The 60,948-nt window shown below is 34.8% G+C and overlaps 2 protein-coding genes, 1 long non-coding RNA gene and 1 other non-coding gene across 4 annotated transcripts; all 4 read right to left on the bottom strand.

Moving 5' to 3' along the window:
- Nucleotides 1–5,037: 5,037 nt before the first annotated feature.
- Nucleotides 5,038–11,010, bottom strand: LOC116105305 (type I inositol polyphosphate 5-phosphatase 12-like). Its single transcript, XM_031391744.1, has 12 exons — nt 10,585–11,010; nt 9,932–10,286; nt 8,718–8,970; nt 7,775–8,591; nt 7,485–7,609; nt 7,246–7,330; nt 6,661–6,826; nt 6,518–6,558; nt 6,146–6,413; nt 5,933–6,056; nt 5,495–5,858; nt 5,038–5,370 (listed from the first exon to the last, which is right to left on the bottom strand). The coding sequence occupies exons 1-12, from the start codon at nt 11,008–11,010 to the stop codon at nt 5,038–5,040; spliced, it is 3,357 nt and encodes a 1,118-aa protein (XP_031247604.1).
- Nucleotides 11,011–26,370: 15,360 nt separating this feature from the next.
- Nucleotides 26,371–29,640, bottom strand: LOC116105330 (protein MULTIPOLAR SPINDLE 1). Its single transcript, XM_031391767.1, has 10 exons — nt 29,431–29,640; nt 29,293–29,350; nt 29,060–29,206; nt 28,911–28,970; nt 28,464–28,543; nt 28,317–28,371; nt 27,709–27,822; nt 27,322–27,526; nt 26,763–26,833; nt 26,371–26,623 (listed from the first exon to the last, which is right to left on the bottom strand). The coding sequence occupies exons 1-10, from the start codon at nt 29,584–29,586 to the stop codon at nt 26,439–26,441; spliced, it is 1,131 nt and encodes a 376-aa protein (XP_031247627.1). The 5' UTR covers nt 29,587–29,640; the 3' UTR covers nt 26,371–26,438.
- A 23,580-nt stretch (nt 29,641–53,220) lies between these two features.
- Nucleotides 53,221–54,734, bottom strand: LOC116105331. Its single transcript, XR_004124069.1, has 4 exons — nt 54,708–54,734; nt 54,249–54,455; nt 53,545–53,639; nt 53,221–53,289 (listed from the first exon to the last, which is right to left on the bottom strand). It is a non-coding gene; the product is annotated as an uncharacterized LOC116105331 (long non-coding RNA).
- A 435-nt stretch (nt 54,735–55,169) lies between these two features.
- Nucleotides 55,170–55,270, bottom strand: LOC116105334. Its single transcript, XR_004124071.1, has one exon. It is a non-coding gene; the product is annotated as a small nucleolar RNA snoR103 (small nucleolar RNA).
- Nucleotides 55,271–60,948: the final 5,678 nt, after the last annotated feature.

The following is a 60,948-nucleotide window of genomic DNA, read 5'->3' on the forward strand; positions in this document are numbered from 1 at the left end:
GGCAAAATGGGAAAGAGTGCTTTTTTATATGAGCTAAAAAGGGTTTAGCCTTAGAAACCCTCCCAATCTCTACACCTCATACATTTCTACTACTCTCCATTTCTCTCAATTCTTCATCCTTTTTGCCAAGGAAATTGAGGGTTTTTGGTTGGATTTTTACAAGGATTTAATCCTAAGCATCAAGAGGTAAGAATTCTTGCTCTAAACATGAGAGTAATTTGTATACATGTTGAATTCTTATTAAGTTTATGCTTAGGGTTTAAGAGGAAGAACAAGTCCAACAACGATAGAGAACTTTTGTGCAATTATTCAAACATAAGGTAAGCAAATCCAATCCAAGTTAAGGTTTAAGCAATCAGATGATTGATATGCATGCTTATGTTTATGAGCTTGAGATTGATTGTTAAGAAATGATATTATTGATCAGTTGATGGCTTTTGATGAGAAGATTTGAGCCATAAGAAGTAGAAATGAAGTTGTGGTAACCAAGTGAAGTTTGGTTACATTTAGAAAGAATTTAAGTAGAATATTTGAAGTGTTTTTCTTGGCCATGTTTAGATTTATTGTGGAGGAGTTTTGCTCCATGAATGGATGGTTAAAGAAAGAAGTAGAGATGTATCAAAAATAGAATTCAAGTATGCATGCATGATATTTGATGAAATGCCTAAGAAAAACTTGTGCATAAGTAGAGAAACTTATTTTTGTGAACATAGCATATTTGCATTGCATCATTGCACTTAAGAAAGAAACATAAGCATGAGCCATCCATATGCATATACTTACATATGCATGAGAACCTAAAGAAAGAATAAAAGAAAAAAAAAAAGAAAAGCACCAAAGAATTAAAGAAAGAAAAAGTGTTAAAGAAGAGAAAAGAATAGGTTGTTGCGATGGGGAACCCGAGAGTGCTAAGAAAAAGAAATTCCCACATACACGCCACCTTAATTGAGTGGCATAAGAAGAAGAAGAATTTATACGACCCATAAAAGTGTATGTGGATGAGGGTTGTACCAAGAAGAATTCCTACATGCACGCCACCTTAATTGAGTGGCCTAAGAAGAAAGAAAGAATTTGTACGGTCCGCAAGAGTGCATGTAGATGAGGACTGTACTTACTCACACGGCTAGGGTTCCAAATCCATGCATCACCGAGTCCGATTGGCAAATTAAAGAAAGAAAGAATAAGAATAAGAAAAGAAAGAATAAGAATAAGAAAGAATAAGAATAAGAAAGAATGAGAAAGCTTGAACAAGCAAAGAAAAGAAAAGAAAAGAAAAACAAGAAAGAAAAAAGGAGCTTGAGCAAGCAAAGAAAAGAAAGAAAAGAAAAGAAAAGAAATAGAATAAGAAATTGAAAAGAAGAAAGAGAATGCATTTTCTATGCATTATTGCATATGCATTTCATTCATGCATATTACCATGACTTCCCTCATGGTTAGAAAGAATTAGAAAAAAAGAACAGGGAGAATTAGAAAGAAAGAAAGAGTAGTGAAAATTAGAAACAGAGAAAGAAAAGAGAAATAACTAAGAATGAAGAAGAAGAGAATTAAGGAAAGAACCAAAGAAGAAGTTGCGGGGATAGAAGAGATTAAGGATTTACTTACTGAGCATTTTTGTGCTCACCTCGTTGTTTCCCATGTTTTGCAGGAAATAGGTGAGCAGCGGTCAGAGGGACGTCGACAAGTGGAGAGAAATGACATTACTATCCACCGTTGTAAAAACTTGTATATATGTTATTTTGGCTATGAGCAGAATAATATATGTTTAGTAAAGAAAATTTTTGGGCCCATCTATTTTTCATTTGCTATAAATATACTTTTATCATAGTATATTTTTCTAAGTATACTAGTAGAAATAAGTTATTACAATAATCCTCACACATTTTGGAGGTTTGCCATTCCCCCCTTTTGTTAGATAAAAGTTTAGGGGGTGTTTGGTTGCGGGTTATCCCCAATTACTGGAGTAATACCATCTTATATTACTTAGATTATCACGTTTGGTTGTTAATTAATATAAGATTTGATAATCTTTCAAAACTAATAGTAATTACTATTGGTTATATATGAGATAATCTGAATATCTTAATTTTCTTAGGTATTTTAAGATTACTTGATAATCTTAATTTTGTTACAATTTTACCCTTAACTATTAAAAATTTTGGACGATAATGCCCTCATTTTGAAATTAATTTACATGAACTTGCTATTACAATTTTACCCCTAATTAATTAATTTTTGGACAGTAATGCCCTTCTATTTAAAATAAATTATAGGTCACCTAGGACGACCACCACTTGCTAGCCACCATCACCGACGGCGACGGCTGACATTGCCAGAAAGGTGCACGATTGGCCGGATCTGGCCATTAATGGTTGGAAACGACCAGATCTATTCTGGATGTTCCCAGCTAGATCGATGGATCTGGCTGGAAACAGTCAGATCCATGGCTATTTGATAAGAGCTTGAAAATACACATTTACGTAATGGTTTATGGGGATTATTTGTGAGAAATTAGGCTTAATTTGGTAAAGTTGCTTAATATTTTCATAATTGTCTTTTATGAGATCACGGGTGTATTTGAGTGTTTTTTAGGTTATTAGTGCTAAATGTTTTTCTCGAATGAAGAATCATATCGGAAATGGAATGAGTGATGAGTAGAAATAAACAGATCGAGAATTGGAGTTAAATTGAAGAAGTTGTGGAGCTTTGAAGTAAAGAGGAGATTCTAGATTACGCTTGAGTTTGAATATGCCTCGGTATTTTGACAATAACTTGAGCTATAAACCTCAAATTAAGCCGATTCTTTTATTGTTGGAAAGCTGATTCAAAGGGCTACATTTCATATGTTACTACTTCTTTAGATTTCATAGTTATCATGCTCAAAAATCACCATCTTTGGAGTGCTGATGAATGATGCGAGAGTTGAACTAAAGAAGAGGAAGTTATCACTGTGCCCTAATACACTTTGTCTAGAATCAACCACGTCACAACACAGTGCTGGGGCACAGTCACAACAATTGGAATTTTTTCTTCTGTTTTTGATTAGGAAAATAAGGTTAAGAGTTTTAAACTAAATAGAATTAAGGAAAATAAAACCCTAACCCTTGTGGGATATAAATAGAATCTTTTAGCATTATTTTAGGGAATTCTTTGGGGAGAATAAGAGAAGGAAAACCTATAGAGAACAAAAGTGTCAGAATTTCTAGAGCTTTGATTCATAATATAGGGAAGTTTTTCTTGTTTCTTTCTTATAAACTCATGTTGATTATTTTAATAAAGATGATTGTTTCTTTCATGTTTATTATGAACTAACTTTATTTTCTAGGCCTAAGATGTAGCATAATCTCTTGATTATGTGTTGAGTTACTTATGTCGATTTATTAAAATTTCTTCCTAAGTTTTATTATTTTGCCCAATGCTTTTGATTCTTAAGGGTCCAAGAATTGAATGAACTAATGGACTAGCTTGAGATTGAGAGATGATGCTTAGTTGGTCTATGGTAGTAAAACCATAGGTTGAGCGAACCTTAGAGATAGGTTACCACGATTTGTGAGGTTTTGATAAACTCCATAAAATATAATGATCTCAAATTGCTTAAATTTAGACTTTTCTTGATAAAATTTGGATTAATCAAATAGTAATAGGATAGTTTATTTTGGTAATAGATAGTAGTAATTCCCTTGGGTTCGACATCCGTATTCTTACACTTTATTACTTGTACGATTTCTTACACTTCCGAAAACCACAACACCGTTAACGGCTAGATCCATGCCGCATGACGTTGGATAGATCTGGCTGTTAATGACCATAGATCTAGTCATTAACGGCCGTTTATATTACCGGAAATGGCTAGAATAGATCTTGCCATTTCCTGCCATTGATATGGCCGGAAACGGCCAGCCAAATCTAGATAAGGTATGACCTAAGTAACAATAAGGTCCAAATAGAACTTGATAGTGACATTTAGATCCAAATAAGGTAACAATTTTTAAATTTTTTTGTAAATGTCTAAAATACCCCTAATATTTTCTTTTGTAATTGAAATTAAAAATTAGTAGATTTATACAAAAATAAAAATAAATAAACGACTGCTAACTGACAAGTCTGGTAAAAATTTAGAGCAATTTCACAAATTATAAGAAAACAAAAAAATTAAAAAGTTAACATTTTAAGGTATTTAGACTTCTACAATTTTTTTTTTTCTCAAAAAAGTGATTCGGATAAGGACCTAAATGTTACTATCAGATTCTACTTGACCTTATTTACTTAGGTCATACCTCAGGTACCAAAATAGATTTAACTCCCATTTTTCTTAAATTAGTCGAGCCAATCTAGTCCATTGCAGTGAACCAAACACCCCTTTAAAATCAATAGAGTCCCAAGTACAATCATCTCCACAGAAAAGAGCTTGGTGATGAGGAATTTGAAGTTTGGTTCTTTTGATTGACAAAACTAAGCTGGTTTGATTTGATTGATCGATGCTATCTATGTGATCATTGTTTGCACTACAATCCCATATGCAAGCACAATTTGCTTTCTGGGTAACTTAGCTGGATTGCCTGTGCAAAGATACTTGGCAGATTTTGTTAATGGAATAGAAAAGCAAATGCAAAACTAAAAGCTGCAAGTTTCATCTATATTTGCTTATAGAAAAAGTAAATGAGATTTTTATGGGTAGAAACATACATACATAAAGTAACAAACAAGCTTATTCCTTCAGCATGCTTGCTACATTTTGTAACAACCCTTTTGAAAAATTCAATTATGCCACAATATTCCAATGTGCTTTTGCTAAAAACTTATATATACTTTGAAGAATATAGAATTTGTTTGTATCACATGGCGTTAAGTAATAAATGGCAAACAATTTGAGCCTAGCTAGTATTTGAGTCCAATGGTGACCATGCTTCAATCAGTATTTACATCAGGACTCTTGACTGGGGTTGACATTGATAGATTTAAATGCCTTTGGTTATACTCGTTTGATGCATCTAGTTCTATTTATACTAACAATGGTCGTTAATGTTCTAGCTTCGATCGTCATAGGTCGCTTTTATCTGAGGAAGTGCTGAGTTGGCGAAGTTCTGATCGCGCAACTGAACTTCTATGTTTATTTGAACCATTTGATTTCGTCTCTATGCGTACTGTCCTGGCTGACAAGCAGTGGCGTACACGAACTGGGTGCCGTACTGTTTCAGTTGAGCAACAACCTTCGACTAACACCACCAATAAAACTTCCTTATCTCTGGTGTCTTCACACCACCAGTTCTGGGGAATACCGTCAACAAACTCTTCTAAGGTATGGAACTCTTCATGATGTACTGATACCTCTGCATAATTTTCAGGTTTGATTACGCCCGCTGCTGGTGCCACCTGAAATGAATACAACAAGCAGATAAACCACATTACATTCACGGCGATCTCACAAGTTATAGCTGGAGGTACTAAAAGGTGAACAAATGGCAATGACAAGCAATTTAGGAACGAGAAACAGTACCTCAAGCCAACGGGGGAAGCCATAGGAGCCTCTTAAACGATGATCAGCTGTATCGTTGCCATCTTCCTTGAGAGTGGACTGACTTTCACAAATGATTCTATATATGGCTTTGTCCTTTGTAGTATTGTTGATTCTAAGAACGCATGTATCCTGGTTTTGAAGGACTATGTTGTTAGTGCTCACTGTAGTTTCCGGAACATAACGTAATTCATCAAGCTTAGACTTGATGAACTTTTCGTTAGATCTTAAAATATCGCCAAATACTTGTCTTCTTTCTGATCTATCAACATGGGCAATTTTAACGTGGAATTTACATTGTACAGGTTTGTGATCACTCTCAGTCACATCCATGCAAGCATCATACCTGTTAAACATGGAGACGATATTTTAGAACACACCACAATCTGGCTACAGGAACAAACCTATCATGAAACATACAGCATAATTGATGAGACCACAGGGCAATCTAAACTGCATTCAGCTGTTGCACCCGCTCGAGTGTCACGATATATAATTCTGTCACACCAAGCCGGAATTCGCTTTTTCTCCCCGGAATCATATCCTGGAAAGATGTAGATGAGGAGAAGTATCAAATTTAGAGCTAGATTCTGCCCAGTACCATCATTTGCAACTGATATTTCTAATTTATACCTGCTAAACCGGCACGATGTCTTTCAAACTTGTAAGTAGGAGGGAATCTTATGATTGCTTCGCGCATTCCTTGGAAAACTTTGCCTTCTTTCATCTCAGCCCTGAGCTGATCCTTTTCTCTCAGCCAATCGAAGCATCTTTGCGAAACAAAGTCTCTTGCTTCATCGTAAGATATACCGAAAAGTCGATAATTAAAATCACCAAAAAATATAATCATATCTGCTTCAGCCAAATCAGGTCTCCCTTCTTCATTAGGGGCATTTGGAGTCTGTGGAAAGCACCAATACCAGTATGTCAAAGTCACAAAATAAAAAAGAGAAAAGGTGAAAGACTGTATTGATATCAGAAAGATGAATGAAAATAAGGACATACATTTGAACCCTTAATCATGTGAACTGCAGTTGTGACACCAGCTGCAACATAGAGGATGAATGGCAAGGCAGAGGAATAAAGCAGGGAAAGTAAATATGTGCAGAAGGCAAGAGAGCAATAGAAAAACAGGCATGACACCATACCAGCAGCAGCATTAAGCAGATTTGTCGATCGGCTGAACACCATATTTCTATAAATGTGATCAAAATCAGCATTGCGCCGGTTAACTGCTTCCAAGTGTGCAGCCAGGTGACAGTTCACGAAGCAAATAGTCCTGTCATACACTCTGATTCTCAAACCTACACCTCCCTGGGTGGGCAGATGCAGCCATGTTATATTATAAAAAGCGTAGCAAGTTAAGAAATCAATGTTAAACCAAATACAATCGGTTCTATAAATTTATTATTTGTATTGTGAGATCAAGCAATGAAGTGAAGACCAGTATTTGAATCACAAAAGAAGAGTCAACAAAATGATTATGATTGCAATCCATCAAAGATAAGGTGACAGGCCGGGTCATTTTGTTTTGCAACTACATTTCACAGCCATAGTCCTGGATCATACGAAGGAAGATTTTGGCAGAAGTGTCTATGTTAAGAAAAATACGCAATATGTGAATCCTGAAGAAAATAAGCTTACACATTTAAACAGGTGATTCTTTACAAGAATAGAAGCACTCATTTCTGATTCTCGAATGGGATTGATTAAGTTAAGGTAGCAATACAAACCTTGTTACCAATTGCTCGACCAAAGCCACAAGGAACTGCCGCTGCATCAACGTCCCCAACATGTGTTCTGAGGTTTTTTCTTACCCTAATAATAAGAGACGAACTTAATAAAACAGTAGCAACAGCAAGACATTAACAGAACTGAGTTGAGATGCCTTACCGAAGTAGACATAATGCTACATGTGAAAAATAGGATAATGTTAAAATTTCTAGCATAAATTTTCCTGAAAATTACATACCAAAGAGAAATGAGCAAGCCGGCAAGCTGCCTAGAACCCATACGTTCAAAAGTTGTTCCTTCATCTAAGGCCTTTCCTATTGTGTCCTGCCACCACTGCCCAATAGCACTCCCTTCAAGTCCTACCTACATTTGGAAATTATTGATATAAGAAAGAAGTAAACATACAAATTTTACAAACAACATGATGAAAATTAAAGCGTGTCAACTGGCCAGGATGTTTCCCAGAGTTTTTTTTTTTGTTGAAATTAAAAATGATCATTGGCAACGTTTAAGTTAACAGGATCTTACAGTTTCCTTGGCTGCAGACATTGCAAGGAACCCTGCCCCCATTTCTACTTCTTGCAAACCAACAGCAATAATGCCAACATCTGAGGAAACAGAACCCAGCCATGTCATAAGTGACTCATGAGAGGCTCTTCCTTGCCCAACATTCCATGTTCCGATTAATATTCTGACATCATCTCTTCTTGCGTATACTGCTTCTTTTACTGCAAGTTCTGATCTTATTAAATTGTCAACAGATCCCGGGGATGTGATACTCCAACCACGTATACCACCATGACTAGCCAAGCTAAAAATGTAATCATCCCCAACAGCAAATTTTAACAGAGGACTACTAGAAGCAACCCATGATGCTATCAGATTTCCCTCAACATCCAGTATTTGCATTACACCACTAACATATCCCACATATGTTCTTGTCCCAAAAGTGCAAAAGCATTGGACAGGACAAGGATGATGAGTAACATCGAGCATCCGATTTCCATTTCCGTCCCACTGCACAAGTAGGCCAGTTGTACACGCAGTCCAGATCATTCCATCTGCAGTTTGAACTATCGCTTCTGTTCTCTTGGATGTATCTTCTACGAATGCCCCTGCACTCCTGGTTGCAACTCGGCGAACAGCATCTGCAGCTCCCATTATTGCATTACGTGATCGTTGCAAGAAGCTACTGCCTTGAGATTTCTCCTTCTTCGATGATGAAACAAATTTAACCTTCATCTCATCTTCTACAGGTTGATCCTGAACCGATTGTGTTTCAACTCGATTCTCAATCTGACCTTCAATATTAAAAACTTTCAGAAGCTCCTTTGAACGGGCATCCCTGCAGCATTTTTGTATATGCATAAGAACCCTTTTCAGGAAGGCACTCTCAAAGAATATCTTTCCCTTGAATTGACCATTAATTAATTTTTATGGAGAAATAAGACACAGTTAGAAAAAAACATACCATATTGAAAAGGAAAGAGGCTGAGCACACCATACTCTAGCTCTAACATGGTCAGATAACAAGCACTTGACATCTGCAGAAGATATATTACATGTACCGTTTACAGTAACTTGGGCCCTGAGGTCAATGAATGACCTCTCCACTAATAGAGCAGCCATGTGCCTTTCCTCCGGCTTAAGAGAAAGAGATTTTTCAATGGATTCCCATGGCCAGATCTTAATAACACCACCTTCTCCACCTGACCACAAATCACCTGGACCAAATACCACATAAATTTCATGGAACAATTAACTGGTAGTAATTAGCTAGGCCTAAGAGCAACAAATAATCATATGCTTGAAATTAAATTCATAGAAATGATCTAACACTACACATAAATTGGACTTGTCCTGGCTAATTATAACCAGAACTTACCTACTTAAAAGTGACATATATTGGAAGAGAAACTAATAGCAAAATGTTCCCAACAAGCAGCTATATATTACCATTATATCAAAGTTAAAAAATAAAATTAGAGGGAAATAGATGTTAACATAAGGATATTCACAGCCATGATCAATCAATGAAAACACACGACAACAATCAGTTTAAGCCTTTCTTTTTCCCATAAATAATAAAAGACTCTTGGGAAGTGGAACAGATGTACAATTTCATTCATATACTTATTCAATAAAAGCCTGCAAAATATATCTTCACTCTAAGAACTATCAATCATGATAGTGATTAATTAAACAGAAGAGAAACCAAATACAAATATAATGTGATTTTCTTGAACAGCTAGCTAGTATACAAGTAACGTGATATACTCATCTCACCTAACACTCGAATATTAGATATTATTTCACTACTTAATGCTCAAGGAGTCACATTCAATTTGCATTCTAATTTCATTTCTACTTATTCTATATAGAGCATTCCATCACAAAATAAGGTTTCTTCGAGCAGAGCTTATAGAGAAGAGTTATTAGCCTAGCTTATAGTGAGCTCACCCACAACATTATTCACTGACTGAAGTTCTTAATTTCCACAATCCAAACCAACCTCTAGTTAATGAATTCCTAAAAAACACATTTTAATCTTAATGTTAACATTAATTAAGTTGCGTGTAAGCTGGTTCGGACACTCCAATTATCAAAAAAAAAATTCTTATAGTTCCAAATTCAACTATTATACATCAAAATTAACCCAAAAAAAAATAAAAAATAAAAAATTACCATGAGAGCTGAAAATCATAGAAAGAACAGGACCACGATGAGCCTGCCAAGACAATCCTTCCTTGAAAGGACTATAATCATCCACGGGCTGGTCCATCTTCCATGACTTAATCTTCCCATCTTTATGTCCCGTCCAAACCAACCTGTTCCCACTATCCACCATCAAGCAAGTCGTCGGCGAAGTGCTCACCGACTCATGAAACGGCGCCGCATCCTCATCTCCTCTCCTCACTCTTATCCCCACCCCATGTCCACGCTCATACGTATCGTCCAAGTTCCAAAACCTCACCCCACTTTCTTGCCCCGCCCATAGCTGCCGTCCCGTGCATGCTATGTTCCTCAAAAACTTCCCCACCTGGCACAAATTTTCCAAGTTAGAACATTAACAAAATATAAAATTTTACAATCATTCAAAGAATTCTGAAAGTTTTGTAACAAGAATTTGGCAGCAGAATATTATTTTACTGAGAATTTTAATAACCTAATAAGTTGGCTTCTTTCGTTTTTATTTTTTTAGTTATTATTTCTGGTCATCGGGTTTAGTTTTTGAAACTTTAATGATTTAGTTTCCTGATTACACGAGAACTTTACTTTTATCCTAACCTAAGTCTACTTCTTTTTTTTTACTAAAGATTACAAATCATTTTTCTCACCTGAGTCTCCCTCAAAGGATGAGGCCTAAGCTCCAGACATGGCGGGCGACCGGGATGAACCGCGGCACGTTTAGGTACTTTAAAAATTCCGCTGCCACCGCCGGCGCCAATGAATTCAGTCAAAGGCTGAAAGGGTCGGTTTTGGTCATTAGCATTTCCTTCGGCACTCAAGTTAACATAATCTTCTTTGACATTATTGGAGGAGGTGGTTGTAATGGGGCAAAACTCGTCGTCAGACGAGTCGTAGAAGTGGTCAGCAATGGTGGTGGTGGAGGGATTGGGGAGTGATTCGAGGCTGTGTTTACGTATAGCAACGCGGGTTATGGGGGTGGAGGAGGCGCGGAGCTGTTGGCTGTAGGAGTGGATTTTGCGGGGAGGGGGAACGGAGCTTAAGGCGGCTAATGCTTTTTTGTCCTCGTCTTCCATAGGAGAAGAGGGCGAGATGAGAGAGAGAGATTGAAGGGTGAAGATGGAGTTGAAAAGTTTTGAGAAAGAAAGAAAAGAGAATGAGGGGTTAGAGAAAAGATCAGAATAGAAAAAGAATGAGTCAAAAGGAGGAGGAGGAGATCCGAGAGGTGAGGAGAATCGGTGATTTTGAGAAGAAGAAGGGCGGGAATTATGCTGAGGACGAGAATGTTTCTCTTCTTTTATTACGCGGGAATTCAACGATTTTGTCCAGCACAATCTGTATTGGTTATCTGTTAGCAAAATTTGAAAATGGGGTAACATGTCACTTTGGTTAAAAAGTTGGGTTAAAAGTTACTCTTAAATTATGCTGGGTCTATTGTTTTAGATAAATTCAGGGGGTGAAATTATATAATTTCATCTGTTTTAAGTCGAGGAAAAAACTTTGTAGCACCTAGTTTATAGATCTACTAACATTCAAGATAAATTAATTTTTTCACTAGCAAAATCGTCTACTGAAGTTACTAAATTCCGTTACTAAGTATAGTATTTTTGTGTAAACTCCAACATTCTCCTAAATTAAAAAACTTCAAAATGTCAAATACATCCTGATTTCACATTTTCACTTCTTCTAAATAGAGTAATTGATCCAGCAATTTGCTTGGTTTAAAAATGTAGGATTTATAATATTTATGATAGATTGTTGTCAGAGTTTAGGTTAAGATTATGTTAGGTATAGATTTGGGCAATTTTTGTTTCTTTGTTATTGTTGAAGTTTTTTTGATGGCTTATTGCTTGATTATTGTGATTGAATGTTTGTGAAGAAGTGATTTTATTATTTTGTTGGAAGAAACAAATAAATGGGAGTGATGGGAAGTCACAAAAAATCGCGAAATGGATTGCAAATTTCGCCCGATAGACTTTATTGAGCACAATTTGGCTAATCGAGAGAAGATTTGAAATGGTGGTGAAACCCCCTATTGATGCAAAAATCCGCATTAGGCTCTCGATTGGCCTAATAACAAAAGGTTGCGCACCAAGGCCCAAGTTTGGTTGGCCCAATAACAACAGGCTCTACGTTAAGACCCAACTCTAGTTGGCCCAATAGTAGATGCCTTCATGCCACGACCTAACTTTGGTAGGGCTCATGCCAAAAGCCCAACTGCGGTTGGCCTAAAAGCTTAAGGCTTAGTGTCACAACCCAACTCCGGTTGGGTCCATCTTAAAATCCATCATGTAAGAGGACTATCCAACAAAATGGCTTATTCTATAAGAAGGATCGCTCTATGGGCCAGCCCATTCTACGAGTTGGTCCATACCATGAATCAACCTGCTTCATGAGTTGGGCTACTTTATGAGTTGGGATCACTCTACAATCAAGGTCCCCCTATGAATTAGGCCAACCTACATTTTGGGCCATTCCACGAGTTGGTCATTTCTACAAGAAAAGTTACCTTAGCTTCAACCCATCAGTCTACACTCATCCTAGAATAGTACTCTAAATCCCATACATATCTTAGTTCATCCAAGACTCTTAGTCTTACATGAACTAGTACCCTACTCCTACATGGATTAGCATTATGAGTTTCCTGTTTACTCAAACTCCTATTGTGAGAACACCTAGTTCTACAAGGACTCAAGCTTTCTTGGCGCACTATATAAATAGAGGTCAACTCTCATTATAGAGAAAATCACAGCCCCTCTCTCTCGCTTACTAAGATTTTGCTCCCAAGAACCACCGTAGAGTCGAGTTTTGACCACTCTACGTCGATAATTGTTATAAAGCTGAGTTCCGGCCATTCTACGCTGATAAGTCGCACCCTAGCTCCGCTCCTGGTAAACCTGGCTTCACTTATGGTAAACTCTTTCTCGCTCTCAACCTTACTAAATATCTCACAATCGTGTTGACTTGAGCGTCGGAGTGGCTACGACTGATACCACACCGATATCCCTAAGTGTATTGCGTTCACTTTTCTTTGTCTTTGCAGGTCTATGAGATTGTCAGTGGCATCAGCCTCACAGGATCATTCTTACGACATTTCGAGTAGGTTTTATCCAGTGGCGAATCCGACTTTTTACAAGATTCATTGTAGAAAAAGCCCTTTCAATGGTCGCAGTCACAACTGGTAAAACAAATGAAAGTTTCACAAGCTTATACACCAACGGATACAAAATGTTTTTCTTAAACCGAACTAAATTCCTAGCCAAATCACCAATTCATTGTAACTCAACAAATTCATCACAAGAATGCATGTCAATAACATAAGTCTCAGCCTGGTTCTCAAGTATCATCAACTCAAGTGAAGAAAAATCAGGTGGATAAAACTGGGCAAAACGGATCAACTTATGTTTATCAAAAGCAGTTAATGAATTACTTGAATCTAAACGTCATACAAAGAAGCGACTCAGTACTAGCCTTAGCGAAATGAGTGTTAAGTTTTTGAAGTTGCATATCTACATTGTATAAAACAATTCAACTCAATAGTGATGCAAATTTTTCATGTGCTCAACTCTCTGTCGTGGCAGCCCTCGCATTGCAAACATATCATCCATATTCAAAATGGCAATATCATGCTTTTGGCAAAATGAAGAAACTTCACTCAACAAAGATTCCCATCTTTCATCTCTCAACAATTATAACTGTTGTTTGGAAACTTTGACTACGGCCATAGGATTTACAATGTCTTCATCTTTTTTCTACAATGCTTGTGACAATTCATTAGTAATTGCCAATATACTTTTTATCATATGCAAGCTAACTGCAAAATCAGAGGAATAGATTAAATCTAATAGATTACATGCTTCACCCCTTGGTTCAGGATTTAAATCATCTTCTTCAATAACCTTAAGCACATCACCCATAGAGGAGAACAAAAGGATTAAGTTGATCAATGCATAATAATACGAGCCCCAACAGGTATTGCCAACTTGTTTTAGACTTGTCTCTTGATTCAAACCTCGTCCCTTGCTAACTTCACCAATTTCTAGTGCTTCAACAAGTTTGCTAACTTGGCTCTCCCAAACCATGTCTTGACGCTTGCATGAATCTCCAACAACATTTATCAAATTAGTAACCAAGCTGAAAAACGAAGCAATAAAAATGTGATTTTTTTCAATGGCTACTAGTGTCAATTGAAGTTGGTGAGCAAAACAATGAACATAATAAGCATATTCATTCTCCCTCAAAATTAAACTTTTCAGACTATTAAATTCTCTTTACATATTACTTGCCCCGTCATAACCTTGTCCACGTAATCTTGACAAACTCAATCCATGCTTAGAAAATAATGACTTAAGAGCCATCTTAAGTGATACTGTAGTTGTGTCACTAACATGTACAATGCCAAGAAACCACTCAATCACATGACCCTTTTTATCTACATAACGTATGGCAATAGCCATTTGTTCTTTAATTGACACATCATGAGACTCATCAATCAAAACTGAAAAGATGTCATCTCCAAGATCATTAATGATAGCCTTTGTGGTTTCATTTGTTGTAGCATTCATAATATCTTTTTGAATCACTGGTGCTATCAATTTAAGATTCCTAGGTGCATTCTTCAAAACAACACTAAATGTTCATTGTGCTGAGCTAGAAAATGAAGAAGTCCGAGAAAGTTACCTTGGTTCTTTGAGTCTTCAATTTCATCATAACCAAGAAATGCCAACCCTTGACGCGAAAGAAATCTAATGCAAACAATAGATGTAGTCAAACGAGTTCGATATTTAGTCCTAACTTGATATGATTGCTTAGAGAGAGCCACTTCGATATGTTGCTTTTGATTCATTAAATTCACACAACTCTGTTATGCTTGGTTATGGGCACTATTTGGTTGGCCAACATGAATTTCAAAGCGTTCAAGTTCCTTCTAATTACGAAATCCCCCATCGACGAAAGCGTCACTACCAACTTAGCTTATAATGGCAGGTCTAAAAAGATAACAATACAAGTAGAATGCAAGATCTTTGGTCACACTACACTCAAGCCAATTGCCATGCACACCAAACCAAGCAAGATTAAATTGACAATATCTTTTTCCAAATTTTGTTAGTGGAAATGCATGATTTCGAGGTTGGCAACAACTCTTTTGTAAGTAAAATCTTCGAATTGCATCCCTATAATTAGGATGATAATGATTGATTTAGGCCATAAAGCTATATCAGACTGAAGATCTTTTAAGATGGCTTCTAGTTCTACATGACTTTCCTTTGATGGATCATTTTCTTTATCATTGACTTTATTTTCTCGGACTGATGAGGATGATTGGTCTATTACTGATTTTGTTTTGAGAAATTTATCCATATTGCATACCTAATAAGAAGTTTTAAACAAATAAAACAATAAGAAATTATACAAGAATAATAACCCATCGTGATTTACATACATAGTAATGGAAAGACAATAAGAATATTGAAAATGGAAGCCTCAAGCACTCTTTTCTTTGACACCTAACACCAAAGGATAACAAAAAATCAACAAACTAACACTTAAATAGTTAAATTAAAGAAAAGATGAAGAAATTCACTAATTAAACCCCCTGCATGTGTTACTCGAAATCAAATGGGAGTTACCTGTTTCAAAATTTCTCCTCCACTTTTGCTTCACTTTCGCTCTCACTCCTCCTCTATCACTCTACCTCTCGGCCAAACCCATTCTTCCCTCTCTTCTCTTTTTCCTTTTCCTTTGCTTTTTCTTCCTTTCTTCTTTATGGGTTTTTCTCTCTTCGTCTTCATTTTGGGCGAACATCCTAATTTATATATAAAACAACTTCTTGGAATTATAAACTGCCCCAAAATTCTCTTATTTTCACCATGACCCTGCCACATCAGCTTTCTATTGTAAAAATGCCCAGATTTCTCCCCTCAGATACATACAAACCCAACTGCTCTTATTCCTTTCATTTCACTCTCAATAGAACTTTTAAAAACTAATAGATCCCTTTGCATAAAAATGAAAATCACAAAGAATATGTAATAAATATATTAGGATTAAAAACGGGGTTTTACAAAAACAAAATCCAAACTTACCATGGGGGTCGAGCTATTCTGTTCTCAAAATCTCAAAGTTTTATAGGGGAAAATTTTAAATAAATATAAATATAAATATAAAATCTGAAATTCTTAAAAAATTGAGTGGGGGCCATGGTCCCCACTTGTCATTCATTAAATTCGTCCATAGTTTTATTATCTATAATTTGGCGCCCACCATGGGGCCTTGACAATCATCTGGTTAGCAACAACCTACTTTGCACATACTACTTGAGCCATAACTAGAAACATTGAAGCCCCTTTAAACCGTCTCCATAACTTTAGTCAACATTTCTCTCATAGTCACAGTCTACTCTGCCTCCGTAGTTCTAGTTAGGGGTGAGCATGGGTAAAGGGTAAAACCAAAACCAAAACCAGAATCGACCCCATTAGGTTCGGTTCCGATTCAGGAAATTGGAACTGAGAATTCTAGGGTCTGGTTTCGATTCCTATAGTGTTGGAATTAGAACCAAAACTGAAATCGAGGTTCAAATACCCAGGTAGGAACAAGATTAAATTGTAATTTTTGTAAACTATTGGGGGTGTATTTGTCATTTTTAAAAAAAAGTAGAGAGGTAATTGAAATTCACTTGAGTACTCGAGACTAGAACGAAACCTATGTTTCAAGTTCCGGTTCTAGATTTCTAGGAACCAGAACCGAAAGCGACCAGTTCCAATTCCGGTTCCGATTCTGATTCCAAATCTGAGGAACTGGCTGGTTCGTGTTCCTTAAAAAAATGCAAGGTACCTATAACCGATCACCTCTAGTTCTAGACTTCTAGTCAATTCTGCTCTTTCAACTCTAATCGATTTAGCCTTTGTAGCTCCAATCAACTCTGTCTCTATAGTTCTAGTCGACTTTGCTCTTTCACCTTTAATCGACTCAGCCTTCACAGTTCCAATTGACTATGCTCTCACATCTCGATCAGCTAAACCTCCCTAGCTTTACTTGGCTCATCCCCACTTGGCTTTTCCTCAAGCCGCCTGCTCATTGTAAGTCTTTTCAGAAAGGTCACTTGACTCTTCGCCACTCGGTTCATCCCCAAGTCTTCCACTCATTGATGTCTCCTTCAGAGGAATCACTCCACTATTCGAGACTCGGCTCGGTTCACCCTAAGACACCCCCTCGTTGAATTCTCCTTCAGATGAGTCATTCGACTCTTTGCCACTCGGCTTAGCTCATCCCCAAGACGTCTACTCGTGAAGTCTCCCATTTAGAGGAGACATTAGACTCTTCGTAACTCAGCTTGACTCATCCTTAAGATGTCCACTCATTGAAGTCTCCTGTTCAGAAGAGTCACTTGACTCTTTGCAGCTTGGCCACCACTCATCCAGTCAGCTTGGCCTTACTTACCTAGTCGACTCGGCCTTAGTCATCCAGTTGGCTTTGCCTCAATCATCCAATTGGCTCAACCTCACTCATCCAATTGGCTCAGTGTCCACCCATCCAATCAGCTCTGCCTCCACTTATCCAGTCAGCTTCGCCTCTACTCATCCAGGTGACTTTGCCTCCACTTTTCCAATCAACCATGCCTCCACTCCAGTTGATAAGGTGCTACTCAACTCCATGTCAAGTCGGCCAAGTGCTACACAAATCTATGCCGAGTCAACCAAGTTTGACTCGACTCTACGTGGAGTTGACCAAATGCAACAAGAATCAATGTAGAGTCAACCAAGTGATACTCAATACCATGACGAGTCGACTAAGTGCTATAAGACTTCATGCCGAGTTGACCAAGTGCGACTCAACTTCATGTCTAGTCGACGAAGTTCCACTCGACTCTACTCCTAAGTTAGAGCCTTACGATTGTACAATGGGGGACAAGCTGACACTGGTACAAACCCGTCCATCCCTTATCCTAGTTGGATGTACGTTGATGATGCCAAGTCAATCAAGAACACCTTGACTCTACATCATGTCAAAGCAACCTGGCCCTACACCAAGGCAAAACGATCTGACACTACATCAAAGTCTGGCTCTACATTACAACTCGACACAAGTCGACTCGACATAACATGTCAAGTCGACCCTACTCTGATCTTGTCATTCATGCTCATCAGTTACAACATCAAACAAGCATCTTCTCTTTACTAAGCATGAAAGAGATTAGTCACGACCCTCTCAAGGGCATCACTTCACTCACTTGACATCTACACTCAACTCGAACTACTTTCTAATCTAAGAGCCTCTTAACTTAGAGAGTTGGAGACAAACTATTGATGCAAAAATTTGTATTGGGCTCCCAACTAGCCCAATAGCAAAAGAATCTATGCCAAGGCCCAACTTTAGTTGGCCAAATAACAAAATGTTCTACGCCAAGGGCCAACTTTGGTTAGCCTAATAGTAGATGGCTTCATGCCACGATCTAACTTCGATTGGCCCAAAAGCTTAAGGCTCAGTGCCATAGCCCAACTTCAATTGGGTTCATCTCAAAACTCATCCTATGAAGGACCATCCAACAAAATGACCCATTCTATAAGAAGGACCGCTCTATGGGCTGACCCATTCTATAAGCTGGTCCACACCACGAGTCAGCCAACTCTATGAGTTGGGTTACTCTACGAGTTGGATCACTTCACGTCAGTGTCACCCTACGAATTGGGCCAACCTATATTTTGGGCCACTCCATGAGTTGGGCCTTTCTATAGGATAAGTTACCTCAGGCTTCAGCCCATCAGTCTACACTCATCACACAATAAGACTTTAAGTCCCATACTTATCCTAGTTCATCCAAGACTCCTAGTCTTAAATGAACTAGTACTCCTACTCCTACATTGATTAGCACTACGAGTTTCTTGTTTACTCAAACTCCAATTTGTAAGAACACCTAGTTCTATAAGGATTCAAGCTTTCTTGGCTCACTATATAAACAGAGGTCAGCCCTCTCATGATGGAGAAAATCATGATCCCTCTCTCTAGCTTACTAAGTTTTAGCTCCCAAGAACCATTGTCTTTCTTGCCGTAAAGTCGAGTTCCGACCACTCTATGCCAGTAATTGCCATAGAGTTAAGTTCCAGCCACTCTACGCTGATAATTTGTACCCTAGCTTCACTATCGGTTCCCGCTCTTAACCTTACTAAATATTTCATAACCGTGTTGACTTGATCATCAGAGTGCCTACAACCAATACCAAACCGATGTCTCCAAGTGCTTCACATTCACCCTTCTTTGTCTTTACAGGTCGACGAGATTGTCAGTGGTCTCATTCTCACATTATCATCCTCACAACATTCTAGGTAGATTTTATCGTTTACACCCCCCATAGGGCATTTTCGATATATACCCCGATGAGGGGCATCAAGTGGTTTAGGGTATATATTAAGAGATGGGGGTAATCATGTGGTATAGGGCATGTTATAAATGACCTGATATGAGGGTATCAGGTGGTTTATGGCATATTTGGGCACTTTTACATTTAACAGATAGGGGTGATCAAGTGGTTTAAGGCATATAAGTAATGACCCAATTGGAATATCGGGTGGTTTCGAGCACTTTCATAGAACATTATTGCTTGTTTGACACTATGTTTTTATGTTTATTTCCAAAATATATGTTATTATATATTGTTTTCATGTGATTAAAAGCATAATTTACTACATTATAGTGGGTAAAATGAAAGTTATTTAGAATATTTTCATAACACCGAAAGGTGCGAAACATATAAAGCATATGTTACCAACTGCTGCAAGTTATCACCTCTTACTTGTTAAAGAAGATCGGTCACTTTATAAAGTACCTGAATTGTGATTCAAAAATGGAAAAATTCGAGGTGAAGAGGTTACACGATAGCATTGTTAGGAATCGATATACCCAACGTAGCGGAAAAACAAAAATCAAAAGGATGAATCAATTCCTTTTATGCCAAGATCTAGGTATATATTATATAGTTTACATGTTAAACCAAAATTTTGCACAAAATAATATCAATCCAAACAAGGAACAGAGATCTTACGCACGTTGGGAGACTCCTTCAAATGTCTCTGAATTTACTTCGCTAACGATTCAACGTAGAACCGAATGAACGGTGATCTACATGAAGACAATCTGAAGAACCAAAGAAGGATTTGCTAGATTCACTAATTAGCTTCAAGAATCAAATTGAATCAAAGAAAAATCTTTGATTCAAAGCCAAGGAGAGAACATGAGAGAGAAAGGTGAAAAGGGGTTGCCTTTTCTTTCTTTTATAAAGGAATGCATGATTTCTTTAACACAACTTGCATGTATGTAGTGCTAGTTGTTAAAACCCTATTCCTATAAGGAATACACATGGGTTCCAACTCTAATCCACCCTTGTATCCAAACACCCTTCTTATAATATTTTATTTTAATTAATTATTATTATAATTATAATCAGTTAATATATTTATAAAATATATTAACGTTTAATTAATAATAATAATTCATTTAAATATATGCAACAACCTCAGCAAATTTAATTGTACTGTGAGATTACCAAAATACCTTTTTGTCCTAAAAGACAAAAATACCCCTTGAACAAAAACATCCTTAAATTATCTTCTAAGTGTGTGACCCGTAGGCTTCTCATCATACCAACAGTGAGTAGTATCGCGATTAACACCAATTAATTGTCTCACTATACATAGACCAAGATTAGCCTCTAGCAAGGCATCATGGCCACCCGATAGATTTAGATTCAGTGAAATAGCTACCTATCAACAATATGTTACCGTGTAATCAAATCTTTCATCATCTGTTGTCTCATTGAGACTGAAGTACATAAATAATGTCAACCTTTGTTACTCTCGATATCTTTGTATTAAGTTATTGGACCAATGACCGAATAAATAAATCGGATTGAGCAACAACTCAATACCACTGTGGCCACAACTTTAGTGTCATTGTCATTCATTGAATTGTATCGTGAGATAACTTCTCCCGTACCTGGGAGTGATGAATCCTTTGTCAATCCACCATAGTCTTAATACGCTCCTCGATGCAGCCAATCACTATCGTATTGACAGCTCTGAATAGAACTGTGTTGGGCTAGTGTCAAACTATACCAATCGGTGCACAAGGCACTCCGGTGATCTCAAGTTTAAGGATCACACACTATCATTCGTTAGAGGATTTGTTCTATAGACACTGAGGTTACCATCTATATGGAATCATCTGGTGGATCAGTCCAGTGAACTTGCCTACAGCAAACACCCATGTGTTGCACCAAGTTGTCAGCAAACAACCTTGACAAGTGAGAACAGTAATTGCCTTTCGACAGGGTCATTCAACACTATGATAGCCTTATCATATTATCTGTGTCCTTAGTCAAAATAATACTAGGGCTACGGACATTTCTAGAATGGCCATCATATGTAATCATAGGGTTCTCACTATTAAGATTTGAAACACTTGATACCCTCGTCACAATTCTACCATCCTAAAGACATATATCAATATAAACAAATATGATTTACATGATATAGTAGAAAATACTTTTTTATTGATTAATAAACATTATTACAAAGGGTCAATTCTATAATAATTGATTGGCTCTAGGGCACTTACTCCAACAAGCATACCACAATAAGATACAAAGTTTTATGATTGTGGCACATTTATGTTGAAGTTTATAGAGTACTTTATGCGCAACATCCCGTTTTCCTATATCGAGAGACATGATGGACCCATACTTAGGATGCATATTGCGTATTCAATTTTTCATAGAGTAATACTTGTATAGTAGTAAATTAATAAACAATGTAATTGTACATGCTTTTATTGAAGTTTAATAATAATATTTGTTTTTGTATATGCAATTATATAAGTTTATTGACAAATTATGCTTATGATTAGATTGTGTTTACATTGCTTTCCAATGGTATGGTTCTTTATAATTACAGGTATCAATTCTTTTAAAACAGAAATCTAGAATTATGCTGATTATCAAGCCTTATTGGTCTACAAAGTTATAGATAATGATCATTATAAGGAAAAATACACTATTTTACACTATTTTTGTATTGTTAAAGTGTAAGTAATCAATACATTATAAGCTACAAAGCATACTCATTAAAGTTCAAGTCATCTATACATTCAAATCTTCAAGAAAAAATCTTCCCCTGTACGTATTGTATCGAGTCATCGGGCTTAGACACCCAAGTCCTCCGTACTTCACAACTCACAAGAACCCAAATAACATCTATTTTTCTTCAAAGTTAATATCATAGATTAATATATGCACAAGTATAAACAAATTTCAGAATTCATAACACAAAAAAAACAGAGTAACAATTAAAAATAACAATACCTAATACATATCAATCGGGCATTATTCTAGAACCCATAATACCTAAGATCCACTTTGTTGGGTATTTCTACTTCGAATGTTTGCTATACCCTATTATTAGGTGCTGATGGGGTTGTTGAAAATGCATGCCTGATAGTGTCTGATTATCGGGTATTGACCACTAGTGGTCTTCTACCTCTAGCGTAAACTTAGTTGAAACTACTCCAAATTCACAATCTCAACTATTTTATATACATTCTTGTTTACAAATTTATATAACAAGCATATATATTACCCAATCCAAGCTTATATACAATATTTAAGACCGAATCTATAAGAAATTTTCAATTATGTACTAATCTATCAAATATTTTAAGGAAAATGATAGAGTTACCGAAAAGTTTACACTGAATTTGTGCACCGAATGACGTGGCAAAATCCTGACCGTTGATTAATATTAACTGATAATAAATCAACGGTCAGGATTGTGTCACGTCATTTGGTGCACAAATTCGGTGCACACCCGTCGGTAACTGTAGCATTACTCATATTTTAAATCATAAATATATCTATTGGGACTTCTAGTAGAAGCAAAACTCAACAAATGAACCAAATAATGTCTTCTTCTCAACAAATTAAGCTTCAATAATGCTTGATAGTGTGAGAACTTGTTGATAAGAAAGAAAAATTGTCAGCAGAGAAGAGGTGTTAGGCTAAGTGTTAATTGAAGCAAAAGGGGCAATTTCGTCCAAATTGAGACAAAATATATGGAAGGTATATTTGGTGAGAAACTTTTTTTTTTTAGGAAAAATTATAAATTAAATCCTGAATTAGGGACATTTAATAAAGTATCGCTTTTAAATATTAAAAACATTAAATAAAAACAAATAAAACCGCACCCGCCCAGAAAAAACCATTACTTTGAATTCCCACCACAGCCCCACATCCTACCAACACCACCTCTACTTCGCTTCTTTTCCTTCGGCGCATCTTCATCTTATTCAGTCTCTCCTCCCTCCTCAAGTGCATGGGCCATGGCTACCAACTAAAGAGGCAACATCTTGCCTGCAAATTCACTAGTTTCATATCCCAAAGATCAAAAGTCAGATACAAGTCCTCCAATTGTTGAGCCAATTTAAGTCGAAGTCTTGTGTGATACAGATCCAGAGTTGGCCGATTTGGTTAACCGAGACGAATTCTCGAAACCCAACTCAGTTGCACCACAAAGAAAAGATCCAGAGATTCATATTTTTATTGTATTATTGAATTTTAAGAATTACAGTTAAGAAATTCATAAGGTATTGAAGGACAAAAATGCCTTTACTTGATTTACTGGAATGTAGCTGCCTCGGTCTAATATTAGGGTTAATTGGGTCCAGGTTCTTAGCCCAAAACTAAGGAACCGAAACCAGAATTGCACAGTATTAGTTTCTGGATTTTAGGAACCAAAATTGGAATCGGTACTATGTGGTTCCTAAATCTTAGAACCGGAACCAAAACTAGTAGATTCTGGTTCTGGTTACCTTTTAATGTGCAAAAAATTGTAGAACCGGTTTCAGTTACCTTATACTGGATCTCGATTTCGATTCTGGTTCCTAAAGTTGTGGAATCGGTACTGGAATCGCACCATACCGATTTTCAGAATTAGAACCTACCCACCTAGTTTTTGTTTCGGGTAGGAACTGAAACCAAAGCATTGGATACCCTGTGGTTCCAGTACCCCCCGAGATTTCTGCTCTGCCCCATCTAATAGGGGCTAAAGTAGCTTATTCTGATCTTACTGGACCTAACATGCTTTTGTAAACCTTAGGGATGTAAATGTTATTGATTCTTTGTTGCTCTTGAATTCAACGATTTTGCTCAACACAATCTGTAATAGTTATCTGTTAGCAAGATCTGAAAAAGGGGTAAAATGTCACTTTAGTTAAAATTTTGGGTTAAAAATGAGAGTAAAATTATTTTGGGTCTAATTTATCTTGGTTAATTTCAGTGGGTGAAATTAATTACCTCTTTTTTAAATCCTAGGATTCTGACTCTTATCAACTAATTTATAATTAAAATTTAAATATAAGATTTTTTTTATATAAATATACGTTTTAATAATTACATCAAAAAATAAATATATTTCTTTAACTGAATATATAGTATAATGTAAATTCATATTTGATAAAAGAATTAATAATTATTTTGTTACTTTGTCAAAAGTTTGCTAGGTTTGTACATTTATCATCCAGTCAGAAGCTTCCTTTTTTTTTTTTTTTTTTTAACAACTTATTAAGATAAACCGGTAAACCATTCATTTAAGTTAAAAATTTGGGTTAAAATGTTAGTATTAAATTTATTTTGGGTCTAATTAGAGTAAAATTATACTACCTATTTTTAAGTCTTATGACTTAATAATGACAAAATTAAAAAAAAAAAAAAAAACTGATATTATTTGAGCGTGTTGACTTATGCAACAAAACTTTGATGCTTTAATTTGTGGTTGAACCTTGATTGGGCTTTGCTTGTAGAAAATGATATCCTTGACAAACTATTAATATAAAATTATGTTAATTTAGAGATTATGTTTCTTAAAATTCATAAAATTTTCTAAATTCTTAAAAGCTATTATAATTGGAAAGACTTTATAATTTAATAATTGAATATTCTTCGCATCTTTTATAATGATCATGGACTCGAAAATTACAACTTTATATCTTTTAACATTCCACTAAAATATTGATAATATATCTTTATATATTATTTCTCTGAGATAATCAATTTTAATTTTAATTTTTTAAGTGCTATTGCAACGCCAGTTCTGCTTCATTGTATGCATGTTTTCCGACGCCAATTTCATGAAGAAAATTATTAAAAGTATTGTGACGATAAATTGAGTCTGTAGAAACACTGTATTCCGACACCATGTCCGACGTCGGAGAAATACTCATTGGAAGAGAGCAATTTTTTCTGCAGTGTGTAAGAACATATTTGTGATCAGAATTGAACCATTAATCCCTTAATTATAAAGTTTATTTTTCTTGGACACGGAGCCATTCATTCTGTTAGTTTATAAGAAAACCATATCTAGTAGTTTTTTTTGGAATTTCTTTCCCAAATTCTATTTGTAAATCTTTCTCACAACCAAATTCATGGAGAAATTCCAAATTTAAGTGGCAGTGTTAGTTTTTGAAAGCTCTACTTGCAATCGAATAGGCTGTCAGGTCCACTACCTGGTATACCTTCAAGTTTTAATAATCTCAATCTTTCAAACAATAATTTCTCCGGATCTATTTCTTTAATTTTGTGTTCAGGGATTAAAGTTCTAGAGTTTCTCATGCTTAAAGATAATTTTTTATCTGGAGAAATACTTGATTGTTGGATGAATTCAAGATTGTTGAAGGTACTGGATTTAGGGAACAATAAATTCACTGGTAACATTCCAACCTCCATTTGAAATTTGTGGTGGGCTTTTGGACTGTAATTGCTCCTTTACATGTCAACAGAAGATGGAGGTTTAACCGTTTAAGTATTGTAATTTCCTAGATCGTCTAGGGAACAACCTTTACTATTTAGTAAAAAAAAAAAATGTTGCTAGATCATTTATGTTTCCAGCTATGTTTGTTCGATTGAAGAGACTAATAAATGTTGAAATAAGGATCTTGTTTTCATTCCAAAGTGTTTGTTCCATGTTAAACTTTATCTTTGTTACGGAATAGGTTTATGTTCTTTCAGACTCATTGACCAAATTCACTTGTAATTTTTTCACTAGATATGGAATACTGCACATTTGATGAGGTATGAATACAATTTGATTGATCCTATAAGTTAAATAAGGCTTGAAACTTATGTGAAAAAAAAAAAATGATAATAATAACGTTAAATAACAATGCTTCAGAGAAGCAAAACACACACACACACACAAAAGCTAAAAATGTCAGGAAATATATATAATACTGAAGAGGATTTTATTTAAATCTTAGAAAGTATAATAATAGTGAACTCATTTGTATAAAATTTCAGGAAATACACCATTGTTAAGAATTTTGAGTTAGTACTATTTGTTCATTTCCAATACTTCAAGATATCAGAAGACTCAAAAAGTTTCCTCTAGGGCCTAGGGGGAAAATATTTTGAGTCATGTGGCTAACTCTAATGCTGATGAAAAGAAAAATAAATGCAAAGATGAAATTAAAGAAACAGTTTATCAAGAAGATCTGGGTTGAGTTTGTGGAGTGATGAAACCTGACCAACTTGTTTAGCCAACAATCCAGTGACTCGATCCATGTATAGAACATAAAGCCCATTTCTGCTTTCCAAAAGTTCTGCTGCTTTTCTTGTTTGGAGGACTAATTCAACCCACTCTTCGAAGAGCACTGCAATGTCATCATTGGCCAGTTCATATGTTTCAGGCATTGTCAAATTTCGAAAAGCTTTAGCTTTATATTGAGCTTGAGTGCGAGAAACAATTTGAAAACTTAATTGGCTTGAAAGGAATGAAGTAGCATAACATACTTTTGTCGAAGAATTCACTGTTTGACCAAGTTAATAAGTAATCTGATAATAGAAACTCAATAAGCTGGATCCTGCCACCCACAAAAACAACTTAGACAAAGCTAGCTATTCCGGAATACTAGATGATAGATATATGGAAAGTTAAATAAAAATTTTGAATAGAAGTTGGTTTCTACAAGGTCATTCAATTTGGATTAAGGAATTAATACAACACTTTGTGCAGAGGTTGCTATGAACTTGGCCATGAATAGTTGAGCTGCCCTATTGATTAAACCATACACCCAAGACTTTCACACTACTCTCTCAGGCATTACAGCTTCATTACAATGAAAAATGACAATTCCACTGTCAAAGTTTTCAATTGAAAAAAATGGGAGACCAAATGCTTGAGGAAAAGCTTTTTAAACTGCCCAGCTCTTTGCTAATTCAGTAAAAGATATAAACCTTAATTTAGGTATGGAATCTAATCGAACGTTGATACAAAACATCACTCAATGGAATAATTGGATTAGAATGAGGAGAGGTGATCATGAATGCAAATAGTTACTGAAGTACTTACATTATAAACATGCACTCGTTCATACTGAGGAAAGAAGCATCAAATGGATCTGAGAAAAGCAAGCTTTCTGCTACTACAGAAATTCTTTGGGATACTGAGAATATGACACGCTGTCCAATATAGGCTTCACTTGCAAGCTTACGGATCAGGTGTTGAATACAGAATTGAGAATTGTCGTCAATATGAAGTGACTCTGAGTCAGCACCTTGAAAGCAAAAACAAAGAAAATGGAAAAACTAAAAAGTACATAAAGGTAACATCGCTGGAAAAATGGGAATCGTGCAATGATTTGATGCTCCTACTTATGAATATCACTATAGGGTAATAAGAAAAAGAGTTCCTGAACCTTTAAACAACATATATCTATGAAAAATGTTAGAAGTATACCATCTTCTTTCAAGGGGCAACACATTCTTTTAACCAAGTGCACAATTAAGCTGCTGATTATCCCTTCAATAATTTCTTTGCTCTTTCCCTCTGTTAATAGATTCCTCAATGATGCTTCAGGACAAAGATTTTAAATAGCATTAGGGTAGAGTTAACTAACAAGAAAATACATGTACTATAAATAGTCAGAAAACATAAAGGAGCACTTAATACCATGTACAATTGCGACCCTGTCAATGTGAATAGCAAGAAACTAGAGCACAGACTTAGCCAAATGCTATCAGTTAACAATTGAAGTTTAAACAAGGAAACCTTTAACACTCAACAAAATTGCATATCCTAACTACTCTGGGTCTAACAACCAACACCACAAGATATGTGATTTGAAAAGATGGATTTTGTTCACTCATTAAAGAACAAAGCAAATATAATGGCTTCATTAAAATCTCTTCTGTCTACTCTTTTCTAATTGCCAAAATGATCTATCCAAGCCAAGGGTGTCAAACATATTTTTAAGATATTTAAAGTTGACTTCAATTTAACTGCAATATACTGATACAACTTCTTATACCAATACAATTTACAGGCATCTCATGTGAGTGCCTCACCTAAAATGAAGTCCACAGCTTGGTGAGACCAATTAGCAAAATTGCCCTCTTTTGCCTGCAAAAATTGTAAGGCACCCAACATATGTAAATACAATACAGCAGTGATGATGTAGAGCACATAGGAAAATTTCAGTAGGTCCCTCTAACCGGAGAAACAGTGTTGCAAAGCTCCACAAGAAAATCAACAGAGCCCCTAAGCTGCTCCACCTGATCCTCATAGCTCAACTCTATATTTGTAACAAAAATTAACATTAAACAGGTTTATACTAAACACCTTTCTTGCTGTTAAATACTCATGAATTCAGAAATATAATGACAAAGAAATTCCCCACCAGCAATCAAGAAAGCAAAATCTGACTTAGTTACTCTAGAATTTCATAAGTTCCTCATTTTGAAATTAAAATATAACAAATCAAAAAGTCTAACAATGCTGTAAAATTGAATGTTGAACTATAATATTAAACTATCAAACTTGTAATATGTTATAAATTTACATTTCAATTTATCGTTCCAATGCAAATTAAAATTAGCAAAAAATTAACTATATATCAAGTAAATGGACTTCAAAATAGAACTACATTTTCCATAATATACCTGTAAAACGTCGTCGTTGAGCGGAATCGCCTATTCTTCTCCTCCTTTCCTTCAGTCTCACTGCATAATTAACAAACACTATAACAACAACAGCAACGGTAGTTGATGATTATCATTAAAACAATAATAAGAGAATGAACAATAATGACCTTGTCTGAGAAATCTGCGGCGAAGAACGTCGTTGAACCGACGATGAGAGGCATCTCCATCGATCTTAGGGCTTAATTTTCCCAAATTATCAAAGAAATAGCACTTACAAGAAGCCGATTGCGGAAACAAATCGCAATGCGAAGAATCTAGATCCAAAATCAAACAATAAAATAAAATAAAAAATCAGCGAATTATTAAAACAGAAAAAAAAAAAAAAATTTCAGAACCTAACCTTCAGCTTCTCTTAGATGCTCTCTCAGCCTGATGAGCTCTTGCTTCCGCTCCTTCGCCTGAAATTTCGACAAAATTAGGATCTGTTTGGTTACGGAGATAACTCAATTCGTGACAGTTGATGGAGATTTATAGAGACCTTCCGCTTCCAGCGAAGTACATCGGATTCAGAAGAAGGCTGAGTGCTTTGATTTTTATTAAGGCGGAGCTTTGATCGGATAAGAGAAATGGCGACGGCGAGCTTAACAGAATCGTCGTTTGAAGCTGAAGATTTTGAATTTCTATTCGTTTGCATTTCAGTTGTGGATATTTTTGTAAAGCGCGCGAGATTATGGCTTTCAAAGCTGTTTACAACTTTATATAGGTGATTAATTTATTTAAAAAAACGAAATTATTTTTAAATTTATTTTTCATTTTTTAAATATTTTTGTTCATATAAGCAGAAAAAAGAGAGCTTAGTTTTGATATCATAACATGTCACAACATCTTTTTGATATATTTTACAATATCTTTTAAAAGAATAAACGATGTCGTTTTGTTACTAAATTTTATAACTTCACATATTAAACCGGTGTAGTCTAAATTATCAAATATGACGTGAATAAATATACAACATATAAAAGTTTTTTTTTTAAATTATAATCACTATATCCTGTATCAGATTTAAAGGCTTATTTTTCTATTATGATGACAATGTTACCACGTTCAAAGAATAATATATATTTTTTTAATTATTAGCTAATATGATACACAAAAACACTTTTAATAGATAATGATCATTATAAGAAAAATACATTCAAAATACAAGCTACAAGCATAATTACACTATTTTTGTATGTTTAAGTGTAAGTAATCAATACATTATAAGCTACAAAGCATACTCATTAAAGTTCAAGTCATCTATACATTCGAATCTCAAGAAAATATTCCCCTAACATATGGTATCGAATCACCGGCTTAGACACCCAACGTCCTCCGTACTTCACAAGAACCCGAATCATCTATTTTTCTCAAAGTTAATATCATAATTAATATATGCACAAATATACACAATTTCAGAATTCAGAACACAAAATAAACGAGTAACATTGACCTAACAGTACCTTATACATATCAATCGGGCATTTTTCTAGAACCCATAATACCTAAGATCCACTTTGTTGGGTGTTTCTACTTCGAAGGTTTGCTATACCCTATTATTAGGTGCTGATGAGGTTGTTGAAAATGTATGCCTGATAGTGCTTGATATCAGGTATTGACCACAAGTGGTCTTCTACCTCTAGTGTAAACTTAGTTGAAACTAATCCAAATTCACAACCGCAACTATTTATATACATTCTTATTTACAAATTAATATAACAAGCATATATATTACCCAATCCAAGCTTATATCAATATTTAAGACCGATCTATAAGAATTTTTCAATTATGTACTATCTATCAAATATTTTAAATCATAAATATATCTATTGGTTTGACTTCTAGTAGAAGCAAAACTCACAAATGAACCAAATATGTCTTCTTCTCAACAAATTAAGCTTCAATAATGCTTGATAGGGTAAGAACTTGTTGATAAGAAAGAAAAATTGTCAGCAGAGAAGAGGTGTTAGGCTAAGTGTTAATTGAAGCAGAAGGGGCAATTTCGTCCAATTGAGACAAAATGTATGGAAGGTATTTTTGGTGAGAACTTTTTTTTTTTGGGACTATTGTCAATTAAATCCTGAATTAGGGACATTTAAATAATTTCTCTTTTAAATATTAAAAACATTAATAAAACAAATAAAACGCACCCGCCCAAAAAAAAAACCATTACTTTGAACTCCCACCACGGCCCCACATCCTACCAACACACCTTACTTCGCTTCTTTTCCTTCGGCGCATCTTCATCTTATCAGTCTCTCACTCCCTCCTCAATGCTGGCCATGGCTACCAACTAGAGGCAACATCTTGCCTGCAAATTCACTAGTTTCATATCCCAAAGATCAAAAGTCAGATACAATCCCCCAATTGTTGAGCCAATTTAAGCAGAAGTCTTTGTGATACAGATCCAGAGTTGCCGATTTGGTTAACCGAGACAAATTCTCGAAACCCCCTCAGTTGCCCACAAAGAAAAGATCCAGAGTTTCATATTTTTATGTATTATTGAATTTTAGAATTACAGTTAAGAATTCATAAGGTATTGAAGGCAAATATGCCTTTACTTGATTACTGGAATGTAGCTGCCTGGTCTAATATTAGGGTTAATGGGTCCAGTTTCTGCCCAAAACTAAGAACCGAACCGAATTGCACAGTATTAGTTTCTGGATTTTAAGACCAATGGAATCGTACTATGTGGTTCCTAAATCTTAGAACCGAACCAAAACTAGTAGATTCTGGTTCTGGTTACCTTTTAATGTGCAAAATTGTAGAACCGGTTTAGTTACCTTTATTGGATCTCGATTTGGACTCTGTTCCTAAAGTTGTGGAACCGTACTGGAATCGCACCATACCGATTCTATTTTCGAATTAGAACCTACCACCTAGTTTTTGTTTCGGGTAGAACTGAGACCAAACATTGGGTACCCTGTGGTTCCAGTTCCCCCCGAGATTTCTGCTCTGCCCCATCTAATAGGGGCTAAAGTAGCTATTCTGATTTTAGTGGACCTAACATGCTTTTGTAACCTTAGGATGTAAATGTTATTGATTCTTTGTTGCTCTTGAATTCAACGATTTTGCTCACACAATCTGTAATAGTTACTGTTAGCAAGATCTGAAAAAGGGGTAAATTGTACTTTAGTTAATTTTTGGGTTAAAAATGAGTAAAATTATTTTGGGTCTAATTTATCTTGGTTAATTTCAGTGGTTGAATTAATTACCTCTTTTTAAATCCTAGGATTCTGACCTTATCAACTAATTTATAATTAAAATTTAAATATAAGATTTTTTTATTAAATATACGTTTTAATAATTACATCAAAAAATATATATTTATTTAACTGAATGAATATTATAATGTAATTCAAATTTGATAAAAGAATTAACAATTATTTTGTTACTTTGTCAAAAGTGTGCTAGATTTGTACATTTATCACCAGTCAGAAGCTTTTTTTTTTTTGTTTACAACTTATTAAGATAAACAGTAAACCATTCATTTAAGTTAAAAATTTGGGTTAAAATGTTAGTATTAAATTTATTTTGGGTCTAATTAGAGTAAAATTATACTACCTATTTTTAAGCTTATGACTCTAATAATGACAAAATTTAAAAAAAAAAAAAAAAAAAACTGATATTATTTGAGCGTGTTGACTTATGCAACAAACTTTGATGCTTTAATTTTGGTTGAACTTGATTGGCTTTGCTTGTAGAAAATATTCCTTGCAAACTATTAATTAAAATTATGTTAATTTAGAGATTATGTTTCTTAAAATTCATAAAATTTTCTAAATTCTTAAAAGCTATTATAATTGGAAAGACTTTATAATAATAATTGAATATTCTTCGCACTTTTATAATGATCATGGACTCGAAAATTACAACTTTATATCTTTTACATTCCACAATATTGATATATATCTTTATATATTATTTCTCTGAGATAATCAATTTTAATTTTAATTTTTTAAGTGCTAGCACGCCTGTTCTGCTCATGTATGCATGTTTTCCGACGCCAATTTCATGAAGAAAATTATTAAAAGTATTGTGACGATAAATTGAGTCTGTAGAAACACTGTATTCCGACACCATGTCCGACGTCGGAGAAATACTCATTGGAAGAGAGCAATTTTTTCTGTAGTGTGTAAGAACATATTTGTGATCAGAATTGAACCATTAATCCCTTATTTAAGTTTTTTTTTCTTGGCACGGACCATTCATTCTGTTAGTTTATAAAAAACCATATCTAGTAGTTTTTTTGGAATTTCTTTCCCAAATTCTATTTGTAAATCTTTCTCACAACCAAATTCATGGAGAAATTCCAAATTTAAGCGGCAGTGTTAGTTTTCGAAGGCTCACTTGCAATCGAATAGGCTGTCAGTCCCCTACGTGGTATACCTTCGAGTTTCAATAATCTCAATCTTTCAAACAATAATATTTTTCACAATCTTCAAACATATTTCTCCGGATCTATTTCTTTAATTTTGTGTTCAGGGATAAAGTTCTAGAGTTTCTCATGCTTAAGATAATTTTTTATCTGGGAAATACTTGATTGTTGGCTGAATTCAAGATTGTTAAGGTACTGGATGTAGGGAACAATAAATCACTGGTACATTCCAACCTCCATTTGAAATTTGTGGTGGGCTTTTGGACTGTAATTGCTCCTTTACATGTCACAGAAGATGGAGGTTTAACCGTTTAAGTATTGTAATTTCCTAGATCGTCAGAGGAACAACCTTTACTATTTAGTAAAAAAAAATGTTGCATATCATTTATGTTTCCAGCTATGTTTGTTCGATTGAAGAGATAATAAATGTTGAAATAAGATCTGTTTTTCATTCCAATGTTTTGTTCCATGTTAAACTTATCTGTACGAATAGTTTCTTCAGACTCATTGACCAAATTCACTTGTAATTTTTTCACTAGATTGGAATACTGCACATTTGATGAGGTATGAATACAATTTGATTGATCCTATAAGTTAAATAGCTTGAAACTTATGTGAAAAAAAAAAAATGATATAATAACGTTAAATAACAATGCTTCAGAGAAGCAAACACAACACACACACAAAGCTAAAAATGTCAGGAAATATTAAATAACTGAGAGGATTTTATTTAAATCTTAGAAAGTATAATTAGTGACTCATTTGTATAAAATTTCAGGAATACACCATTGTTAAGAATTTTGAGTTAGTACTATTTGTTCATTTCCAATACTCAAGATATCAGAAGACTCAAAAGTTTCCTCTAGGGCCTAGGGGGAAAATTTTGAGTCATGTGGCTACTCTAATGCTGAGAAAAGAAAAATAAATGCAAAGATGAAATTAGAAACAGTTTATCAGAAGATCTGGGTTGGTTTGTGGATTGATGAAACTCACCAACTTGTTTAGCCACAATCCGGTGACTCGATCCATGTATAGAACATAACCCATTTCGCTTTCCAAGTTTCGCTGCTTTTCTCGTTGGAGGACTGATTCAACCCACTCTTCGAAGAGCACTGCAATGTCATCATTGGCCGTTCATATGTTTCAGGCATTGTCAAATTTCGAAAAGCTTAGCTTTATATTGAGCTTAGAGTGCAGAAACAATTTGAAAACTTAATTGGCTTGAAAGAATGAAGTAGCAAACATACTTTTGTCGAAGAATTCACTGTTTGACCAAGTTAATAAGTAATCTGATAATAGAAACTCATAAGCTGGATCCTGCCACCCACAAAAAACACTTAGACAAAGCTAGCTATTCCGGAATACTAGATGATATATAATTGAAAGTTAAAATTTTAATAGAAGTTGTTTTCTACAAGGTCATTCAATTTGGATTAAGGAATTAATACAACACTTTGTGCAGAGGTGGCTATGAACTTGGCCATGAATAGTTGAGCTGCCCTATTGATTAAACTACACCCAAGACTTTCACACTACTCTCTCAGGCATTACAGCTCATTACAATGAAAAATGACAATTCCACTGTCAAAGTTTTCAATTGAAAAAAATGGGAGACCAAATGCTTGAGGAACTTTTTAGACTGCCCAGCTCTTTGCTAATTCAGTAAAAGATATAAACCTTAATTAGGTATGGAATCTAATCGAATGTTGATACAAAACATCACTCAATGGATAGTTGGATTAGAATAGGAGAGGTGATCATGAATGCAATATTACTGAAGAACTTACATTACAAAACATGCACTCGTGCATACTGAGGAAAGAAGCATCAAATGGATCTGAAAAAGCAAGCTTTCTGCTACTACAGAAATTCTTTGGGATACTGAGAATATACACGCTGTCCATATAGGCTTCACTTGCAAGCTTACGGATTAGGTGTTAATACAGAATTGAGAATTGTCATCAATATGAAGTGACTCTGAGTCAGCACCTTGAAAGCAAAACACAGAAAATGGAAAAAATAACGCACTTTCATAGAACATTATTGCTTGTTTGACACTATGTTTTTATGTTTATTTCCAAAATATATGTTATTATATATTGTTTTCATGTGATTAAAAGCATAATTTACTACATTATAATGGGTAAAATGACAATTATCTAGAATATTTTCATAACACCGAAAGATGCAAAACATATAAAGCATATGTTACCAACTGCTGCAAGTTATCACCTCTTACTTGAAGAAGATCGGTCACTTTATAAAGTACCCGAATTGTGATTCAAAAATGGAAAAATTCGAGGTGAAGAGGTTACACGATAGCATTGTTAGGAATCAATATACCCAATGTAGCGGAAAAACAAAAATCAAAAGGATGAATCAATTCCTTTTATGCCAAGATCCAGGTATAGATTATATAGTTTACATGTTAAACCAAAATTCTGCACAAAATAATATCAATCCAGACAAGGATCAGAGATCTTACGCACGTTGGGAGGCTCTTTCAAATGTCTCTGAATTTACTTCGCTACCAATTCAACGTAGAACCGAATGAATGGTGATCTACACGAAGACAATCTGAAGAACCAAAGAAGGATTTGCTAGATCCTCTAATTAGCTTCAAGAATCAAATTGAATCAAAGAAAAATCTTTGATTCAAAGCCAAGGAGAGAATGTGAGAAAAAAGGGTGAAACGGGGCTGCCTTTTCTTTCTTTTATAAAGGAATGCATAATTTCTTTAACACAACTTGCACGTATATAGTGCAAGTTGTTAAAACCCTATTCCTATAAGGAATACACATGGATTCCAACTCTGATCCACCCTTGTTTCCAAACACCCTTCTTATGATATTTTATTTTATTTTAATTAATTATTATTATAATTATAATCAATTAATATATTTATTAAATATATTAACGTTTAATTAATAATAATAATTCATTTAAATATATGCGTACATATATTTAAATATAATCTTACTAATTAATTTTAATATTAAAATTAAATACAGGCAACAACCTCAAAAAATTTAATTGCACTGTGAGATTACCAAAATGTCTTTTAGTTCTAAAAGCAGAAAATCCTCCTTGAACAAAAACATCCTTAAATTATCTTCTAAGTATGTGAGTCGTAGGCTCTTCATCATACCGACAGTGAGTAGTATCGCGATTAACACCAATTAATCGTCTCACTACACATAGACCAAGATTGGCCTCTAGCAAGGCATCATGGCCAACCGATAGATTTAGATTTAGTGAAATAGCTACCTATCAACGATATGGTTACCGTGTAATCAAATCTTTCATCATCTGTTATCTCATCGAGACTGAAGTACAAAAATAATGTCAACCTTAGTTACGCTCAATATCTTTGTATTCAGTTATTGGACCAATGACTGAATAAATAAATCGGATTGAGCAACAACTCAATCCCACTGTGGCCACAGCTTTAGTGTCATTGTCATACACTGAATTGCGCCGTGAGATAACTTCTCCCCTACCTGGGAGTGATGAATCCTTTGTCGATCCACCATAGTCTTGATACACTCCTTGATGTAGCCAATCACTACCGTATTGACAGCTCTGAATAGAATTGTGTTGGGCTAGTGTCAAACTATACCAATCAGTGCACAAGGCGCTCTGGTGATCTCAAGTCTAAGGATCACATGCACCACCATTCGTTAGAGGATTTGTCCTATAGACACTGGGGTTACCATCTATATGGAATCCTCTGGTGGATCAGTCCAGTGAACTTGCCTTCAGTAAGCACCCATGTGTTACACCAGGTTGTCATCAAACAACATTGACAAGTAAGAACAGTCATTGTCTTTCGACAGGGTCGTTCAACACTATGATAGTCTTACCATATTATATGTGTCTTTAGTCAAAATAATACTAGGGCTATAGACATTTTTAGAATGGCCACCATATGTAATCATTGGGTTCTCACTATCAAGATTTGAAACACTTGATACCCTCGTCACAATTTTACCATCCTAAGGACATATATCAATATATACATATATAATTTACATGATATAGTAGAAATTGCATTTTTATTGATTAATAAACATTATTACAAAGAGTCAATTCTATAATAATTGATTGGCTCTAGAACACCTACTCCAACAAGCATACCACAATAAGATACAAAGTTTTATGATTGTGACACATTTATGTTGAAGTTTATAGAGTACTTTATGCACAACATTCCGTTTTCCTATATCAAGAGACATGATGGACCCACACTTAGGATTCGTATTGCGTATTCAATTTTTCATAGAGTAATGCTTGTATAGTAGTAAATTAATAAACAATGTAATTGTACATGCTTTTATTGAAGTTTAATAATAATATTTGTTTTTGTATATGCAATTATATAAGTTTATTGACAAATTATGCTTATGATTAGATTGTGTTTACATTGCTTTCCAATGGTACGGTTCTTTATAATTACAGGTATCAATTCTTTTAAAACAGAAATCTAGAATTATGCTGATTATCATGCCTTATTGGTCTACAATTTTATAGATAATGATCATTATAAAGAAAAATACATTCAAAATACAAGCTACAAAGCATTAATTACACTATTTTTGTATTGTTAAAGTGTAAGTAATCAATACATTATAAGCTACAAAGCATACTCATTAAAGTTCAAGTCATCTATACATTCGAATCTTCAAGAAAAAATATTCCCCCTATACATATTGTATCGAATCACCGGGCTTAGACACCCAACGTCCTCCGTACTTCACAAGAACCCGAATAACATCTATTTTTTCTTCAAAGTTAATATCATAGATTAATATATGCACAAATATAAACAAATTTCAGAATTCAAAACACAAAAAAAACAGAGTAACAATTAAAAATAACAATACCTAATACATATCAATCGGGCATTATTCTAGAACCCATAATACCTAAGATCCACTTTGTTGGGTGTTTCTACTTCGAAGGTTTGCTATACCCTATTATTAGGTGCTGATGAGGTTGTTGAAAATGAATGCCTGATAGTGACTGATTATCAGGTATTGACCACAAGTGGTCTTCTACCTCTAGAGTAAACTTAGTTGAAACTAATCCAAATTCACAAACACAACTATTTTATATACATTCTTATTTACAAATTAATATAACAAGCATATATATTACCCAATCCAAGCTTATATACAATATTTAAGACCGAATCTATAAGAAGTTTTCAATTATGTACTAATCTATCAAATATTTTAAATCATAAATATATCTATTGGTTGTGACTTCTAGTAGAAGCAAAACTCAACAAATGAACCAAATAATGTCTTCTTCTCAACAAATTAAGCTTCAATAATGCTTGATAGTGTAAGAACTTGTTGATAAGAAAGAAAAATTGTCAGCAGAGAAGAGGTGTTAGGCTAAGTGTTAATTGAAGCAGAAGGGGCAATTTCGTCCAAATTGAGACAAAATGTATGGAAGGTATATTTGGTGAGAACTTTTTTTTTTTTGGGACTATTGTCAATTAAATCCTGAATTAGGGACATTTAAATAATTTCTCTTTTAAATATTAAAAACATTAACTAAAAACAAATAAAACTGCACCCGCCCAAAAAAAACCATTACTTTGAACTCCCACCACGGCCCCACATCCTACCAACACCACCTCTACTTCGCTTCTTTTCCTTCGGCGCATCTTCATCTTATTCAGTCTCTCCTCCCTCCTCAAGTGCATGGGCCATGGCTACCAACTAAAGAGGCAACATCTTGCCTGCAAATTCACTAGTTTCATATCCCAAAGATCAAAAGTCAGATACAAGTCCTCCAATTGTTGAGCCAATTTAAGTCGAAGTCTTGTGTGATACAGATCCAGAGTTAGCCGATTTGGTTAACCGAGACAAATTCTCGAAACCCAACTCAGTTGCGCCACAAAGAAAAGATCCAGAGTTTCATATTTTTATTGTATTATTGAATTTTAAGAATTACAGTTAAGAAATTCATAAGGTATTGAAGGACAAAAATGCCTTTACTTGATTTACTGGAATGTAGCTGCCTCGGTCTAATATTAGGGTTAATTGGGTCCAGGTTCTTAGCCCAAAACTAAGGAACCGAAACCAGAATTGCACAGTATTAGTTTCTGGATTTTAGGAACCAAAATTGGAATCGGTACTATGTGGTTCCTAAATCTTAGAACCGGAACCAAAACTAGTAGATTCTGGTTCTGGTTACCTTTTAATGTGCAAAAAATTGTAGAACCGGTTTCAGTTACCTTATACTGGATCTCGATTTCGATTCTGGTTCCTAAAGTTGTGGAATCGGTACTGGAATCGCACCATACCGATTTTCAGAATTAGAACCTACCCACCTAGTTTTTGTTTCGGGTAGGAACTGAAACCAAAGCATTGGATACCCTGTGGTTCCAGTACCCCCCGAGATTTCTGCTCTGCCCCATCTAATAGGGGCTAAAGTAGCTTATTCTGATCTTACTGGACCTAACATGCTTTTGTAAACCTTAGGGATGTAAATGTTATTGATTCTTTGTTGCTCTTGAATTCAACGATTTTGCTCAACACAATCTGTAATAGTTATCTGTTAGCAAGATCTGAAAAAGGGGTAAAATGTCACTTTAGTTAAAATTTTGGGTTAAAAATGAGAGTAAAATTATTTTGGGTCTAATTTATCTTGGTTAATTTCAGTGGGTGAAATTAATTACCTCTTTTTTAAATCCTAGGATTCTGACTCTTATCAACTAATTTATAATTAAAATTTAAATATAAGATTTTTTTTATATAAATATACGTTTTAATAATTACATCAAAAAATAAATATATTTCTTTAACTGAATATATAGTATAATGTAAATTCATATTTGATAAAAGAATTAATAATTATTTTGTTACTTTGTCAAAAGTTTGCTAGGTTTGTACATTTATCATCCAGTCAGAAGCTTCCTTTTTTTTTTTTTTTTTTTAACAACTTATTAAGATAAACCGGTAAACCATTCATTTAAGTTAAAAATTTGGGTTAAAATGTTAGTATTAAATTTATTTTGGGTCTAATTAGAGTAAAATTATACTACCTATTTTTAAGTCTTATGACTTAATAATGACAAAATTAAAAAAAAAAAAAAAAACTGATATTATTTGAGCGTGTTGACTTATGCAACAAAACTTTGATGCTTTAATTTGTGGTTGAACCTTGATTGGGCTTTGCTTGTAGAAAATGATATCCTTGACAAACTATTAATATAAAATTATGTTAATTTAGAGATTATGTTTCTTAAAATTCATAAAATTTTCTAAATTCTTAAAAGCTATTATAATTGGAAAGACTTTATAATTTAATAATTGAATATTCTTCGCATCTTTTATAATGATCATGGACTCGAAAATTACAACTTTATATCTTTTAACATTCCACTAAAATATTGATAATATATCTTTATATATTATTTCTCTGAGATAATCAATTTTAATTTTAATTTTTTAAGTGCTATTGCAACGCCAGTTCTGCTTCATTGTATGCATGTTTTCCGACGCCAATTTCATGAAGAAAATTATTAAAAGTATTGTGACGATAAATTGAGTCTGTAGAAACACTGTATTCCGACACCATGTCCGACGTCGGAGAAATACTCATTGGAAGAGAGCAATTTTTTCTGCAGTGTGTAAGAACATATTTGTGATCAGAATTGAACCATTAATCCCTTAATTATAAAGTTTATTTTTCTTGGACACGGAGCCATTCATTCTGTTAGTTTATAAGAAAACCATATCTAGTAGTTTTTTTTGGAATTTCTTTCCCAAATTCTATTTGTAAATCTTTCTCACAACCAAATTCATGGAGAAATTCCAAATTTAAGTGGCAGTGTTAGTTTTTGAAAGCTCTACTTGCAATCGAATAGGCTGTCAGGTCCACTACCTGGTATACCTTNGATCTTTTTTGGTGGAGGTTGTTAGCTTTTGTTGTTTGAGACTTAAAAGACATTTGTTGTCATGCTCTTAATTTAAAATACCTTCCGGTTAATGCCTTTACGTGGAGTCTGCAAAGTAATAGAATGATCCACTTCTTTTCTAAGACAAATTGATGCAATCCACGAAAAAATGATAGTTAATCAAAACATTTTATTTGAACAAAACACTTTGATCTTAATAAACCTCAATAGTTGATTAACTTGTAATAGTGCAAATTCTGTAAGAAATTTTTGATATAAAACATAATATAATAACAGCAACACAATCAAGCTAACACTATGACGAAGAAAACTACTTGTATCTCACACATAAATTGACAAATACTTTGATTTATTGATCACATTATGTCTGTCCTTTAACAGATTGAATGGAATTGTTTTTGAAATTCGCTTTTGATATATGGAAACTCACTAATGTTGAAAGTTAGTCCTAATTGGATTGTTTGGGTTCTTATGATTTAGGCCCTCGATTACCACCGTGGCTTTCTCCGAAAAAGAATTTATATCATCTGGATATATCAAATTCATCACTTTCTGTTAAACTCGCAGAAGCTAACGGTGTTAAGGGCAAGAAGGAGAAAGGAAGATAACGGCAGTTCAAGTCTGTTAGTTTCCCAAATACGAACAGCGGAGTTATGACCACAAGCAACTAAGCAAGGCCATTCTACAAGCAGCTCATCGAAGATTGAAGAGAAAAGGATTCTGCGATTTTTTCTCAATGGCAGCTGAAGAAGAAGAAGCAAATCCGACGGCTGGCGTCAAATGTAGTGTTTGTTTTTTGTTTAATTGAATGGTTTAGATTGTTTTTCACAAGGATTGCCAACTCAGATTTGGTATGTACTATAAATTCTTTTGTGAGACGGTTTCTCAATTGATTTAGGGTTTTAGCGAAATTGTTGAAACCGCCTCTCTGTTTTTTGATTTTGTTCTTAAAGAATCTTTTACGTTAAGGAATTTTACACTTTACTTTTTGGGAATTTTCTCTCCCAAATTTCTTTTTTAAATCTTTCTTACAACCAAATTCATGGAGGAATAGTCTATCTGGTCTACTGCCTGTTATATCCATGAGACTTTTGCAACTCAATCTTGCCAATAATAATTTCTCAGGATTCATGTTTCAATTTTTATGTTTTGGGATTAACGATCTTGAGTTTCTCAACCTTAAAGAAAATTTTTTATTCGGAGAATTGCCCGATTGGTAGGAGTATTTCAAAAGTTTGAAGATACTTGATTTAGGGAACAATAAACATACGAGGAACCTTCCAACCTCCATTGGAAATTTGGAACCCTTAAGTCATTTCACCTTTGTAGAAATAAACTCTCTGGAAGTCAATAATTTCGGTGCCATGGTGACAATGCAATATTCTGTGGCTACAGTTTTGACTTTGTTAGCCATTCTAAGGGTGAGTATTTTATCGAGGATGCTTGCCTTGTGATGAAAGGAAAAATGCCTGAGTATACCACTATTTTTAATTTGGCAAGAGTTATAGACCTTTCCAAAAAGAATTTTTCTGGAGAGATTCCAATGGAAGTTACAAACCTTGAATGATTTCAAACGTTGAATTTGTTAGATAATTTTCTTCCCAAAAGAATTCCAAGAACCATTGGTGATATGATATCCACAAAATCTCTTGATTTCTCTGAACAATAATCTTTCAGGCGAAATCCACATCCAGTATTTCGAATTTGACTTTTTTGAGTCACATGTACATATCCAACAAGAACCTCATCGGGAGGACTCCTTTGAGCACTCAACTACAAAGTTTTGATGCATCTTGTTTCGCTAGCAATGAACTCTATGGAGATGAACTTTACTAGGAATTGCACCAAGCCTGATTCAATGTCCAACCATGAAAAGGAGGAGAAGATGGAGATGACTATATGAAGTGAACTGGTTTTATATAAGCATGTTAATTGGATTTGTAATGGGTTTTTGGGGTGTAATTGGTCATTTACTTGTCAACAGAAGGTGGAGGTACAAGTATGTCATTTCTTAGAGAAACAAAACACAAAACAAAAAAAAGATAAAAATGTCAGGGAATATATATAACACTAAAGAGGATTTTATTTAGATCTTAGAAAGTATAATAATGGTGAATGCATTTGTGTAAAATTTCAGGGAATGCACCACTCTTTAAGAAGTTTGAGTTAGTACTATTTGTTCATTTCCAATACTTCAAGATATCAGAAGACTCAAAGTTCCTCTAGGGGGAGAATATTTTGAGTCATGTGGCTAGCTATAATGCTGATGAAAAGAAAAATAAATGCAAAGATGAAATTAAAAACAACAGTTTACCAAGAAGATCTGGGTTGAGTTTGTGGAGCGATGAAACCTGGCCTACTTGTTTAGCAACCAATCCGGTGACTCGATCCATGTATAGAACATATAGCCCATTTCTGCTTTCCAAAATGTCCGCTACTTTTCTCGCTTGGAGGACTGATTTAACCCACTCTTCGAAGAGCACTGCAATGTCATCATTAGACGGGTTCATATATTTCAGGCATTGTCAAATCTTGAAATGCTTTATATTGAGCTTGAGTGTAAGAAAATACTTAATTAGCTTGAAAGGAATAAAGCGCCAGAACATACTTTTGTCGAAGAATTCGCTGTTTGACCAGGTTAATAAGTAATCTGATATTAGAAACTCAATAAGCTGGATCCTACCACCTACAAAAACAAATTAGACAAAGCTATTTCGGATTACTAGATGATAGATAGATGGAAAGTTAAACAAATTTTTTGAATAGGAGTTGGTTTCTACTAGGTCAATCAATTTGGATTTGCTATGAACTTGGCCATGAATACTTGAGCTACCCAACCTGCCCTATTGATTAAACTATACCCACGACTTTCACACTACTCTCTAAGGCATTACAGCTTCATTGCAATGAAAAATGACAATTCCACTGTCACAAGTCTTCAATTAAAAAAATGGGAGAACAAATGCTTGAAGAAAACCTTTTTACAATGCCTAGCTATCTGCTAATTCAGTAAAAGATATGGACCTTAATTTAGATATGGAATCTAATCGAATGTAGATACAAAATCTCACTCAATTAAATAATTTGATGAGAGACAGGATAGAAACATGCAATTGTGCATACTGGGGAAAGCAACATCAAATGGATATGAGAAAAGCAAGCTTTCTGCTACTACAGAAATTTTTTGGGATACTGAGAATATGACACACTGTCCAATATAGGCTTCACTTGCTAGCTTGAGGATCAGGTGTTGAATACAGAATTGAGAATCTTCGTCAATATGAAGCGACTCTGAATCAGCACCTTGAAAACAAAAACAGAGAAAATGGAAAAACTAAAAAGTACATAATGTTAACATTCGCTGGAAAAATAGAAATCTTGCAATAATTTGATACTCCTACTAATGAATATCACTAAAAGGTGATAAGAAAAAGAGTTCTTAAACCTTTAAACAGCATATATCTATAAAAAATTGTTAAGAGTATTTTAAAGCACAGTCAAGAATACCATCTTCTTTCAAGGGGGAACACATTTTTTAACTGAGTGCACAATTAAGCTGCTGACTATTCCTTCAATGACTTCTTTGCTTTTTCCCTCCGTTAATAGATTCCTCAATGATGCTTCAAGAAAAAGACTTTAAATAGCATTAGGGTAGAATTAACTAAAAAGAAAATACCATGTGTATATATATGTCAAAAAACATAAAGGAACACTTAATACCATGTACAATTGCGACCCTGTCAATGTGAATAACAAGAAACTAGAGCATAGACTCAGCAAAATGCTATCAGTCAATAATAGAAGTTTAAACAAGGAAACCTTCAACACTCAACAAAACTGCATATCCTAACTACTCTGGGTCTAACAACCAACACCACAAGATATGTGATTTGAAAAGATGGCTTTTGTTCACTCATTAAAGAACAGAGCAAACTAATGGCTTCATTAAAATCTCTTCTGGCTTCATTAAAATCTCTATTAAAATCTCTTCTGTCTACTCTTTTCTAATAGCCAAATTAATCTATCCAAGCCAAGGGTGTCAAACATATTTTTAAGATATTAAAAGTTGACTTCAATTTAACTGCAATTTACTGATACAAGTTCTAATACTAATAATGAAGCTGAATTGAAAGCGTTAATTGCGGGTGTTTCACTGTGTAAAGAGCTGGGTTTTAATCAGTTGAATATTGAGAGTGACTCCACTTTGGTTGTCTCTTGGTTGAGTAGTTGTAAGTGCACGGCTTGGTATTTATGGGACTACTGGGATGAGCTTTTGATCCTGTTAAGAGACGTTCATTTCACCATTACTCATCAATTCCGCGAAGGGAATAGGGCAGCTGACTTCCTCGCTCGACGGGGAGAGGAGGGTAATACTAATACATTTCTGGATTTTATGTCGTTACCTAGAGAGTTGAAAGGCATTCTTCGGTTGGACAAGGCGGGTTTGCCTCAGCTCAGGCGGTTAACTTGATTTTGTGAGTCTGGTTCCAGATGGTTTTTTCCTTATTATTTTGGTTGTTAGGATTCGTTTAGATTTTTCTGTTTACCAGTTTGTTTTCCGGTTTGTTCCACGGCTTTCCTCAGCCAAAAGTGAGGCCTGGTAATAAAAATTGGGAGGAAGGCACGCTAAGGTGACTTCGTCCCTATAATTAATTTAAAAAAAAAAAAAAAAGGGTCTAATACTAATACAATTTACAGGTATCTCATGTCAACACCTCGCCTAAAATGAAGTCCAAAGTTTGGTGAGACCAATTTGCAAAATTGCCCTCTTTTGCCTGCAAAAAAATAAGGCATCCAACATATGTGAATACAATACAGCAGTGATGATGTAGAGCACATAGGAAAATTTCAGCAGGTTCCTCTAACCGGAGAAACAGTGTCGCAAAGCTCCACAAGAAAATCAACAGAGGCCCTAAGCTGCTCCACCTGATCTTCATAGCTCAACTCTGTATTTGTAACAAAAATTTACATCAAACAGGTTTATACTAAACACCATTCTTGCTCTTAAATGCTCATGAAATCAGAAACATAATGTCAAAGAAATTCCCCACCAGCTATCAAGAAAGCAAAATCTNTGAAATTGTCAGGTTGTGAGCTTTCTAACTTTCCTCCACTACCCATTGCAAACTTCTCGTCTCTTACTGTCCTGGATCTTTCTTTTAACGGATTAGGTGACACAATTCCTAGTTGGATGTTTGTTCTTTATGATTTAGTCTTTCTTTCACTATCTTTTAATAATTTTCGAGGTCCTATTCCTGATGGACTTCAAAACTTGACTTCTTTGAGTCACTTTGATTTATCTTTTAATGATTTCAACTCTGCATTTCCCAATTGGTTGTACAAATTTAGCCACCTTGAGTACCTACATTTGTCAGAAAATAAAATTGAAGGGAGACTTCCAAGATCATTTGGAACACTTTGCAACTTGAAATCAATCTATCTATTAGGTGTGAAATTAAATCAAAGCGTATCTGAAGTCCTGGATATCTTCTCAGGATGTATATCAGAGGGGCTACAGGTTTTAGATTTGGGTGGATCTCAACTTTTTGGTCATTTGACTAATAAACTTGGGAAACTTAAGAATCTAGTCAATCTTGAACTACAAAACAACTCTATTCTTGGTTCTATTCCATTCTCTATGGGAAAACTTTTGTCCTTAGGATATTTAGATCTTTCCAATAACAAATTGGATGGAACTATTTCTGAAATTCATTTTGCAAATCTCACCAATCTGTTTTATTTTTCTGCATCTCAGAACTCAATAACATTAACATTTAGTCCTGATTGGCTTCCTCCTTTTCAACTTGAGTATTTAAACTTGGATTCTTGTCTTTTAGGGCCTAAATTTCCATCATGGCTTTATTCACAAAAGAATTTAGATAAGTTGGAAATATCAAACTCAACAATTGTAGATACCATTTCTAATCGGTTTTTAAATTCTTTTCCCCGTATTACTTATTTAAACCTCTCCCACAACCGAATCCATGGAGAACTTCCAAATTTAGTTAATGTTGCTACTCTTCTATCACTTTTCTTGAATTCGAATAATCTGTCAGGTCCTTTGCCCCTCATATCCTCCAAGTTGATGAACCTAGATCTTTCCAATAACAGTTTTTCAGGATCCATTTACCAATTTTTATGCTATGGTAGAAATGAGTCAAAGAGCATGCAACTTCTCTACCTCAAAGATAATGTTTTATCTGGAGAATTACCAAATTGTTGGGTGAATTACGGTGAATTGCGTTACCTAAATTTAGGTAATAATAATTTTACTGGTCACCTTCCAGCTTCTATGGGAAATTTAACTTTCCTTACTAGTCTTCATCTCCACAAAAACAACCTCTCTGGAACAATACTGGATTCACTTAAAAGTATCAATTCCTTAACGATACTTGACTTGAGTGAAAATCAGTTTTTTGAAAAACAATCCAACAGGGATAGAAGAGAATTTGTCATTCTTGAACAACCTTGTTCAATAAATTTCATGGTGTTCTACCAATGCAACTTTGTCGTTTATCTTGTCTACAAATCTTAGACCTTGCTGAAAACAATCTTAGGAACCATACCAAGGTATCAATAATTTTAGTGCCATGATAACAATGGAGGATTCTTAAGCACAAGTATAGAAGACTCTGTGTATTATTGATTGGTCAGCTTTATTGAGGCCAGCCTGTGTGATGAAGGGGAAATTGCTGAATATAGCAGTATTCTTAATTGTTAAGAATTTTGACTTTTCCAAAATAATTTCTCTGGAGAGATTCCTCTTGAAGTGGACAAATCTTACAGTCTTGCAATCACGAATTTGTCCCATAATTTTCTTACTGGAAGAATTCTAGAAACCATTGGGGCATATATCCTTAGAATCCCTTGATTGCTCTGGAAAACTACTGTAGGTGAAATCCATCTAGTATTACAACTTGACTGTTTTTGAGAGTCACTTAAACTTTCCACAACAATCTCACAGGCAGGATTCCTTGAGGCGACTCAACTACAAGTTTTGATGCAATCTGTTTTGATGGCAATGAACTTTGGGGGAGATCCACTTCCTAAGATTGCACTCCGACTGAACATGCCAAACCATGAGAAAGAGAAGATGACGAGTATGAACACGAAGTGAACTGGTTTTATGTAAGCATGCCAATTGGATGTTGTGGTGGGTTCTGGGGTGTTAATTGGTCCTTTGGTCTTCAACAGAAGATGGAGGTACAAGTATTGTCATTTCTTAGATCATATAGGGAACAAACTTTATTCTTTTGTAAGAAAAATGTTGCTAGACCTTGATGTTTTGTGCTACGTCTAGTGTGGTTGAAATATGATGTACTGATACAGATATATACTAATACAATTAAAGCTTCTCATGCGAGCACCTCACCTAAATGAAGCCCACAGTTGGTGAGACCATTGCAAATTACCCTCTTTTGCCTGCAAAAATTGTAAGGCGCACCAACCTAGTAATACAATGCAGATCAGTGATGATGTAGACTGTAAGCACAAAGGAAAATTTCAGTAGGTCACTCTAACCGAAGAAACAGTGTCGCCAAAGCTCCACAATAAAATCAACAGAGGCCCTAAGCTGCTCCACCTTATCTTCATTGCTCAACTCTGTATTTGTAACAAAATTAACATTAAACAGACGTATACTAAACCACATTCTTGCTCATAAATACTCAAGATTCGACATCATAATGTCAAAGAAATTCACCACCAGCAATCAGGAAAGCAAAATCTCAGCTTAGGTACTCTAGAATTTCCTGAATTCCAATTTTCACATTAATATAGCAAATCAAAAAGTCACAAAATGTTTCAAAATTGAATGTAGAAGTATACTAAAATAAATGTCAAACTTGTAATATGTAATAGATTAGTCATTTCAATTTATCGTTCCAAAGTAAACTAAAATTAGCACAACCAAAAAAAAAAAAAAAAAAAAAAAAAACTCCATACTAAGTAAATGAAATTCAAGGTAGAAGAAACGGCAGTTGATGATTATCATACATGCAACAATAAGAAAATAAATAAAAATGAAGTCGTTGAATCGACGATGAAAGGCATCTCCGTCAATCTTAGGGCTTAAATTTCCCCAAATTATAAAAGAAATAGCACTTGCAAGAAGCCGATTGCGCAAACAAATCGCAATGCGAAGAACCTAGATCCAAAATCAAACAATTAAATAAAAAATTCAATGAATTATTAAAACCCAAAAAAAAAAATTCAGAACCTACCCTTCAGCTTCTCTTAGATCCTCTCTCAACCAGATGAGCTCTTGCTTCAACTCTTTGCCTGAAATTTAAACAAAACATTAGGATCTGTTTAGTTACGGAGACAACTGAATTCGTAAAAGTTGATGGAGATTTAGAGAGACCTTCCTTCTGCTTCAAGCGAAAAGCCTCGGATTCAGAAGAAGGCTGAGTGCTTTGATTTTAATTAAGGCGGAGCTTTGATCGGAGAAGAGAAATGGCGACGGCGAGCTTAACCGTTTCGTCGTTTGAAGCTGAAGATTTTGAATTTCTGTTCATTTGCATTTCAGTTGTGAATATTTTTGTAAAGCGCGCAAGGTTATGAATTTTGAAAGCTGATTATAATTTTAATATAGGTGAATTATTTTTAGATTTATTATAATTTTTAAATATTTTTATTCATATATGCAGACGAAAACGGCGTAGTTTAAATACCCCTTGAAAATAGGTTTTTGATTATTTTGAAAAAGGATTTTATGATAATGAAAGTGATGTTTTTAATACTTTCTAAACAAAGCTGATAAATTTATACTAGCCTGAATTAATTAGTTTAATGAAAAATTATATCATTAAAGTACATTAGCTTTTCTAGGTACATTTAAGCTTTTTTTTTTTTTTTTTTTTGTGATCGAGGGTGTTTAGATCAGTTTGTACGCACCTCAATTAATCTCACAGGATCTTAAAGTTGACAGTCAGATAAAACTCCTAAGTGATCAACCCTAGAAGCAACCCAGATAGATCAAACTCAAGACCTCTTGAATGATACACTTAAGAGTTGTAGTTGACTGCTAAGTCACCAAGTGATGCTTTTATTTAAGCATATTTTTCATGAACATACTTTTTTTTATAAACTATTGAAAGAACTTTTTTTTTTTAAGTTGAAATATATTCATATATCTCCCTTTATAATAAAAAAAAAATCGTAAAATTTATTATAAAAATATAATTTTGCCCCAAAAATATAATTTTCCGACCAGATCCACCACGAATCTGACTGAAAAAGGCCAGATCTACAGCCTGTTGTGGCCGTTGATGGCCGGAAAATGCCAAAATGACAGCCATCTTTGGCCGTTGTTTTCGGTCAACGATGGCCAAGATTTGGTCGTCGCTGACGGTCAGATCTGGCATTTTCCAGCCAAATTTATTGTGGATCTGGCTAAAAAATATCAAATCGATGAATTACGGCCAGTTCGAATCAGTAATTCACCGTTGTGATAGATTCGGTAGTTGCCGGAATCTGGCAAGTATGGGTCGCGGGAGTGTTTTTATTAATTTTTAAATTTTTTTTCAAAAGGTATTTATTAAATTAATAACTTTATATGGTTTAAAAGTAAATAAAAAAATAAGATAATATTTCTAAAATAATGTGTCAAACATTATTTAGAGAATAAGATTGGGAATATGGTAAGAAATAATAAATCAAACATGCCCATTAATATACATTAATAAAAAGTCGCGAGCTTTCCATTATCACTGTCCACACTCCACATGACAACACCCCACAGCTTTCAGTTTACTCGCACAAAAGTTCTTATTCCTCCTCAACAACCATGGCGAACTTCACCCTCAACTTCACCTTCTCCCTCATCTTCTTCCTCTTCTTCAGACCTTTGCAGCTCCTGAAGCAGAAGTTTCTTCCTCGAAAACTTTCAGAAGAGTTTTCAGTCTTCGGCAGCAGCTTGTTCTGCAACAAGAGGGCGTGAAAAACCCCAGTTCGTTTGAGCCGCAGAAGCAGCTGAGAGTTAAGGCGATGAAAGGTGGAAGAGGTGGCGGTGGTGGTGGCATCGCTGCCGGCGGCGTTGGAGTTCGGGCTCGACGGGGGAAAACTTCGGCAGCTGTTCCAAGTAGTCGGATTTTTTAATTTTTATTCTCTCCTTGTTGCTGGCTGTTTCATCTTTTGTTCCTTTGTTTTGTATTTTTTGATTAATTATTTATTTATTTCACGGCTTAATCAAATGTTAATTATCTTGATTTAATTGCAATTATTTATAAGGTAGCTGAAATTAATTAGTTTTATAATTGAGATTCTTCGTCTTGAAAATTAATTGATTCAACCGACCATAGTAAAATGTTTATCATCTATCTTCTTCACACGTTATACTATTTATAACTTATCATATTTTGTATGTATAAACCTTTTTGAGGCACTTGACTTGGAAATGCAGAGTCCACATTATAACTAATACTACCTGTTACGGATTAAATACTTATCAAATATCAATAAAACCAATTTACTAGATTAATTAAATAATAATAAAACTACACTTATAATTTTTTTATACAATTCTGAGATGATAACTCGTAATTGATCGTTTATATTTGAACAAATAAAACTCATTGTAAGCTGACCAATCATAAGTTATCACATTAGAGTTGTATGAAAAAATTGTAAGTATAACGCTCCTCGATAAATTAAATTGCAAGAAATTTTTATTTTTATTTTTCTAAGCAAAATCTGATGTGATATGTTATAAATCTTTCTCATGCTAAAATCTAAAATCAAATTATGAACCATTGGATTAATAGAAAAAATATTGCAATACGACCCTTCAACAACTCATAATTTAGAGCCCATTCCCTAAAAAAATTTTCTAGATCCGCCAATCACAATCAAACATGTTTAATGCACATGGCTAAACGCAATGTTGGTCATATACAGTTTTCTTCTCTTTCTCTTTTTTTTTTTTTTTTTCACATAAATATCAAATTTTCTGAATGATGAATGCATAAATAATGTTATTTTCTAGAACATTTTTTTTTTTTTTTGATAGATTAACTGAATAAAAAATTTACTCATTATTCACCATCATCTGTCAATATTTCTTCAATCCCTTCAATTATAAGAAAATAAATAAATAAATAATTTATATACTAATTAAATCATATATAATTAAGTTGAACTATGAACAAGATCGATATATTAAACTGTATCAATTAAATTACTAAAAGAGTTCACATGTTGGACCTGCTCATTAAACCTATTATTTATTTAGACCATATTATTATATGCTAAATACAAATCATATTCAGTCGTATCAACAAATCAAGTCATTAATATGACTTAATACCAATTAAACGAACACATATACAATCGTTCACATAGATATATAAAACATTCTTTCTTTTAAAATGAGAAAATTTAGAGGTGGACAAGTCCAGTCAGTCCCAGGGCTGGGCCCTCAAGGATCAGACCTAATTTGGGACCGATCCTTGAAGGACCAAGCCCAAATCTTGAAAGACTGGTCCTAGGCCCATGAATTTTCTTAGAGCCCAGACTAGTCCTATGCTTATATTTTAACACCTAAATTTATCATGTATATTATAGGAAGGTTTTAAATACTTTTCAGAAGGGTTTATGTAATTTGAGGGGTTTTAAAAATTAACGAGCCCACACCTGGGACCAGTGCCATCTCCCTTGGGCCTGGTCCGGTCCTACCAAGGACGGGTCTTAGGAACGAGTTTTAGGCCCAGACCCCTCTAGGAAAATTCCATTCACTAGAAATGTAAAATTCCACTTCAGGTCACTTTCCCACTCAAAAGTTGTCATCATTTTAGTATTTTTTGCCACCCATTTTCATGTTCATGGACCTTTTCCTCCTTTTTTCTGAGAGGTGCTGGTCTAAAAGTAGTATCATTTGACACAAACCATTCATCTAATGTTAGTTATGTGCTTCCTTGAGTTAACATTTGTTAGTTATATGATTCCGAATAGAACCGGTTATTTAAGTATAATGTTACCGNGTGATGCCAGAGTCTATGAGTTGACCCTTAAGTAGATCAAATTTCTCAGGGGTAAGTTTATTCAAAATACTGTAAAGGAAACAGAATATAAGAATCAAAAACCAGTCGCTACTCATGTTTCATGAGCCATTTACAAGCAATAAATTTGGATTACATCAGAAATCAACCATTGAATAATTCATTAATTAAGAATAACATCCTTCACCATGTGCTAAATTATATTTGGAACTCAAACATTAAAACAATGATTATGTTACCAAGGTTGTTAATATCAGTTTTCAATCACTAATTACATTGCAGAAAATAAATCAATAAAAGCATTACCCCTTTACAGTCTTCAAGACACGTTCCTTGTCAGAGAGACCTCCCCTTTTAGCCGACCATGGAACCTCAGCCTTGACCAAAACAGGAGCTGGTCCCTAATTCAACACATAAAATACATTTTGAAATTAGAGTCAAAAAAATATCCACAAATAGACAATGGAAGAATTCTACAAGCAATAAACTTCTTTTGTAATTGTCAGTGGAAATATTTCATTCGCTTTAAGTCAAAACTTAAAATAAAAAATTAAACAAAAGGGAAAATTGTGGCTTCAATTGTAAATTCCAAGTACACCAATCCTAGCTAAAAAAACGGTTATGTAACATGTATACAAGTGCTGGTGAATAACTCTTGATCAACACTTCTAGGTATTGGATACAAGCTAATTGGAAGCTACCATAACTGACCCAGTTCATACTATATATGCAACAGATAATTTGAGGAGGAAGCACATTGTGCCTTTACAAATTAAGACCATCTGAAGAGACTGCGTTTCCATAATAATACTTGTGGTCTGTGTAATCTTTGCTGAAGCAGTTTAAAACTCAATAAACAATTCAATAACACAGAAAGAACAATATAACATATACACATACCAACAGTACCCTGTAGCCAAGACAATATATCCCTTTAGAAACTTAAGTGATACAATAAACAAATAAAACTACAGAAGTCAATAAAAAGATCGATTAAATCAATGTCTCACCCCTTGGTTAGACGAGATTTGTGCCCTTGAAAATTGGTGATTGAGGTCTTGGCGATTAAATTGATTTGCATCCTGTCTGGACTCATATCGTCCACCATACTCTCTATTGTCTCGTGATCTCTCCTCTCCAGAGGGAGAAAACTGTGCAGGACGGCGCCAGTCACGATTATCTGGTTCAGAATAACGACTCTGAGGTTGATTTGGAGGCTGGAGGCAGGCAGAAAGATTGTCATATGAAAAAGTAACATATAAAAAAAAAAAAAAAAAAAAAAAAAATAAAGAGTTATAAATAATCCAAGAAATTGGATGCAAACAACAACAAATCTGATTAAAAAAAATTTCAGCCAGCCATAGAATAACCATTCCACCCTCACACAAAACCACACCTGCACACAAAACCACAAGCCAAAATAAATGAATAATAACAAAGCAAATAAATTTGGCCAGTAACTTAACTACATTACTTTCCACGTCAGCAAGACCCCATTTGGCTCTTCACCAAAACTTCAGCATCAAATTCTCGTTTAATTTGAGAATATCATCAGAGACAAAATAGTCTACAAGGAGATAAGGTGCATACTCAGACATATTCTAGAAAAAAGAGATCAAAATGATGATTCTTATTAAATTTTATATGCAATAGAATGTTGCATATCAAAAGCGGTAAGCATCACAAGCATATAACCTCTCTAAGCTGCAACAGTGGTCCGAGTGTATCGCACACGCTCAGACTCTCAAACCTTGCATCCCAGTCTACAACGAAAGGGTCAAAAACTTCAAAAACAGCTAAAGCAAATTGCTACAAGAAGAAATCAGTGAAAGAAGGAAGATGAGCAGGAAAGACTAACAAAAAACAATATTTACGAATTAAATGAAAATTAAATTTCTACAGGAAAAATTGTAATCTTCTTAAATGAGCCAAAATATCCATAGGTCCTCATGGGCAACCCCACAACTCACAGATGCCCACCTAAGCCTACATATCTTGTCCGTCCATATTTACAGCGAGACACGTATTTATGTGCACACCAAGAATTAGGACATTACATTATCTCCACTCTAAGGCATTAATTCCAACAACTATGCCACATAAAATTTTAATTTTTTTTTTTTTTTTTGGGTTTCATTTGGTTTTGGATGAAAATCAAACCACGATATACAATGGACTTGCAACAACAATGCTGATGCAAATACAAAAAGATAAACTTTTCAATCTTCCACTTAATATATATTCTAAAGCATCATCTTGCTTTCAAAAGAAACAAAATTGCATCAAAATTTTAACTTTTGACACCAAACAAGCCATATTTCTGCCCATAAACACAACCATAAATTAGAAAATAGGAAGAAAAAAAAACCCAATAATATTCAGCGGCTGTCATACCCCATTCATAAACCCACATAACAACCAACAACCAAAAAATTACAAATTTTCTTTAAACAAAAGAATAAGCATAGCACCACCAAGCTCAAGTGGCAAAAGAAAAACCGAAAATTACCTAAACCAGACAATAATCACACACACACACAGAGTATATCAAAATCAATCAAAAGATCCCATATTTCCATTAACCAATAAGCTCTAGCCAAAAATTCAATCCCTACCATCAAAAACACAAACAAAAACTCATCGATACAATCCCAAAAGAGCCACAAACCCAGATGAAAAAACCACCTAGATCCAAAGAAAACAAACCCAGTTCATCATTGAATATACCGTTAACGGGAAAGAAGAGGCAGGCGCCGCGCCATGGGGACGTAAAACAGGGAGATCAGAAGAGAAAGAACCAAACGCCAAGGACGGAGGCGCAGACGACGATGAAGACGAAGAAGAAGCACCAAAGAGTCGGTTGCTGCTTCCACGACCACCACCAGGCCTCAAACTAAGCACCGTCTGATCACCTTGCTGCATAACGATATCAAATCTCAACCAAAAACGACGAGGCAACAACCAAAAAACCTCGAGAAGAGATGGCGCAAAAGAAGGAAAGAAAGGGAATTGTTTGAAAGGAAACTTGGTGTACGTATAGGTGTATATATAGATGGTGTTTCTGTGGGATATTTGTCCTCCCTCTGTGCGGAGAAACGAAGAGGGAAGGGAAGAGAAAGGTTATGAGAGGACGGTGTGAGAGAGAGAGAGAGAGGAGGAATAGAAACCCTTCTCTGATTAGAGAGTTTCGTGTTTGTGTTTTTTTTGTTTTGGTTTGGTTTTATTTTAGGTTTGGTTTGGAAAATTACAAGACGCCCCTTATAGTTTCAAAAACGTTAAATATCCTAAGACGATATTACCCTTATAGTCTTGCGGATACTATGCATAGTCTCTACAAGGTTTGGATTCCAACTTTATATTGCTACTTGTAACTATAATTAGGGTAGTAAGCGGTGTGCATGATTCAATAACTCGAGCCAACTCTTATAATAAACTAAGTCGGGTTGGTTTAGATAAGATTTATTGGTTTGGTATATAAAGTTGCATGTTTTATAATTGATATAATTTAGGTAAATTGAAAGACAAATTATTTCAAGAATCAAAAATAGTAATTAATTAACAAACATGTAAAAATATTAGTATAAAAATTATGTCTTATTTTTGCCAATTTCATTTTTTTATGAAATGAAGTTAACCCATTAGATACCAATTTTGTTTTTTAATGAACCAAAAATAGTATTTAATCGNAAATAATGGGAGATATTTTATATTTGCTTCCGCTATTAAAACAATTGATGTTGTTATTTTCTTTAAACCATATTTTTCATATATAGTCATGTCTTGATAGGTTGATTAAGAAAGTGATATAAATGAGAGGGGAAGTTTTTATTTATTTATTTTCATATAGTACATGTTAATAATCAAGATTTACGTTTTAAAATACACAACCTTCCAGGCGTGAATTCTCTAATTTTTCCATCCTAATGGAATACTTAGAGGGTACCCGGCTGGAGGGGGGTGTTACATGTTTAGTGTAACGTAGAACAAGGAGTTCTCTTTATTGTAGTTAAAATCAACTCTGAATGAGTGATATCTTGTAATGTTTGTTGTTATAGTGGATTAGCTTCGATCTGGATGAGGTCTCACGGATGTAGGCTAAGAGTAGTTTTAGCCGAATCATGTATATGCTTGTGTGCTTTATCTTTATTGCTTGTGGTTATTGATTCATGCTTAGCTTGATAACCATTAATCAACTTGGTAAAATCTTCCGCTGCACTTTAAAAATGGGTATCTAACATTGAATAGAGTTCACCAACTCTAACAAATGAAAAACAAAACAAATTGAACATCAATGAAGAGATTTATATTAAGCAGGCCTGTTAAGAGCAACTACGTTTAGCTTTTGTCTTAACTCAGAGAATTGGGCAGACAGAGGTTTGGTCAGCAAGTCAACTATTTGAAGCTTAGATGGGACATATTGAACCACCAGACTTTTGGCAAGAACTTGTTCTCTAATATAGTGAGCATTTATTTCTATATGCTTTGTCCTTGTATGAAAAGCTAGGTATGAAACTAAGGCACTTGCACTAACATTATCACACCAAATAACAGGAGTTAAATGCAAGATAATTCCTAGCTCTATAAACATGCTTTGCAACCAAGCAACCTCTGTAGCAATCCGGGCCAAGGCTCTATATTCAGCCTCAATAAAAGATAAGGCTACCACCTTCTGTTTTCTTGAGCTCTATTGAATCAAGTTAGGACCCAAGTAGACATAATACCCACTTCTGGACCTTCTATCCTCAATATTGTTGCCCCAATTAGCATCAGCATAACACTCTACATGTGAGGAGCTTGCGGGTTTGAATGGCAGCCCAAAATTCAATGTGCTTTTAATGTATCTAAGTACTCTTTTGCAAGCTTTCCATTGTAGCTCGATTGGAGCTTGTAAAAATTGACTTAGCTTATTGACAGTGAAGCTAATATCTGGTCTTGTAAAGGTTAAGTATTGTAGTGCTCCTATGGTACTTCTGTATAAACTCAGGTTCTTAAATGGTTCACTTTCATGGGTACTTAGTTTAGTACCAATGGCCATAGGTGTAGAGCATGGATTAGCTTCAATCATCTTAGTTTGAGAGTAAGCAGAGCATTTGGATGTGTTTAAGATGAAATTCTAGTGGGTGATCTATGCTTCCAAGCTACGAAATAACTAAAGAGAGCCCAAAGTCAATGAGGCACCGATCATTCAGGCCTTGCACCAGTTGGGAAACTATGATTGAATCTGATCTGTTAAGAGGTGATCACCTACACATACATTAAAGCATAGCTAGACCAGATGGTCGTTTAGGCAGAACAGGTTGGAGTCAGAGACTGAGTTCTTGAATCCTGTTGGCTGAAGAGCATGTTTCAACTTGTCAACACCAGGCCTCTAGGGAGCCTGTTTAAGTCCATAAAGGGTCTTTGTTCAATGTACACAAGAAGGCGAAGTGGCTTATTCAAACCCTATAGGTGCTTAATTATACTTTCGCAATTCAGAATGCCATTGGAAAGTCGTGGTTTACATCAGTCTACTAGATGTCCCAGCACTTGGTGGACAAACTAAGGTGAGGATAATTTATTGTAGGGGGCGTAATGACGGAAAAGTCTCAAAATAGTCCAATCCAGGGGTTGTTGAAACCTGGGCAACTATCCTAGCTTGGATTGTTTTGTGGGTGCCATCGACATTGAAAACTTGGGTCCAGCTGGATGCAATGACCTGAAGGATATGTCAGTTTGCCGCCAAGCTTTAGGCTCTCTCAAATATTTCTGGGCTCGAAGCAATAGTCACCATGGAATCATCGTAAACAATTCAAATATGCCTCGATGTACTCATCAAAAAAAGATGCTTGAGTTAATCCCCAATGCTCTACCACATGATGGCTATGCAATTGGTTACTAAAGTAGGCAGAGCCATGATAGTAACCATTTGAGAACCCAAGTTTATACAAAAAGTACCATAGGAGCCTACACAAATGAACCTTTACAGAGATTAGATAGTAGCTTCTCGTCACAAGCTAAGCAATTGTTTATTAAATATGTGCTATTGGGAATATGTGAGCCAGTTGTGGTGTAGATGAAGGAGAATCAGATATTGCTAGTTGGGAATTGGTGATGAGTCAGAATTAAAGGAAATCTCTAAATTCTGTGAAGGAACCATAGCGATTGTGAACTGCCATTGTAATGTGGAGTTTGTCCCATGGTAGCAGAATAGGGAATGTTCAGCTTATAACACATCCATGACAAATGATCCTTCTTCACCATTCCTAGGCCAGTACTCTCTGCCATAATAGGTAGGTCGTGAAACACATAGTAGTTGCAATTGAAGGGATAAAGGATTGGGTTGTTGACTAGGTACATTGTTAGTTGAATAGGCTGGAAAAGATGAAGCTAAGTAGGGTGGAGGGAGTAAATAGCTTACTGGGGCAAGGGGGATGCCAAGTGAGATTAACGAAGGTACTGTACATTGAGCGATTGTTAGGAGTTTTATAGTGTATGCGAGACTGATTATGTCAACCAGATACAATTGTAACAACTAGGAATGTACTGAAGCTAAATTGCTGAAGATTATAAAGCCAACGGGAATTGAAACCTTCTCTAACCTTAATCATATTTTTGAAGCAAAAAGGACTTATTGTAAGGTTACAATCAACTTTTTAATTAGTCATAGAGGTGCGGGTCATAACAAGCAACAATATACTCAAGACTAATCCTAGTCCAAAACATATGGAACGAAATATATCAGAGACAATTAACCCAATGCACATAAGTTTCATGAAAATTCTTTAGTTTTGTCATCACATAATCTGCAATACTCAAATTCCTGTTATGAATGGTTGCAATAGATTCTTAAGATGTAAAGCCGAGCCTTAGATTCGCTAACAAACTCATTTTCTAAAAGCTAACCAAGATTTCAGTAGAGAATTGACACGTAGATAATAGCAAAAGATACTCAACCAGAAAATTAAAGCAGAGTAGCTAGGTTATAGAAACTTACAGTGTTTGTCCATATGAAAAGGGCTGGTTTATTAACGCGCTTCACCCAACAGTATACTACCAGTTTGGTTTTGACTAAATATTCAATATCATAATAAGAGACAAGATTGGAGGAGGACAAGAAAAATTACCTACAGAGATGATCTTCCGAATCATGTGAGCAAGGGTGCAGATAGAATTTGAGAGCCCAAAATTGTAATGGTTCCTTGTCAGGCTTGGGATGACACTTGTAAGCTTGAAGCCAGAGCGCACTGAAGTGGTTCGATTCTGCCATTCCGGTATGCATTCTTTCTGTGTTGTGTAAGCAAAAGTGAAGAATTAGGATTCTTAGGGCATTGACGTGAAGTCAGGCTCGATACCCATGTGAACACAATAGCAAAATTCGGGAGAAGAGAGAAACATAAAAGGGTGCAAGAAAATTTGATTTGTACTTCTTTCATTCAAATGAACTAAGACAAGGGATACTTTCCCCTTATAAAAGCTGAAAGCTAACATAAAAGGACTAATATTTTGTTAAAACAAAACAACAATCAACTTTGCCAAAGTTCAGTGTTGCTTTGCTACTTGACCCTTACATTACATCCTTTGGTCAACAATCTGGATCCTCCCAGAGTGGACTATAACGGTGAAATTGAGAATTATTCTAGTAGTTTTATTAAATTAGCAAAACTTATGAAGATATAATTAGAAAATCTGTTCCGTTTTATAATAATTCTCATAAAAATAGGGAACAGTGAG

The sequence above is a fragment of the Pistacia vera genome, unplaced genomic scaffold (genome assembly GCF_008641045.1).
Source record: "Pistacia vera cultivar Batoury unplaced genomic scaffold, PisVer_v2 Contig497, whole genome shotgun sequence".
Lineage (NCBI taxonomy): Eukaryota > Viridiplantae > Streptophyta > Magnoliopsida > Sapindales > Anacardiaceae > Pistacia > Pistacia vera.

Excerpts from the sequence above, each read along its gene's own strand:
- LOC116105330 (XM_031391767.1), bottom strand. The coding sequence starts at position 29,586 with ATGCAAACGAATAGAAATTCAAAATCTTCAGCTTCAAACGACGATTCT. Across the intron at positions 28,544-28,910 it reads TCAACGACGACGTTTTACAG|AGTTGAGCTATGAGGATCAG; the intron begins GTATATTATGGA and ends TTACAAATATAG. Across the intron at positions 27,823-28,316 it reads AGCTGTGGACTTCATTTTAG|CATCATTGAGGAATCTATTA; the intron begins GTGAGGCACTCA and ends TTTGTCCTGAAG.
- LOC116105305 (XM_031391744.1), bottom strand. The coding sequence starts at position 11,010 with ATGGAAGACGAGGACAAAAAAGCATTAGCCGCCTTAAGCTCCGTTCCC. Across the intron at positions 6,827-7,245 it reads GTCGAGCAATTGGTAACAAG|GGAGGTGTAGGTTTGAGAAT; the intron begins GTTTGTATTGCT and ends CTGCCCACCCAG. Across the intron at positions 5,859-5,932 it reads GTGGTCTCATCAATTATGCT|GTATGATGCTTGCATGGATG; the intron begins GTATGTTTCATG and ends CATGTTTAACAG.